At 39.1% G+C, this 72,089-nt stretch overlaps 5 protein-coding genes across 5 annotated transcripts; 2 read left to right on the top strand and 3 right to left on the bottom strand.

The window, feature by feature from the left end:
* Positions 1-22,883: 22,883 nt before the first annotated feature.
* K441DRAFT_633484 (Actin/actin-like protein) lies at positions 22,884-24,620 on the top strand (the record flags this gene model as incomplete). The annotated part of the gene is made up of 4 exons (XM_067646374.1): positions 22,884-23,204; positions 23,265-23,388; positions 23,456-24,143; positions 24,213-24,620. 4 exons carry the CDS (start codon positions 22,884-22,886, stop codon positions 24,421-24,423), a joined length of 1,344 nt encoding a protein of 447 aa, XP_067505772.1. The 3' UTR covers positions 24,424-24,620.
* Positions 24,532-26,599, bottom strand: K441DRAFT_633481 (uncharacterized protein). Its single transcript, XM_067646373.1, has 3 exons — positions 26,389-26,599; positions 25,298-26,316; positions 24,532-25,180 (listed from the first exon to the last, which is right to left on the bottom strand). The coding sequence occupies exons 1-3, from the start codon at positions 26,486-26,488 to the stop codon at positions 24,869-24,871; spliced, it is 1,431 nt and encodes a 476-aa protein (XP_067505771.1). The 5' UTR covers positions 26,489-26,599; the 3' UTR covers positions 24,532-24,868.
* Positions 26,600-26,719: 120 nt separating this feature from the next.
* On the bottom strand, positions 26,720-33,660 carry K441DRAFT_633478 (beta subunit of fatty acid synthase). The gene is made up of 3 exons (XM_067646372.1): positions 33,457-33,660; positions 28,108-33,337; positions 26,720-28,057 (listed from the first exon to the last, which is right to left on the bottom strand). The coding sequence occupies exons 2-3, from the start codon at positions 33,281-33,283 to the stop codon at positions 26,976-26,978; spliced, it is 6,258 nt and encodes a 2,085-aa protein (XP_067505770.1). The 5' UTR covers positions 33,284-33,337; positions 33,457-33,660; the 3' UTR covers positions 26,720-26,975.
* A 762-nt stretch (positions 33,661-34,422) lies between these two features.
* K441DRAFT_552641 (uncharacterized protein) lies at positions 34,423-40,158 on the top strand (the record flags this gene model as incomplete). Its single annotated transcript, XM_067643158.1, has 3 exons — positions 34,423-34,954; positions 35,015-39,978; positions 40,048-40,158. 3 exons carry the CDS (start codon positions 34,423-34,425, stop codon positions 40,156-40,158), a joined length of 5,607 nt encoding a protein of 1,868 aa, XP_067505769.1.
* Positions 40,159-40,677: 519 nt separating this feature from the next.
* Positions 40,678-41,866, bottom strand: K441DRAFT_695239 (uncharacterized protein; the record flags this gene model as incomplete). The annotated part of the gene is made up of 2 exons (XM_067652796.1): positions 41,647-41,866; positions 40,678-41,469 (listed from the first exon to the last, which is right to left on the bottom strand). The coding sequence occupies exons 1-2, from the start codon at positions 41,707-41,709 to the stop codon at positions 40,678-40,680; spliced, it is 855 nt and encodes a 284-aa protein (XP_067505768.1). The 5' UTR covers positions 41,710-41,866.
* Between the last annotated feature and the right edge of the window lie 30,223 nt (positions 41,867-72,089).

Genomic DNA, 72,089 nt, shown 5'->3' with positions numbered 1-72,089 from the left:
TTAATTAGTACGGAGTTATTCCAGCCTATTTCCTTTACGTAACGATTAAATTCGGAGAAGTATACTGGGAAACTTTTCTTTTCTTAAGTTATATGGTTTATCTTCCTTTAAGTAGTAGTTTGGCGGTTTGGGTTACTATATATAGCTTTAAGAAGTACAACTAGGCTTTATACTGAGTTCGGCTAGAGAGGTTTAATAAGGTTAGCTGCGTCTCCTCCTAGTCGACTTAGGGCGTAGTAGAGTCGGTTAGCTTTAGTTAGGTAACGGTTAGCATTACTAATTAGCTTATTCTTAAGTCGGCTTAAGAATAACCGAAGCTCTTATTGTTTGCTAGTAAATACTAAAGGGTCTAGTAGTTTTTTAGATTGCTATAACACAGTAGTTGGTTCTATTGGTGGGATGACTATTGCTAGTTTAGGGCTTGTATTCCGCGTATTGGCTTCTAGTAATAGCGATTAGTCTTAAGGGCTTAACGTGGGCGTCTTAAGGGTGCGGATTTCTTCTTAAAGGGCCTTAATTGTTTTCTAGTGTCGTGCTTCTTGTTTAGCTTACTATTAAGCTATAGCAGCTTGGTTTTGTGCAAGGGCGTCTATAAAGGACTTTTATATATCTACCAATTGTTCCCAGAGTGTGGATATAATGTTAGCGGCTATTATAGGGGCTTCGAGATCGTTCTGCATTTTAAACGGGGTAGGGCGGAGTATAGGTTTTGATGTAATGTAGTGTCACGGAGTAAGTACGAGTGGTAATAATATATAACGAAGTAGATATTATTAAGCTATATATATAAACTATATAATGAAGTTAAGACGTTATATAAGGAAAGAAGGTAGGAAAACGGGAAGAAAGGGTATATATTGTTAACTTAGTTGCTTAGTTAATACGTATATAGGGTAGAATAGGGTTTAGGTTATAGTCCTAGCAGAACTTAGTAGAATTTGGTGGAACTTGGCAGAATATGGCAGAATGCCGTAGATTGCCGTTAGATTGCTATTAGATTGCCGTTAGATTGCCATTTCGCGGTTGGTCTCTAATTGCTGAGTTGGTGGAAACAGGTGGACGTGTGCAAGGTGTTATGAGGGTGTCCCGTGACAACTACTCGTTTTCTTTGCTTATTATAGTAATAATGATATCCTTAGCTTATATCTATAATTCGCCTTAAATAGTAATATACCTATTCCTTCTTAAGGTGTTATATTATATNNAAACTATATAANTAGTAATAGCNATACCTAATTATTCTGTNCGTNATTAATATAGTNNCTTANATANTNCTCTAGTNTCTAATTTAATCTTTCCGTTTAACCGTCTGTCTATAGATAATATGCGGTAGAAGTTACTACTTAAACTCCTTATTCCGCTAAGAATACTTCCTAAAATGCTGCTACGAATCTTAGATCTCTATCTAATATAATCTTACTTAGTACTCTATATCTTATAAACACTTCTTTAACATAGATTCTAGCGATATCTTTTACTAAGATTTCTTCTATATATGCTATAAAGTATCCCCACTTTATAAGCTTATCTACTATTACTAAGATCGCGTCGTGATCTTATCCGGTAATAGAATCTCTTAACTTTAGTAACTTAATAATAAAGTCCTATAATATGACCTCCTATAGTCTTTCTAGTATTTTAATAGGTTGTAGCCCTCCATATAGCTTATGCCTTATTAGTTTATTTCTTTAGCAATTTGGATATTTCTTTATAACTTTTTACGCTAGTTCCTAAATTCTATTAATAATATACTCCTTTTAAAGCCTTAACACTAAGCCCGTGGCTCTATTATATCCTTAAGTTATTCCCTTATAAAATTCTCTTATAAAATGCTCCGTTATGCTTCTTAGGATATACTTTACTTCTTGATTTTTATATATCCATTTATAGATCTTCTAGCTATATTTCTAAAATTCTTTATACCTAAAAGCTTTCTAGTGACTTATAAACTCTATCTAGTTTCTCTTAAGTTACTATAATTTTTGGATAGTTATATCTAATTAATCCGTCTGTGTCTTTTCGCAGTAAAGCCCCTAATAGCTTTTCATTATTTTGTAGTTTAGCCTTATAACTTAGAGTATCTACTTGCGTGTTATCTGTACCTTTAGTATACTAAATCTTAAAATAGTATTCTATAAGCATCTCCGCCTATCTAACCTGTCTTTAGTTAAGTTCCTTTATTATTAGGAATCCTATTAAGTTTTTATAATCCGTCTTAACTATAAATAGTTTTTTCGTACCTTATAAGAATGCTCTCTATTTCTTTAGTGCTGTAATTATACCTAATAACTCCTTATTATAAATATCATAGTTTAACTCTAGTAGTATTATCTTCTAACTATAGTATACCACTAGATACCATCCGTCTTAATATTTTTATATAAAGTATGCTCCTAGTATATAGTCTAATACGTCTGTTTCTATAACTATCTCTAATCCTAGTTAATAGATCTTAAGAACTGGCTCCTAGGTAAATAACTCTTTAACTTTCCTAAAGAGTTCTTACTGTTTCTCTCCCCATACCTATAGTTCTTCCTTCTTCGTTAATTATATAAATGGCTTAATATTCTTTAACTATTGCGCTATAAACCTCCTATAGTAATTACAAAACCCTAGGAATAATCTTAATTGCATAACGTTCTCCGGTTCTTGCCAATTTACTATAGCCTTAATTTTCTTTAGATCTATATTAAGTTGGCCTAGTTTAATAATAAATTTAACGAAATTAGTCTTTTTGGTAAAGAACTCGCATTTCTTAATTGCTACTAGCATCTATTCTTCTTATAGTCTCTTTAAGACCTATTTAATGTATTCTCCGTGTTCTTCCTTAGTTATTAAGTAGATAATAATATCGTTAAGGTATACTATAATAAATTTATCTAAGTGTTTTCCTAACACGTTGTTAATACGCTTCTAGAATATCGCTAGTACGTTTATAAGCCCAAATTATATAACTAATAGTTTATATAGTCCTTCCTTTAACCTAAAGGCTGCTTTCCATTTATCGCCTTCCTTAATCCTAATCTAATGGTACGCCCATCTTAAATCTATCTTTATAAAGATTTATACATTGCCTATCCTGTCTTAGATCTCGCTAATTAAGGGTAAAGGATACCTATCCTTCCTAGTGATACTGTTTAACTATCTATAGTTAATACACAGTCTTAGTTTGCCATTTTTTTTTAGTATAAATAGTACTGGATATCCTACCGATAACTGTAATGGTCTAATATATCCCTTTCGTAGATTTTCTTAAACAAACTCCTTTAATACTCTACCCTCTTCTTCGGTAAGCTTATAGATTAGAAAGAACCTTAGACTTATTCCTAGTTCTAATTCTATTTTATAGTCCTATACTATATATTCTAATAGCTTCTTACTTTCTAGTGACTATAGTTTCCTGCCATACTTATAGTATCTCTTTGGTACGTAACTTAATCCTTTCTCTATTTCTTCGTAGATTGCCCCTACTTAGTACTATACCAACTTGGCTTATTATTGCATCTTACGGCGTTAAGTATCCCTAATATCGACTTAACCTATAATCTAATTGATTTTTAGGTTATATTTTTATAACTAAGGCATTCCTAATACTGCCTTATTATTTCCTAATAGTAATATATCGAAAGACATCTTAATCTATCTCCCTTTAATGGTTAACTAAATAGGTCCTGTTTTAAGGTTAATAATCCCTCCCCTATAGGTTATTAGATCTCCTAAAATTGTAACTAATAGGTAAGGCTCCTCCTTCTATCTATAAGGTAATCCCATTCTTTTAACTGCTGCTAGTAAGATGTGGTTCCTTATTGCTCCACTATCCACTAATACTTTAAACTGTTAATCTTACTATTTAATTCGTAAATTTAGGTATTGACCTTAAATTCCTTTAAGGGTCTAAGGCTCTACTACTGGCTCCCTCTGGTCCCGTAGGCCTCTACTTTTCCTAACTATTAGCTGCTTAATCCTGTTTATACTTAGTCCACCTTTAGCCAATACTTAGTTCGCTTCTTATCTTCGATATACTATAGACATGTATTTTCTAGGCATTCCCACTACTATTATCTATCTAGGCATTTTTCTATAAGGAATTTTCCTAGCTAAAGTATTAAGTCTCCTAATTCTTAGACTTCTACTGGATGCCAGCTATGCATATACTTAGCATTCCTGTACTTTTACTTATCTATTATCTAATACATTCTTATTAGATACTTATAATGCTTATTCTTTAGTGCTTTATATATGTTATATATATTATCCACACATACGATTTATAATAGCGTGTAATATGCTTAGTGCTTTAGGTTAACTCTTGGCTCGTCTTTATCCTTAAGTTCGAACCTCTATTATATTAATCTAAACGTTGCGGCTTTATTTATAGGTACTAAGATATATCTCTCGCTTCTCTAGTCCTCTGAGCGTTCCTCTAGATCTTTTAATGTTATAATTAAGGCTCCTTTAATGTGATTTATAGCCTTCTCTATAATTAGGTGGTTTTAGATAACCTTTTTATCCAACCACATATAGAAATCTTCCCACTTATTATTATATCTTTGCCTATACCACTTTTAGTACAGCTACTGGAGTGTATACGGCTCGTCTATAAGGAAGTATCTTCTTATTACTACGTCGTAATAGCCCTTTATATGTCGTTCTTCGAACCTAGTTAGAATCCCTAAATCCTCCTCATTTTCCAGTTTAATAAGCCACTTAGCTCTTAGTGTGCCTACCCTAGGCCTATTAGTAATCCTTTATACCAGCGCTCTATCCCTTATACGTCCTAACGTGCTAGATCTCTTATCTAGTTTCTATTCTTGCCATACAATAATTCTTTATCTAAACTCCTCTATGGTTTCCTTTGGTTTATATCTTGTAGATAAATCCTTAAAGTCTTCTTACTTCTTAATCTTAGTATTGATTTTCTAATCTTTAGGCTAAATACTATATTCCCCTAGTAAATCCTCTAGGTCTATATATTTGTCTCCTAGTCTAGTTGCTATCTATATTACAGATTCTCTAATTCCTTTAATAGTCCTCATTCGTGTATTGAAATCTTAGTTCTATAGGATTCTTAATCCTAAGCTGGCTTCTAACTTAAGCTTTACTCCTACCTTAGTCCAACTAGGCTTGCTTAGTGTTCTTATCTTATCTTAAGAATCTTGTTCCTATAGGAAACTCTATCCCAAGCTTATTTGTATATCTTTAAACTAAGCTACTACTCTACTCCATTAGTTATTGTCCGTTATAGGTCCTTAAGCTTACCTTATCTTGTCTTAAGAATCTTAGTCTTCTCTTATCTCTTCTTAAAATTCTTAAGCCTTTGGCTTCTTACCTTTATTAAGTGCCGAAGTGGTTCACTATCCTACTTCTCTTGCGTCTCGCGAAGCGATAGATATTGTGTCTAGTGGGGTCTTAATCCCTACTAATATTCCCTATTCTGTAGTGGAATTATCCTCTACTTCTTATATAATATCTTGAAGGTCCATACGCTCCTAGTAAGCTACTCTCGTTACCTCGTTGTTATAAAATATTTCGCCTACATTAAACTTATTATCCTTAATATCCGATCTGCGAACTAGTTTATTAGTTCCTTTACATTCCGCTAAATATAGCTCTTATAGCTAGTAGCTTGCGCCGTACTTAGCGTCTTTATAAATTTAGTATGCGTTATTATAACAGAACGTAAAACTTTTAATTAAACACTCCTTTATTCTATATAGCACATTGTCGTCCCTTTATACGTGTATATTGTCTACTAGTCTTATTCCTTTTACTGCATAGTAGTTCTAACCGCTCTTATAGTCTCTAATATAATAACCCTATTTCCCGCAATTTATATAAGCTCCTTCTTTAAACCATTTTTCTTGCTATAAAGTCCGCCTAAACGTCTTCTACTGTTAAGATCCCTAGTTCAGCCTCTGCTCCTTAAACCTTTAATTACTTAATCCTTATCCTCTGGGTTTCCACAGTTTTTTACTCCATTCTTTATAGGCTTCTTTAGTACTACTTAGGTCTATTAGCTCTGCGCCATACTATAGTTTCTAACTTAGCTTTAATCGTTACGTGCTTTGCGCCTTATACGACTATAGGACTCTATCCTAACCCTTCTTAGTCTGTTCCCTCTGGTAGATTTAATTATTAATCTTAATTACTTAATCTATTAGTTCCCTTAGGGTGTCCGCGTCTTTTATTAGGATAATTACGTCCTAGACTTTAGCCTTAAGTCCTTATTTATACTATACCATAAGCGCCTTATTATTCTACTCTACTTATATTACTAATGTCTAGAACTATATTATATATTTAATTGCTAAGGTTTGTTATATAAGGTTCTAGAGTTTTCTTTCCGCTATAGTTGTTAATTCCAGATCTCTAAATATTTGTATAAGTCGCTCTGCAAATCCTTCCTAGCTTAAGAATATAAACCGCACTTCTTAATTAGTGGTTGTTATTCCGTTTATCTATATTTCCGTAAAGTAAAGTTTAAACCACTTTAGTGCTCTTCCTAATAGGAATAATCCTACATACGCTATTCAATCTATAGGTGTTAGTAGCTTTGCCCCTTCCTATATAACCTTAAAGTATATTTACGTAAGAAATTCTTTAAGCTTCGTCCTCTCTCCTAAGAATCTCTTAATAGATAGTAACTTAACCTTTACCGCTTTAATCCCATTAACCCTTTCTTCTAACGCTGCATTATTAGCTATTAACTAGTTAATTACCTCTTATAGTTGTCCGACCGTTACAGGTTGCTATAAGTTAGTATTTGCTATACTAGTGTCGTTACCTGACCTTAAAGTAGTTGCCGCCATTAATGGCGTTGTAGTGGCGGTTTTTGGTAGCATGTTGTTTGACTTCCTATATTTAATACCGTAACTAGGTAGTAATTGTATAACGGAACCTAGTAGTAGGAACTACGGTGGGCTTGTTATTAGGCTAGGTATATAGGTAATATAAGTATAGAAGTCAATAAGTAATAATAACTAGTAGAGTGGTTACTCAATAAATTAACTTTAATTGTATTCTGAGAATTACTATAAGGAAGGAACTATCTAGGTAGGGATTAAGGGTCCTTAAATATACGACTGTACTCCTATAAAATCCTTCTTATACGTAATATACATATGCTCTGCCTACTCTATTACGGATTACACAGATCCTACAGATTATACAGATCACGTCACGTGACCTTGGTTACCATTCCTCGTCATATAGCTCTATTGGCTCCATTCTAGACCATGCCTAAATTAACTAACTAGCTTCTTTTAACTCCTCTCCTAGTAGTTATAACATCGTACTTAAAGCGTCCGTAATATCTAGCGTTAGTCTAACCAGTATTATATTACAGTAGATAGTTTCCTAGCATTCTTTTATGCTCTGCTTTAGCTCCTTTCTCTTTCTTACTGTTGTCTTTACTAGCCTCTTACACGTTTTCTTTCCTCCTCTATATAGGCCTAGGCCCTAAAGTAGTACTATTCTTCTTCTACTTTCTTTACTTGTTTCTCTAATATATCTTCCCTACTTTAGGTTTATTGGTTTATTCTCCTATAGGGCGCCCTAAAGTCCCTCCATAGTTTATTTAGGCGTGTCTTAATATACTTTATAACATTAGAGTTACGTTTATTTTACGCCCTTTATATTATAGCGGCTTTAATATACAGTTATAGGGGGGGAATATTAGCTTCCTTCTTAAGTAGTGCTGTGGCCGTTTGCTTATATACGCCTATTATACTTTAGAGGTAGGCTATTTAGACCTTTTAAAGTAGTTTAAGGAGCGACTTAGGGGGGCCTTTCTTAGATTCTCTAATGGCCTAAATACTGAACCTATATGTTATAGTTAGCCGGACAACTACTATATATAGTAGGCGTAACCTTTAAAAGCATGGACCCTATATAGAGTTAACGATCCTAAATAATGCGATATATTATGCTTAGCCCTTATAGGCCGCTTATGCCGTATATACGCTTTACTAGAGCTTACTATCTACCTATACTTTTAATACCCTTAGGCCCTAAACTGGTTAACCCCTAAAGCCTTAAATGCGAATTATATACTAAAGATCTATAGATTGGTTGCATTTTCTTATAAAATGAATTAGCTGGTATTTCTTTAGTAAGAATTGGACTCTATATCATCTTACCTATTCTATATAGGTGTTATAAGCTTTCTCTAGTATTCTGTAATTCTTTATAGCTATTAGCCCGTATATAATTAGGTTTGTATTATTAATAAAGCCTATCCCCTAGGTCGCCCCTTTCTTAAAGGAGTTAAGTAGGTTACTTATAAAGAAAAGGAAGAGTATAGGTNAGAGGGGTAATCCTTATNGTATTNNTNTTNTAACTNNNATAGGGGGGCTCTGGTATCCGCTAAAGACTAGTAATATTTCTTTCTAACCTATAAACCCTTAAATAAATTATATAATCTATTCTAGGAAGCCTTTTACCCTAAGGATGTATAGGAGACGCTTATAGGGTACATTATTATAGGCGCCACTAATATTTAGGCTAAGCATTAATACTATAAAGTCCCTTTATATCGCCTATGCGGATTTAATGGTAGCAGTAAGTAATATAAATGCTAATAGTGTTAAGCGGTTCTTTCTTGCCCCTATTTAGCTCTATAGTAGTAGGGCGTATTCCTTAGCCATATCTACTATATAGTCCGCTATTACCTTTTCTAAGATCTTACTAAGGGTGTTTTTTAAGGCAATAGGGCGGTAGCTTCCTAGGATTAAGTAATCTGCTTTACCTTCTTTTTATAGAATAACCGTCGTTATAGATCTTCTAAGTTGCGGGTAGTAGCCTATATCAAAGTATGCTCTAGCTATATCTGTAAGCTAGGGTGCTATAAGTAGTCCATAGGTCTTTAGGGCCTTATTTAGAATCCCATCTGGTCCTAGTGCTATATTATTTAAAAGGCGGCTAATAGTTCTGGCCATTTCCTCTATTATTATATCGCTGTTAACCCGCAGGCGAGTTATTAGTATTTTACCTGTAATATTACTAAGGTCTACTAAAGCCGGTTAGGGGAAGAACCTTTTTATAAGAATCTTTACCTTCTTATTATTATTATTAGTAGCCTATAATTCCCCTGCTCTTTATAGGGGTGGTAAGTATAGGTCTTCTACTAGTCGCCCTACCTTTTTCTTTACCTATTTCGCTATAGCCTATAGGCCCTTATTATAGGGGAGGCTTAGGTTAAAAGTGTGCTTATTTATAAATCGTCTCCAGTTATTCCTTACTTCTTTTTTTAGGGTATTCTTTAACTAGTTTCTTATGTCTTTATATTATCTCTTATTTTTAGGGTTATAGCTACTTAAGTATTTCCTTCTTGCTTATTATTAGCTAGCTATAAGAACCGTGTATTATATGGACCATATATATTATATATAGGGGCCCGGTTTTAAGACTAGGCAGTACTCTTCTAACCTATTTTTAATTACTGCCTAGATCCTTTCTAGTCTTTGGTTAATCTCCTTAGGGGTGGCTAATAAGCCTTACTTATTTAGTATTAGGTGGATTTCTTCTAGGTCTTAGAGTTATTATTTAACTATATTAAGGAAGCTGTCTGCCTTAAGTATCCTTATTATATATCTTTTGCTATTTAGTTACGCCTTAATGTCTAAATCTAGCTATATCTAGATGGGGATATGGTCTAAAGTAAGTGCCTATTTTTCTTTAGGGTTATACCTTTTAAGTCTCTAGTATAGGCCTTCGTCTATAAATATAAGGTTAATTATACTTCTAGCGGATCCTTATTGCTATATAATTACTTTAGGGAGGGTAGCTAGCTTAAGGCCCCAGGTATTTATAGCTTTTAGTAGGCACTCTACCTATTATTTAGCAGCGACGTAGATACCCCCCTACTGCGGGTAGTGGAGGTTTATGTCTCCTAATAGGATAGACTCTATGCCTTTAGTTTTAAGTAAGCTTATTACTAATATAATATTCTCTATTTATGGGACCCCTTTAACCCTAGGGTTATATATATTAATAATTTATACCGGTCCTCTATATATCTGGATTATTATAACTATAATATCTAGATTAATTACCTACTATAACTATAAGGATAGGCTAATAGTTTTGCTGATTATAAAGTACACGTATATAGCTGCTTTTGGTTCATATAGAAGTTGGAATCCTTAGGGGCAGTATATTAATTGTATGTAGGTATTATAGTACGGCTCTTATATAGCAAGGATATAGTATTTCTTTAGGTCTAGACTGTCTAGTAAGGGCCTTATAAGACGGTGGTTTGTGTTACTATAGTTATACTATATAATAGATAGGTGGCGGACCCTTGGCGGGGGTCCTTCGCCTCTTTATTATTCCTCACTTCTTCTGTTTCCACTTTCTCTAGGATATTTAGAACTTCTATCTCTTATATCTATACCCTAGTTACTACTTATTTTATATAGAGCTTTTTATTCCTATATCTTATGTTCCTACTAGCGCTTTTATATCTAAATCTGTTATTATCTCCGGTTCTTCCCCTATTCTTACTAGTTAGCTATATACCCTTTAAGAGTTAGCTATAAATGTTATATTTGCCGCGTTAAGTCTAATTCTTAATTATCCTAGTCTTAAGCTTACTATAGCTGTCTATAAGGGTCTTCCTATAGGGCGTCCTCTCCCTTATATCCCCTATAACCCTTATATCCCTATACAGTCTAATAATATTACGCGGCGTTGCTTTTGGCCCGTTAAGGCTTAGGATAGCTGGCCTAGCCCCCTAGTGTTAAAGGTAGGAAACGCTAGAAAGGCACCTGCGCCCCCCTAGCTTGTCGCTTATTGTTTCCATTTATATAACCTTACGTATAGTTATTCCTATAGCTGTTAAGCCCTTACCTTTTATCGCCTGTATTTAATATAGTCTTCTCTCTCCTACGCCTTATGTATGCTTTAGTGGCAGTTTACGCATTTTGTTTAGTCTTAATTTAAGCAGTGTCTTATATTGTAGGGGCCTATATAGTGGCCGCAGCACACTTATATTGCGTATATGGATTAAGTGTGTCCCTATTATACGCAGCAATAGTATTATTTTAGGCGTAGTCTGTAGTTATAGAGCCTTGTGTTATATATAAGGCTATTTATAATTATTCCTTTTTAGATAAGGAGTTTTTATATTCCTAGTATATATATGCTGATAATAAAGGAGCTATGCGTTTATCTGGCGTCTCCCTGGCGAGTCTCTAGCGACCCTTATATCCTCTTATTGTTCTTATTATTTATTTAGTTTATATTTTCCTATTAAAGCCATTAGATTTGGGTGATCTTAAGTCCTAGTATAAGGCGTTTTATTTGTCTTATTATCTTTTATATAATTACTGTATTATCCGCCTAGTATCCCTTTTTTACCCTAAGGCTTATAGGGACCGCTAAGACTTCGACTGGGTAGTCCTTACGGAGTACTTTTATGCTAATACGTTCTCCTAGCCTATCTCCTACTCTTATGGCTTGTTCCTTTACCTATTAGTTCTTTAGGGTAACTCTAATATCTCCGCTCCTAAGGTATTAGACTGTAATAGCGTTATAGACCTCTTTGCGGATTTCTATAAGGACTTCTATTTCTAATTATTCCCTAAGCCCCTCTACTTTTTCTATATTTAGTTATATTATAATTATATACCCAGTTATTGTCTTAAGGGGGGTAAGTTCCCTATACTGTGGAAGCGCAGCTACGGCGGCCTAGGTGCGGTTTGCTAGTAAAGGGGGGTTTTATTTGTTTTTAATTTTGCTTAGCTATTAGAGGATTTAATTAAGGGTTTGCTAGAGGGGCGCCTAAGGTTCGCTGGGCTAGCGGAGCTATTCTACTAGCTATATTAGATTGTTATAGCTAACGGTTACTCCCCCGTAATTCTAGGTACTAAACGTGTCTAGTAGGCTTTATATTTTGTTAGATACCTTCTTAATAAAGGTATTTCCGCTTTATAGTGTGGCATTCGCCCGTCTTTATTGTGGAGGGCTATTGCTAGGCGTAGTTTTGGCGGTCGCGTATAAGTGCAAACCACCGTCGTTTAATGTGTGCCTCCCCTGTAATGCATATATCTTAGGGGGATTCTCTAGGTGTTTTGCAGGGTTCTTTTAGTTGGTTTTAGTCTTTTTAGGCCGGGTGCAGCAAGAGCTCCTTCCTATTATCTTATTAAGATATTAAGGTTCAAATTTTCTATATATTTATAATATATCCTATATATACTTAGCGTTAATACTTTATAGCTATCTACTAGCTTAAAATTATATTCCTTTATTAACGATATATAAAAGGGGTGCGCTATTAACATATATAATATTAACCACGATTAAATAATTATTATTATTATTATGTAAGGTAAATCTAAATCTGCTAGGCAACTTTCTATATTTTTAATAATGGTGGTAGTAGTATGTAAGGTAATCTAGGGTTTTACTATTAGTATTATATCCTAAGCGTTTAAGTATTTATATAAGACGTTTAAGTATTTATATAAGACGTTTAACTAAGGGGTGGCTAAAGCGACGATATAATTGACTTAATTTAATATTGGTTAAGTAGCAAGGGTTTTAATTAAATAACTTAGTTAAGTAATTATATAGAGATGTTTTCTAAAGTAGGAAAGGGTGGCTAAAGCGATATATAACAGGTACTTCGCTCTAAGGGGTAATTAATATATTTTTTAGGTTGTTAAAGTATACTTATAGGTAGTCTATATCTGCTAAGTAAAGCAAAAATAGGGTGTTAACCTTAATAATATAAAACTCGATTATACTAATTAGGGTAGTTACTTTAGCTAATCTAATTAATAAGGTTAATCTAATGCTAGGCTATACGCTAACTATGCCTTATATAGTAGTATTAAGTTATACACCAGTATTAAGTCTCTAGAATGCCAAGAATTAGCTATATTCTACTATAGATCGTTTAGATGCTCCTATATTAATTATTATGCCTATAAAATTGTTTATAGTATAACGGGACATAGATATAGTTGTATTGAAGGTAAAGGGGTCCTAGTTAGTTATAGGAGGTACTATATTATCTATAGTTGTAACTAAATAGCTAAAGGATTTATTAGCTAGGATAGCAGCTATTAAAATTGCTTTATACTGTTCTACTTGGCTAAAAGAGGTATAGATATAATTAATGTCCAATTATAAGTTCTTATTAGTTGCCTTATAACTTATATTAGTGGTTAGTGCTTAGAAAGCTTCCTTAAGCTCTTTTTTTAAGGTAATATTATTATCCTTATAGTCTATAATATATTAGTTAAGTTATTTATTAAATTGGTTATTAAATTTACTAAACTTGTCTCTATTGGTAGTTTTAAACTTAGCTTTAGATTCTTCTTATTCTTCTTAGGTATAGTTTTATAATTAGTAGCCTTCTGTTACGGCTCCGTAACGGATCTAGTCAGGGGGCTCGCTTAAGCCTTAGCATATGTATATAGACATGTCCTTTTCCACCTTCTGCTCCTCATCTTAATATCCGGGTCTATAGACTACCAATTATACAGGCTTGCATACGTTCTACGGCGCTCGTGCCTTGATTGACTGAGTCGCTATAACACCTTCCTTATTATATATAAAGCAACGTAGTTTATAATATAGAGAGAAATAAGTACGGGTATAGTGCGGTTGTGGTTCTGGTCGTAAGTTTGGTTTTAATATTAGTTACAGTTTTAGTATTAATTATAGTTATTCTCCCTTCTAAGATACTAACGATCTGTATAGTAAGCCTGAGTTTAAGCTTACTCTAAGTTCTGTTTTTTATAAGCCGTAATTAAAGACTATAGTTTATTAATAAGGGGGCCTAGTTCTTAAGATGGGTCTAATATAGCGAATTGGTATATATAAATTCCCTAGTAAGATATAATAAGTTTATTTATTAGAAAAGATATTATTTATAGCTCTGGGGTAAGGCCATACTATAGTTAGGAGAGTGTATTAATTAATATTTAAAGGCGATCACTAGTTAATTTGTTTGTGTTTTTGTCTATAATTATCTTTAATAAGATTGCATTCTATTTACTAAGGTTCTTACGTTCTAAGCTAGGGCCTTTAAAGAAGCTATAAAGGTGCCTATAAGTGTCTTTAAATAAGAGATTACCAAGTCCGCTATTAAAGTACTAGTTTAAGGCTAGACCTATTAATATAATTGGTAAAGCTTTATTATAAGCCCCTTATAGAATATTGGATTAGTTATATATGCTATAGAAGATAGTTAGTTTATAATTAAAGCTGCTATTTATACTATTATATTTAAGCTCCTCTATATACATCTTTGCTATATTAGAAATCTCTTTATCTTATCCTAGTATAGTTAGTATCCATAGGGGGGGAACGGTTTAGGGATATAGAGTTACGTATAATAAAGGTCCTACTAATATTCCTTTAAATAGTGGTAAACTTGCGGTCTAAACGCTTAATAGTTGTTATGGTTAAAATAGCATTATATAAACTGCTAGATCTTATAATAACTTATAATTAAGACCGCGCTTAAGTATATTATTTATTTTATTTAACTAAAACCCGTTTTTATCTAACTTATTATATACTTCTTCTAGGCTTCCTAAGTCTATAGATATTAACATTCTTCTTAGGTTATTTTAAATAAGAGTTACGCATACATTATACGTTTCTCCTTTATACGTATATATACTCCTCCTTATTATAGGAAGGTATATATACTTTAAAGGTGTTATATAAGTACTTTTAAAAACGTATTAATACTAAACGCTTTAAAATCGTCTTAGAAAAAGAACTAAAGCCTATTATCTATTAGCTTGTACTTATTATATTCCTATAGCTTAAATAGTATAAAATCTATAAAATCTTTATCAGTTGCCGTTTATATATTAATCCCGTTTCTTTATTGTTTTATTTCTACCCTCTAGTCTATAGGTATAGCTATCCTAAAGGGAATAAGGAAGATGCGTAGAATGGCGGTTTAGGGGTAGTTTAAGTAGTAGTTAGGGTAGTTATATTCTTAGCGTGGTTGCGTTCTTAATAAAGACTACTAGTATAGTGGTCTATAGTATCTCTAATTAAGGTAGAGCGTTAGACGTCTTTTAAATCTAAAGTAGATTTAGGGTATTTCTAAGTAAGGTAGAGTATTAAACGTCTTCCAAATCTAGAGTACCTTAATTCTCTTTAACTAAAATAGGGCCTTTGTAAGGTGGAGCGTTAGATATCTTTTAGGTAAGTGCGTATTTCCTAATCTATGCGCACTTAATAATTAGTATTAGTATACTTTAACAACGTATAGAATATATATATTACAATAATATATACTATACGGTGTTGTTAGTAGATAATTAATTCTCTAAGATTTACGCGTTATAAAGGATAAAGTCTATTACGTATTCTCCTGTAACTTCTACTAGCTAATTAGGATTTTCTATCCCCGGGATAGAAAATTACTATTAACTCGCTTACCACTAGCGCCTTAGCCGCCCTTATAATATATCTAATACTTCTAGCTACAGTTTATTTCTTTAGTAATTTAGATACTCTTTTATAACTTTTCTTGCTATTTTTTAGATTCTAGTCTCTATATATAGTATCTACTTAGTAAATAGTATTAATCTAGGGCTGTATAAGGTTTTTTATTATAATGCTAATTTCTTTTATAAAAGAAGGGGTTAGGGGTAAGGTTTTAGGCTAGATAAGCCGCCTACTCCGTATATTAAGCTATAAGCCTAAATAGGCTAGCCATTTTCTTTTTAAGATTATATTATAGCTTCCTAGGTCCGTAATAAGAAAAGGGATATTATACTGCCTTTATCCATTAACACGAAGGTAAATCCGCAAGATAGTTATAATAGGTAGCCTTATCTGCCCGTTATACCCATAAATAGGAATTAGTTTAGGTAGTTCTTTAATAGGTATATTTAAAAAGTTAGCTAGCTTTACGGTATACTAGGTGTCTATTAAGGCAAAGGCATTTACTCTAAAGTTAGCTAAAGTAGAGGTTAAAACTTAATATTTATTGCGGAATAAAGTATAAGGAATAGTGTAGCTTTTTCTACTAGCTAGCTAACCTAGATTAATATATAACATATTAATCCCTTTTAACCCTAGAGAGGAGTCTTCCTCTAGGGTTCCTCTTTTTCTAACTCTATACTATCCTCCTAGATTAATAGGACCTCGTCTACTTTTACGTTTATTAGGTAATCCTTTATATAGTAACCTTTCTAACTATAAGAGAAGCAAGCTCCTTAATTACTAAGGGCCTATATATAGGGGTTGCTATATATAGGCCGAGTATTCGCTAGACCTATAGTAGAACTAGCCGTATAACTAGTTGCTAAATTAGCGGCGGGCTATATAGGTAGTACTATAGGGGTTACTAATTATGCTAGGACATTGCGGGCTATTCTTATATTACTTATAGTCTAATTTTAAAGGGTTTCTAGCCTTATACCATTTGGCGCGTGCCTTAATTTAATAAAGGCCTTAGTTAATAGCTAAGCACTAGTCTGTAAGTTCCTTTAGCGTCTATATAGTAGTAAAAACTAGCAGTATAGCTTGCTGTAGGTTTAGGGTAAGCTTGTTAAATAGGTCTAGCATTAAATCTTCTTAGGGAATTTAAGCCTAGCTAGCTAGGTGCAGAAAGCGGGTCTAAAAAGCTAAAAAGGTCTCTGTTGTTTTTATATTTAGGCTTTTATAATTAAGTTAGGCGTTTTATACTTTAAAGGGGTCCTTATAGATAGAAGATAGGTAAATAATTATCTCTTCTCTAGAGAGGAAGGGATCTATTAAGTCCTATACGTATTGCGGACGTAGGTGCGTTTATGTATCCCTACTAGTACGGCCGAAAACATAGGCCATTTTAGCCTAAGTAGTAGGGAAGTGGTCCGCATTAACTTTAAGCTTATTCTATAATTAAAGCTTCTAATTATTAAATATAGAATTAGTTCCATCTATAAGTAATAGGGGGTTTATAACTTTTACAGACCGTAATAATACTAATGCTATATATTAGGCTAGGGTCTTAAGGACTATAGTAAGTCTTTAGGTGTCTAATAACTCCTTACTAGGTATAGGGGGTTCTCTAGCTTTAAGCAGTTCTTAAAGTTATTTAATTTCGGCATTAGCTACTGCAAGCTCCTCTTAGGAGTTTAAGTCAGTTGCTATTTTACTATTAAAGGTATTTAAGGGTCCTGTGGCTGCTTTAATAGCTACTATATTTCTTAATATAGTGGTATAGTTATTAGGGTAACTTTTAATAGGATTCTGTAAGGGTTCTAGTCTATACTTATTCTATAGGTCTTATTATTCTTTTCTATTCTTTAAGTTCTAGTAATAGTCTTTAGGTCTACTTCTATGTTCTATTCTTATTTATAGTCCTATAGATATATTTAAGTTCCTTCTTAGAAAGAAAGGGTGTTTAAGCTTTAGATAATATTAGCGACTTAGTTAATTAAGGCATAAGTACGGTAAGAGGGACACGCAAGCCTATATAATTAATAGTCTATAAACAAGGATCTAAAGCTAGAGAAAGGAAAGGAGATAAAGGGCGGCGCCGCTTAACGTTATATACAATCCTCTGGTTACGTAATAGCAATTATCTAAAACTATATAAAACTGTCTGCGACTATCCGCTATAATCTACTAATATCTATTAGCCACAATCTACTAGTTTCTACCAGCGCCGTAATATAGAGAGAGCTACCCTAGCTTATAAGTAGCTTTTATAAGCTTTAAATAAGTAAGCTAGATAAAGCTATTATAGAGATATATCTGTACTATGGTCGTATAGAGCAGCTTAAGGCCCTAAGGGTGCTAATATTTAAGTAGTAAGATCTTATACTTATAGCAAAGACATCTTTTAGTAAGAGTATAATAATATAGGTACTACTATATCTTGTACCTAATGCGGTTATTATTATTATTATTTTACTTAACGCAATTAGGTTAGAGTAAGTAAAAAAGATTATAAAGCTACCTTATGTTCGACCTATTTATATATAGGGGAAGACAATATCTACTAAGCTAATTAAGGATATCCGTACGGGCAGCTATATATATATCCTTATCTTCCTAAAGCTTTTAGTTAGTAATAGGCTATATAAGGTTTCTGTAGACCTAATATTTCGTTCTTATATTGCCCTTATAGTAGTTAATAAAGTATACCTACTTACTAATTAGAGAGAGACCTTCTGTATAGCGTACACATAACTCTTTAAAGTATATTCAGTCTTAGTTAATAAACCTTAGTTTATATATACTATAACGCTAGACCTGTCTATATTTTAGACTGTATATAAGCTAGCTAGGTTTAAACCTAATATATAAGTTATTAAACCCCTAACTAATCGGCTAGAGCTAAAGATTATATAGAGGGTTATAACTACGCCAGAAAAAAAGGACTTTTAAGCTCTTTACTTTACTATTACTACTACTCCAGTATATTTATATACTGCTAATAATAGTAACTAAAAAAAGGGCGAGTAATTAAAAAGCTACTTAATATCCGCACAGCAGATATACCGCTAATAGTTTAATTAACTTTAGCTAATTCTAAAGATAATTATCTTCTTTAATTTTAAGGAGTAGATAGCTACCTATTGTAATACTGTTCGCAGCTGGTTAATCTATCGCGGCTATAATGCTATTATTGCTAGAGAAGCAGTATAAAGCTACTACGTAAGCAACTTATACGCAGGTTAAAGCTAGGTTTAAGTAAAGTTAGTAGGTAGTATAAAGCTATCTAACTTATTATTATTATTATGGAGATTAAGCTTATTAAATATGGTGGAAGAATTACCGCCTAGCCATAAATTAAACTTATTAAGGGTAGATTAATTAAGTTATTTAATACCTAGTTATAATAGAGGCGGCGCTTCTATTTTTACTTACCGTGCTTAATAGCGGATAATAGAGCCTACGTTAATTGTATTAGTAAGCAATTAAATATCCGCTATAGTAGATTTAACAGTATATTAAGTAAACATCCGTTCGCTAAATATAATCTTAAACTTTATACGTAGTGGCCCTATATAATTAGTTATATAGATACTCTAGCGGAAAAGTAAGTTTAGGTTAAATATTAAATTACCACAAGTATATATAAGCTGCTTTAGCTCCCTATTAAGTAACTCATTATTAAGATCTATTAGGTAATAACTATTCTATTTGCCGCGGTTATTTACTAGACTATTTGCTAGGATAGCTTACTAAAGCTTAGGAAAATAAGCATCTATTAAAGTTAGCTAGAAGAAACGTAATATCTCTAGTAGATAGTTTTTATTCTAACTATTTATAAAATATATATAAATACGGGGGAGTATATAGCTAAGTAGGCCGATATCTATAAGCTTAATAGCGTACTTAAGGACTTTATATGTCTCTACTAGTTATAAAAAGCGGATATACGTTAGAAACTCTACATTAGTAGGCTTAGGAAGTATTTATAAGAATATAGTACTACTAGCCTACTTAGGGTGACCCTTTTGCCGCGGTTCTATAGGTTATCTAGTATAGTTAGCCGCCTAAGAGACTTCTTAACCAAAAATAGCCATGAGGATATTATTAACTACTACTAATAGACGTTATAGAGATAGACTCTTAAGATACCACTTAATATTTATAGGCGACTTAGTATTGTAAGAGTCCTTAATCTAAATATAGAGTAACGCTATAATATAAACGTCAAAGCTATAGAGAATTAGCTCCTCTATATAATAAAATAGCGCACGCTTAGCTAGGATATTCCTTTAACCTAGGTGGTTTATATAGGTATACAGCGTAAAGTACTATAATAATACCGTATAACTATATATAGGTGGTTTAGCTTTAGGTACTAAAGAGCTAAAATAGGCAGAGCCTAACATAGGCTATTATAGGCGTATATAACTTAATACGTTCTCCCCAATACAACCGAATAAGCTTTATAGTCTTTTAATCACTATAGATTAAAAATAGTCGCTCCTTAAATACTTTATTAGTGCGTTATAGATTTATTTAATAAAGAAAGATATTATTTAGTACTTTATAGGTTTTAGATATAGAAGCCTTTTTAGTTATAATAGGCCCTAGGTTAAGCCTGGACGTCCGCGTAGCGGGTATTATATTAATAGTAGGTATATATAGACGTTTAAACTGTGGGTTTTTGCCAAGTAATATATTAAGGCCTAAATACACTTCTATAATAGCTTTATAAATTAAAGCTGTTAAAATCTACTTCTATATCTCGTCTTATAGATTACTTAGAGCCTTTATACTATCTAAGAACTTAATTAAGATATCCGCATAAAGTATACTTTATTAAAGCCTATTATTAGGTATATATACGCTAAAAATAAGCTTACCAGTTATACGTAAATAGAACGTCCTAGTATCCCTAACTATTTAATACTAAACTTATTAGAGGTAGTTAAAGTTATTATAAATAATAATCAAATTAGAAGCGGCACCTATTAAACGGATTTTTACCTATATATAGGTTAGTGTACGCCTATACCGCAGAGATTATAGGCTAAACCTTAACTCCTAGGTTACTCGCTCCTTCTACTAATTTAAAGTAGTATAACTATTAATTAATCTAAGCCTATGGAGCACAGAAAGCACGCAGCGCTTAACGCTATTAGCTTAGAGATATATCCCTAATAGCTATAGGATATAATTTATCAATTTTCGTAAAAGGCCAAATATAAGAATAGAAGCTATTAGAACCGCACGGCCTTTATATAAAGAATGTTTATATTAACCCTTTTAATATACTGTAATTATATGCTCTAGTATAGGTGCGTAAGTCTTTACGGCTTAATAGCACTGCCTAAGGTTAAGCTGCTTAATATTCGCATATTAGTTAAAGCCGCTAAATAGTAACTCTTTCTCCCTTAGCTCTTTAAGCTCTCCCTAGATAGTAAAAGTAATACTAGCACCCGCTATACCGCGTTTCTCTATCTCTTTAGTATAGATATCTAGGATATTAGCATCCTTTAGGAGTTTACTAAAAAGCTCCCTTACTCTTTTCTTCTTTAGTGCCTTATATAAACCTTTAGCTATTATAATCCATTTAAATGTTAGGTCTCCTATAGTTATCCACTATAGCCTAAGGCGGTTAATAATTACCCAGACCTTCTCTATAGCGGATATTGCAGATATTGCGGATATTATAGGTATTTTATTAACCCCTACTTCTTTATCCTCTTAGGGATCTATATAGTTTAGTAGTGGTAAGCAGGCTATTAAGGACCATATTTAAGCTAAGGATAGTAATAGGGGAGATAATAGGGGTGGGACGAGACCGCTAATGTCCTTAGGTACTATATCTACTGTATCTCTTAATTCTCTAGCGGTATTAGTTAATAAAGAGGGTAGTTTATTATTAAAAGCTTAAGAAGACTAGCTCCTACTAGACGAAGTAGAGGGGTTTCTTTAACACCTTTTGGATGCACCTATGGCTAGTAGTTGGTTCTAGAAAATCCTTTAATTAGGGAGCTGATTAAGGCGATTCTAACAGAGGTACTTATAGGATAATAGACGTGGCGGTTGCTTATATTAATTTCGTTAAAGTTAATGGTTTGCCTTATATAAATAGAGCGGCTTAGGGGTCGTTCGGTTGCAAGTTCAGATCAGAATGAGGGCTTTAGAATGGAGTTGATCTGGAGCTCCAATCTGATTCTGAGGCGACCGTTCGGTTGAATTCCAGTTCAACTTGACTTCAGCCACAAATTTTTGATGTTCCTCTGACCGCCCAAAAAACACGCTAAAAGTCACTAAAAATTTGGCAACTTTACCGTATATACAAGGGGGCTACCTGAGCGGGTTGCTTGCGCTCCCTGCAAGCGCCTCCGTTAGTGCTTATAATTGCCACTTCGCCACATTAAAACAGATGCTTATTCAGTATAATTAATATTTCGTTGGGCCGCCATCTGCAGCAATTCCCGTTGTTTTATATTATCTAGCTATTCTGGTGGCTTCTGTGGATTTATAACGCCATATATGGCTAAAGCAACGCCAGCGCTAGCAAGGAGCGCAAGCAACCCGCTCAGGTAGCCCCATTTGAATCTGAAGGCTTCAGATTGCACACGTCCGTGCAACCCGTAGAGCCACAGACGCGTGTCAAATCGGGAAGGAACGCGTTCGTTCTGCCAGACTTTCAGTTCAGATTCAATCTGACGCTTTTGCAACCGAACGACCCCTTAGCTTTTAAAAGCTTGCTAAAGTGGCGCAGACTAAGGAACAGATGGATCGATCGAATAGGTTAGCTTGCGGATATTCGATAATCCGCGCAGCGGATATTCATCGGTTTCTTGGTCTGAGCATGCTGAGACAACCCATGGCTCGATCGGTTCCAGCGCCTCCCGTGTCTCAACCAACCCGTTCATGTCTCTTCTCAGTAGTGCTACTACTACCGATATAAGGCCCGTAACACCAGGAGCCTCCACAAGCCCAGATCCAGTCCAGTCCGCCAATAAAATCAAGCGATCCAGCTCCAGAAGTTTAGGTGATCCATATGGCGCTCCAAGATAGCTCCAGTCCAAGCAGATCACTGCTGAGAGGCCAAAACCGCTCTAGATGGTCGTCTATTGAATTCCAAGACGCTACTCAATCAGTAACTGACGGCCAGAGGTTTGAACGAATAGCGTCAATTAAATTAAAATTAAAATAGAAAGTATCATTTATAGCTCTTCAACCATTAAGAGCTGTAGGCAGACCGAAAAAGCTATTCATACCTGCACTAAATGACCATAGATGCTCAGATACCTGAGGAACCTTTAAAGATCTCCTTGTGGCGCGACGTTTCATTAAAAAATTAATTTGTTGAGAAAAGGAGCAATATAAATTTAGAACCGTACCACCTTGTAAGTGTTGTGGCGTAGTGTGGCTGACCAACGCCATTTAAATTCCAGGGCGTCAACACAATTTTTCCTCCGTCACAACCCCATCTCAACACTATGCCTCCCAAGGGATGGAGGAAGCATGTCCCCGACCCTGTCGCAGCGAAAACCCTGGTCCTTGACAACGGTGGCTACACCATTAAAGCCGGACTTTCTCTCCCGAATACAAAACCTCAATACGACGATTGCAAAGTAATTCCAAATTGCATAGCTCGAAGTCGCGACAAGCGCATCTATATCGCTTCACAAATCGAAAAATGTACAGATTTTGGGGAGATGGGTTTTCGGCGGCCGGTAGAAAGAGGATTTATTGTAAACTGGGAGGCTGAGAAAGCGATCTGGGAGCATGAGCTCTTTGATACTGGAGCACAATTACGGGTGCGAGGATGACATAGGAGTCTGATGTGGAAGAGCTATGCTGATGATTGAGGGGCATAGTGTGATCCAAAAGAGACGAACTTGATCCTTACGGAAGCTCCGAATTGTCCCACAATGCTACAAAGGAATTGTGATGAGATGGTTTTTGAGGAGTTTGAGTTTGCATCGTATTATAGGTGTATAGGTGCGCGGACAACATCTAGTCGTGCCCTCACTACTCTGAAAGCTTTCCTAACTTAACCAAACTTCAGGTCCTGTCCTAAACGCCTACAATGACATTCCCGCCCTTTTTAATGACCCCGCTCCCCCCACCAACCTCTCGCACCTACCCCCGGAGTGCCTTCTCATAATCGATTCTTCCTACTCTCATACAACTATAACGCCTCTCTATAATGGGCAGCCGCTTCATCCCTGCATGCGCCGACTCTCTATCGGTGGTAAAGTTCTCACAAATTACCTAAAAGAAATTTCTTCAATAAGGCACTACAACATGCTTGACGAGACATACCTCCTCAACGAGATCAAAGAAACCGTATCTTTCGTGTCACCCTCTTTCTCTACCGACCTCTCCCGCGCCTGGAAAGGTGGTCTTCGAGACCGGAAGCCGGTCGACCTGGACATCACCATCGACTACGTTCTCCCCGACTATGAGACGCGCACGCATGGATTCATGAGACCGCACGATCCCGTAAAAGCAAAGGCGAAGAGGTTGCAGCCGCTGCAGGGGCCAAGGGAGGACATTCTGCCCCTGGGGAATGAACGGTTTGCCGTGCCCGAATTGCTGTTCAATCCGACGGATATCGGGATGCAAGAAGCGGGGTTGCCTGAGTGCGTTATGCAAAGCTTGTCGGCCCTGCCGCCGGCTTTGCAGGCCTGCATGTTGGCAAACGTTGTAGCGGTCGGCGGAAATGCGTTGATCCCAGGATTTATGGAGAGGCTGTAAGTTTTAGCTCCTTTCTCCCCTCGCGCCCTCATCACTGTAGCTGTTCGCTGACGTGCGTTTTACAGGACTTCTGAACTCCGCAAACTCGCGCCATCCTCCTTCCCAGTGCGCATCGCTTGTGCAACGGATCCGATCAAACATACTTGGCTTGGCGGTGCCCGCTTAGCCAGTAACCGCGATCTTTTGAAATCAGTCGTAGTCACGAAGGCGGAGTATAATGAGCACGGATCGACCTGGTTAGGACGGCGGTTTTCAAGCGGCGCTGGTGTTAAGTGACGAGCTTTGGAGTGAAAGATGAGCAAAGTTTGAGCTTTCCGGGATTTTAACAACCAGCCCGTGGAGGAGTGAAATTAGCAAAGATACCCAGACCGCGTTCATGAAAGTGACTCGGTTACAAGTTGATTAGATTTTTATATACCAGAACGGTAATTGAAAAGCTATATATGCTACAAGAATCCGCTCATCAATGGCTTTGTGAGAAGCATTCAACGGATTTTTCTAGACAATCCCGTCTTTTTGCCTGTGCATTTCCTTCGCTTTAGAAAATGCAAAATAGTGAAGCTTAATAATGACCAATCGATCAAGCCCACTGACCAAGCCTTTCAGTCATGTCCACCTGAATTCACAAACCCAACCAGACACAAGAACCACTGCCATGCAAAACGCCGACTGTGCACTTTCCCAATGAATGCCAAACCATGCATGCTGTGCCGACCCTTTATCAAAACATCAGCTTCTTAATAGCGCTAGTCGCACCTTCTCCCTTAGTGAGTCCCGCTCCACTCGGCGCCGGTTCCAGGCCTAATTGGCTTTGGCTAGGGTGCTGATTCATAGTAGCATAGGGCGTATAATACCCCTGCTGATCTAGGTATTTGCCACTGGGGTATCGCTGTGGGGTAGCGGGCGGATGCATAAAGTTGTCATGAGAGAAGGAAGGGTGTTGGTGAGCTATCGACGTGGCTTTATTGCGAAAAAGACCAAATGCGAAGTTTGAGAGGGTGAAGGAGCCGAAGATGAGGATAGCTGTGAAAAGCTGCATGATGGATTAGCCAATTGTTTGTATGCTAGTTTAAGATGGTTGAGAAGATAATAGTGGTTTAGGCACTGATAGATAATTCCTGATAGAAAAAGGGGAGAGACAAATACTTACCATAGTTTTGTAACTGATTGGCTCGACAAAGCTATTGAAAATCATTGCGAAAGTCTTCGCGCTGACACTTGCTCGCGCCACTTTCTTTGGATCTCGCTGCATACAGGATTCCCAGTTTGAGCATACCGTTCCCATGGCCGGCACTCTCGTCGCTTTCTCGCAGCGATTCTCGCGGTAATTCTGCGCGCACACCGCGATTTCGGCCATGGTTTCTGCTGCAGCCTTTTTGGCTTCAATATCCACATCCGTGATGATGGCGCACCAGATGGAGTAAAGGATATAAATAGCGGAAAATACAAGGAAGAAGTTAAGTAGGAGCTGCGCATAATAGGAAAGTATGTGCGGGAGGGCAGGATGCCTTTCGATGAAGGAGAAAATGGACGCCACAGTGTTAGATTGCGCCGCTTTATGTTCATCTTTTGAGTCACCATTCTCTTTGCTTGTGTTCTTACTGTTCTTGGAGCCCTTCTTGCGGCCGCGTTTAGACTTGCCCGCGCCATCATCCTCGGATTCTGATACCTCATCGACGGCTTGCTGCAATGCTTGCTTGTTCACTCCCTTCTGCCGTCTCCTTTTGATAATCTTCTCGCCTTTGGCCGAATAGTGATCTCTCTTCACAACCTCGCCTCGCCCAGGACCCCCAGCTAAAAAGCCGCTCAACAAGCTCTCTCTCCTCCCCTTTCCGCTCATTGCACTCTTTGCTCCATTACCCCCGCTGCTGAACATTCTGCTTATCTTACTCCGCATACCCATGCCCGTATCGGGAGTAGCTTCACTATCTCCGTTCTGGTCAGGTGTGTTTGGCGTCTCACCGCCAGAAGAGAAATCAATAATCTGCTTCGGTGTGCGCGGGGTATTCCAGAGCGTTCGATCGGAGACGTGCGCGGGGATAGACGGGAGCGGTTTAGCTGGACTGGGCTGGTTGAAGTAGAAATTCTGAGAGGCTGGTTCTCGGAGACGAGGGAGGTTGGGAGTTTGCGTTCCAGATTTCGACGGGGAGTCAAAGATACTGTGAGTGCCTGTAGAAACTTTGGTCAGATTATCCTTGTTGGAAGAAATTCGACAGGTTGGAGACTGGGTATTGCGCTCACGTTTCTTCGTAGCGGTGACGAACGGCGAGGTTAGGTCGACGTGGCCAATGCCGTTATCCCATTCAAAGTCCATTGGGCCTGCTTGAGTACGTCGTTCCATGCTGTGGATGTAAAGGAGAGTAGCGGGGTGCAACAGTCTGGAGTAGTAAGGTTGGGATGCCGTTGCTAGGAGAGCAGAACCAAGGTAAACAAAAATGTTGCGGAGTTGATGAATTTCGCGACCGTACCACGACGCCACAGTCGCTTACCCGCCGTGTTTGCTGTTTCGCCAATGGAAAGGGCAGACTTCACGCTTCTCCCTATTATGTTTACGTCGTCTCGGAGAATCTACCCCATAATTTCACCCGCAGAGTTTACTTAAGCTGAAATAACATTTTGGGGAGATAATGCCGGAGAGTCTCCAAGTGAATATAATAAACAAAATGAATTCATAGAGCTATTTTAACCATAATTTTACAATGCGTCTAACACGCTATGCTTTGGCCATTCAAGCCTTAACGCAGGATATCACTAATTTAAAAATCATAAAACCAGGTTTCCAAGACGCCGCTCCTAAAACATTACATTCGAAGCTATCGTGCACTCGTTTACGCTGGCTGCGCAACTTTTGCGTCCTCGGGATTGTTCTCATACTTGTCCCAGTTCGCCAAAATATTGCCAATCTTTGGCGAATTAGTCAGTCTGTACACATCCTCGAAGTACTCCTTGGTAATCTCGAACGGCTTGGCTGTGACATTGGGTATGTATTTTCCAATGAGCTTGGATGGGTCGATTGAGGTTTTGTAAATCTTCTTCAGCAAAAAGCTTCGGAATGGTTTGACACCAGATCGCAAAAAAGTGCTGTGGAAGGGCACATCGATGCCTTTGAGTGGGATGGTTGCGAAACCACGTTGAAGTTCTAGTGGCTTCGGTTTGGCTTCGGTCTGCTTCGCGCACTCAAGAATGATCTCGACTAAATGCGCTTTGACATCTTCGAGAGACATACTCTGCATCAATGCCTGAATATCGATCTTCTGTGCCTTGAGATAGTTTGTCACGTTGGTGAGGCAGTCCAACGCACGAAGATCACCAGCGCAAACATATTGCATGTTTGCGATGTTGTAGTTGACGATTTCCAGAAGCCATCCAGTCTCTTCTGAGATATTCTCAACCACATACTGGAGAGCTTGCTCATTGAAAGTCTTGGAGATCCTGCTTGGGTTGACGGCGCACATGGAGTAGTTGGACCGACCGGTTTCATCGCGTTCAACAGCGACTTGCATCGTCAAGCCGCGGTAGAACACAACAGACACCAAACTTTCGATGGGCATGACCTCAGCAAGTGCAGCCAGCGCAGAGTACTCGCCAAGAGAGTGACCGGCAAAGCTGCTATCCCTTTGTACCAGACCCTTAGAGCGCATGTCCTCGAAGGACGCCTTCTCCATCAAAGTCAAGGCAGGCTGTGTGAATTGCGTAGCCGATAGAAGGCCCGTAGGAGATCGGTAGGTGTAGGAAGTGGTGTTTTCGTTGATCTCCTTAAATATTTTCTCAGACCTGACCGTTCCATCCGAGCTGACAGTTTCGAAAGTCATGGACATGTAATTTTCGCGGATAGCCTTGCCACGAGGACCACCAAAATGAATGGTGAGCTCCTTGGGATTGTTCTTGACAATGTTTGTGATAGCAAAGCCTGGACGTGTATTAGTTTGGGTAATTTAGGAGCTCAGTGATGAAACTTACCATAATTGTCCATGAAATGCTTATCAGCCCGATCCCAGACTTCTTTGGCTACTTCGCTGCTTGCATAAAGACCCATACCCATACCTTGTTCTTGAGAACCTTGGCCAGTAAAGACATAGGCAGACGTGGGCTGCTCGACTTCAGCCTCACCCAGTAGAACTTTATCCTCAGTCTCCTTGTTGCTGGCTTCGACTTTGATGATTTTGCGACCAGAAACCATGCCAACATGCTGGAGTTTGACATCAATGATGTCGTCTGGAAGGACCATACCAACCAGAGAGGCATGGAAGCTTCGCACGCGGCCAATATGATTCTCTGCCGCCCAGGTCTCGACCAAGCTCCTCACCGCAGCACTAGAATACATCCCATGAGTTATAGTGCCCGGGAGGTTAGCGTAGCTGGAGAAGACACGAGAGACGTGAATGGGATTGTAATCGCCAGACACGCGAGCATACGTTTCGTTGGACGCAGGGGCCTTCAATGTCAAAGGAGTCTTCCCGTTTAATGGGATAGGGTTTTCAAAGTTGACAGGTTGATCAATGGCCGATCCGTTGCGTTGAAGGTAATCAATAACGGGGTTGCCATAAGACATACCAGACTCGTATTCAACCGAAGCAATCTGGATGATTTCTTTTGTGGGAAGTTCAAGCAGGACCTCACCCATTGTTTGGACAGAGCTAAACGCAGTTTTGTTTTTATACCGAATCAGACTTTCCAGCTTGAAGGTCAAGGTCTTGTCCAGAAGCTCCGAATCCGGCTCTTCGAGATTGAACCATTCCTTAGATCGGAGGATTGCAACATCCTTTGAAGTAGCTAGGTGAAGCTGCATCGGGGTCTCAGTCTTCCTTTGGAAGGTATTCTCAAAGTCGGTGTATGTTCCGCGATACAAGAACTGGCTCGTTACTTCCATGACTGGCGCACCATTTCGTGTAATTGTACCACAAATCTCGACCATCTTGCCAGAGTCTTGGTTGATGACTGCATTGATCTGAGCAGTCGTGTCAAGGACATCGCCTTTCTTCAATGGTTCTGCACCGGGAATCATACGGAAGCCGTTGGAAAGATGGACAAGCTTGAGAAGATCGCCATCAATTGCCCGGGGAAAGATGGGTTTTGTGATGGCCTTCCAGCCAACAACGATGGCAAAGTCCATGGGAGCCCAGACCTCCTTACCTGGACGATCCACAAAAGCTTCTCCAGTATTGCTAACAGCATGGACAAAGTCGTTAATTGCCTCGCTAGTGACGGTTGCACGCCCACCCTCGAACTTGGACGCAACAGGAGCATCGAAGGGCACTTCCTCATCTCCAAACCAAATCCTATAGTAGAACTCTTTGATCCTATCATTGCGTGCATCCATGACCTCACGAATGGGTGCATATCCGGTTTCCGGGTGGTAAGTGAATTTTAGAGGCAGAGCCACGGGCTTTCGCGTTACGGTCCGCTCTTCAATCATATTGACCGAGATTTCACGGCCTTGATGCATGCTGACCTCGACTGTTTTGACATGTTTGCCACCGTGGTAAGGCTCCTTGATCGTAATGACAGTCTTGGCTGGCTGATCGGGATGCGCAATCTCAACCATCATACCCAAAGTTGGAGCAAAGATCCGCTGCATAGGGTTGGTTTGGAATCTTTGTCCTTGAACAAAGACATCGGCAGTAAAGAATGCGTGTCTCCAGGAATAATATTTGCCAGCCAAGAGTTGCATCCACGAGTTTATGTCTGGTAAAGTGGCATTCGGCGTAGAAGAAAGACGATAAACAACTTTGTTTTCAATTTCAGAGACAGTGAGGCCTTCGATATCGAGCTCTTCACTGACCCCGAGCAGCTTGCTGCCAAAGTATTCAATGACTGGAACTTTGGATTCATCACCACCGTAGACATCCTGGATCAAGCTTTTGATGTGACTATTGTGAACACCGTCTAGCATATCCTTGACTGGCTCATCCACAATCTTAGAATACTTCACAGCCATAGGACCTTGCAAGATACAGGTCCGACCAACATCCTGGTCCACTACAGCTTCCAAATCTTCTGATTGCCATAGAGAATCCTTCTTAAAGAAGAATTCGAAGCTGTCATCTAGAACTGGAACGAAGGGAACTGGCTTCTGACCGCGACGTTGGCAAAGCATAAGGAAATGCTGAACGTCCTGAGCGTTGATGAGCTGCTTGACAGCCTCGGGGTATTCTTGTAGCACTTTTTCGACGAATGGGAACGGGGCGTCAAGTTCGTCGGCGTTTTGGATGATTGACTCTTTGTCGGTCTTGCTGAAGCGCTCCTCCACCCGGCGTATAAAGTCGCATGTAAGACGCTTCAAGCTCTGGTCGATCCACCGAGACTCGTGCTTGACATACATCAAGTCGACCATGCGACGGATGACTTCGCCATAAGTCATGTCTTCAAGATCGACAGACTCTCCGGCCGAGTTCCTGCCAAACCAAACCTTCTGGAAGTCATCATTAAGCTTCTTGATGATGTAGTTGCGCATCTTCTTTAACTCGGGAACGCGTTTGGCCTTGTCCAGGCTAAAGATTTTCTGGTCCATTTCGGCCCAAAATATCACACCGCGAGTTGCGAGCTTGTGGATCGGCTCGCCCATCTCGGAGCGGACTGTAATCACACCTCCGGCTGGGCCTTTGTAAGTCTCCTCCCACTCGCTGTCATCCAAACCCTCGGCTTCAGTAATAGCCTTCTTAGCATTCTTGGATGTATGGGCCTCCTTGGCAGTCATCATGCGGCTACCAAACAAGCACCCATCGAAGGGCATCGGCGGATAGCCAAATCGGCCAGACCATGTTCCAGTAAGATATGGATAAGTATCTTCCGCTCCACCAAATCCGCTACCAGCGATAAGGACAAGATTGTTGCACTTGCGAATTCTGCTGTACATTTGCAAAATGGGTTGGTGGAAGTCTTCAAAAGAGTGATGGCCACCACCACGTCCGCCAGTCCATTGAAGCATGACTGGGAAAGTGGGGTTTGCTTTGGCAATGTTGATGACTTGCTGAATAGCCTCCATTGAACCAGGCTTAAAAGCAATGTGCTTGATACCAAGAGTCTCGATATACTCGTTGGCAACCTCAATAGATGGCACACCAGCACCAATAGTGAGGCCCTCAATGGGAACACCATCAGCCCTCAATTTGCCAATCAAGGGGATCTGCCAGGCCATCGCTCGAGGGTTGACATAAATCAAGTTGACAGTAATACCGCGGCCCGCTGGAATAGCTTTCTCAATCTTGGTGATTGCTTCGGTCATGGTTTTTTCGTTATAGTACCCGCCACCAGCAAGCTCGACTTCGTAGCCAGCGTTCATTGTTGCGGCTACAAAGTCCCAAGGTACGGTACAAGGAGTCATGCCGGCAACCATGACTGGAGGCAAGCCAAGAAGCCTGCTCATTTTAGTGTCGACGAACGTTTGGCCTACCGATGTCTTGACGAGCTTAGGGCCATGTTCTTTTACCCAGTCAACAGCATACTTGACAGCATGATCCGCATCTCTGTCAAATATTTCCGGTTTGTAGCCAACCTCGGCATTTGTGCCATCCATAGCGCCTGCTAAAATCACACGGACACCGGTTCCATCCTTATTGCGGTTGGTCAATACTCCCAGGCCTGAGATGCCGCCAGGACCGAAGTCGAGGATGTGAGTAGCCTTGGGAAAGATCGTGGCCCTTTCCCAGTTCACTGGATCATGAGTGATCATCCGTACGAGGCTTGGCACAATGTTTTCGAGATTCTCTTCTCGAATATCTTTTCCTGTGTTGGTGTCATACATGGGAACCCCAAGGCTGCCACCACTGATGTGAACATCTTTAAGGTCCTCCTCTAGCTGCTTGGTCGCTTCGGTAAGATAAGGACTGTGGAAGGGCGCCGTAATTGGAAGGAACCGGTGGACGAATCGAATTTTACGGTCTGTGAAAGGAATGCGAGTTTGATCGAGACCAGTTGGAGCCTTAACCTTTCGCAGCCTCAAATTGAGACCATACAGGGAAATCGGAGGACCAGTCACAACGAAGTTGCGAGCGCTGTTAACCAGAGAAATACCAATCTGTCTATCTGCTGGCAAATGCTGATTGGTAGCGTCAATATGGTCCTGAACTGCCTTCCTCGAAAGATCTCGAATGGACAGCATAGGAGTTGGTGTCCCTTCGCCATGGTCCAGTGAATCTTGCAGAATTGAAGGTGCGAGAGAAGTTCTTGGGTACGCTTGTTGACTTCGAGAGCCAATCCAGAAGAGGATTGTGAGCGCATTCTTGGCGGCCTTCTCGAATGTTTCCCAGTTCTTGGCTTCTGCAATTGCTGCCGCAGTCACGACTCCCTGAGAATGACCAGTTATGCCGCTGAGTCGCTCGCGAATATGCCCTGGATGACTACCAAGAACACGGCAGGTAACGACGTAGTGTGCTAATTGGGTCAATCCAATCAAAGGAAGACTGACGGGTGCGGAAACAAGGTAATCGGTATCAGGCTGTGAGTCCTTGTTGTTGAGCCATCGCATTACATCCAATCCCTTGGAATATAGCTTCTCTGCTCGTGGGTCGCGAGAGAGGGCTTGTAGGTGCTGTGCCGCTGCAGCAACGAAATCCTCAATAAAGGAGGGGTATGTGGTATAAATTTCGCGCAGCTCTTCAAAATACTCCTCAATATTCCCTTGACCACCAAGGACAGCGTAAATATATGCGTTCTCGTCAGCGGCTTCGCGGAAAAGAGCGGATTCATGGAATTTGATCGGCCTCTCAACCGCAGCACGAGCTGCATAGTATGACCGGATTGTTATCAGCTTCTTCTGCTGAATGCCAGGCAGAGTAGCTGCCAATGCATGAACCTCATTTCCGCGGAGGAAAGCGCGCTCAAATTCGTTGACTACGAGCTTGAGGACCTCCTCGAATGACCCAGGATCGTCTCCCTCTTCCACCTCTTGCGCAATAAAGCCAAGATATCGAGCTACCAGCTCTGGCACTGACGAGGGCTCATCGTCTTGCGCTAATTCGTCTGTAGGTTCTGGAAGGGTTGCAGTGAAGGTATCTTTCAGCTGTCGGGCGTTGAAGTGAAGAGCGGTCGGGATGAGGAGGGCGTGCTCGAGAGAGCCGTGAGAGAGGACGAGAGGGCGGAGGGAAGCTTGAGAGCGCGGCGTCGAAATGCCGGTTTGGGGGCCTGAGCCATACATGATGGGAGGAGGTCAGGAGGTAGGAAATTATGTTGAGGGAGAAGGAAAGTAAATCTACAAACTAGTTAGTCGGCGGTGCTTGACAGCTGCCCAGAAAAGTGTCCCAAATCTAGGGAGGGGGGAGAAAAAAAAATATTCAAAGCTTGGGAATCAGTCGCAAGGCATGAACATACCTCTATGTTGTGTGGTAGGAGCTATTCCACCTAGTATTACGAGGGGATTTGTCGTTACTGCGACTTGCAGCTCCCTTGAGTGCTTTGCTGCTCGCTTGCGTGGAGAGAAGCAGACTGACACAGTGAATAGTAGAGAGTAGGTGAGGGGTGGAGAGAGAGTAGCGGGCGGGTGAGGCGGAGGAGGGAATATGCGGTGTAATGGGAGATATGGTGAGGGCGGTGGATAATTAATTGTTCGACTCGGCAGAGCACTTTCTCGAAAGCCTCGTCAGGGTTGAGAAAAGCGACCAGGGCTGATTCGGTTGGGAAATTCGTTCCTGCGTTCTTGGGCACGCCTCGACGAAAGGCTTCAACCTCGGCAGCTGGCGTGCCACAGCTGGTCTTCTAGGCATCAATAGTGAATAGTGATACGAATACCCGCTGGAGTCAACGGTGTCACTAATCACTAATCTATAGCCGCTCTTTCAGGCTTCTTCTCCGCATGCTGGCTGTTCGATTGCGGCTCTGGCGTAATTAATTCGCAAGGTCAACCCAATTTGGTGCATGACGAGATTGGTTCCTGGTGACCCCCAACAAACATCATCTCGCTAGAACTTTTTTTGGGAGTTTACCTGCAGCCAACCCCAGAGAGGGCTTGCTCAACGTCTGCACCGTTTTTTTGCTCACCCGCCCATATTGGGGACATAGGTGTCAACAGCTTCGATCCCATCCCTGACTTTCCCCCCATCCTCATATTGGAGCCCCGTGCCTTGGTGTTGAGCTCCATCCTCAACCTCCAACTCTTCCGCCCTCCTTGCACCACTCGTAATAATATACCCACGTCTTCTTTCCTCTAGCCAACTTCCTGCACTCCCTCGATCACAGGTGGCTGTACTTCCTCAAGCTGTCTGTCTACCATTCTTCTGCATCAACTTAAAACCACCTCCCGCTTAATTTCCTCCCTCCTCACACATCGCATCCGCCACCATGCGTCCTGAGGTTGAGCAGGAGCTTTCTCACACGCTCCTTGTGGAGCTCCTAGCATACCAGTTTGCATCACCAGTGAGGTGGATTGAGACGCAGGATGTCATTCTCGGCGAGAAGACGACGGAGCGAATCGTGGAAGTTGGTCCTGCAGACACACTCGGCGTCATGGCCAAGCGAACACTCGCCTCCAAGTATGAAGCACACGACGCAGCTCTGTCGGTTCAGCGGCAGATTCTGTGCTACAATAAGGACGCCAAAGACATCTATTATGATGTAGATCCAGTGGAAGATGAGCCTGAACCGGCTTCCAGCGATGCAGCTGCGGCGCCAGCTTCTTCATCATCATCAGCAGCACCAACAGCAGCACCCGTTTCAGCAGCACCTCCACCACCACCCAGCGCGGGGCCTGCAGCGCAAGTTCCAGATGCACTGGTGTCTGCAACTGACATTCTACGAACCCTTGTCGCGCAGAAGCTGAAGAAACCTCTCGTGGACATTCCATTGAGCAAAGCGATTAAAGATTTGGTTGGAGGTAAGAAATTTTTACTATAACTCAATTTATCGATGCATGGCTAATTTTGATTTCTCACAGGTAAATCCACCCTACAAAACGAAATCCTTGGAGATCTGGGCAAAGAATTCGGCTCGACCCCTGAAAAACCAGAAGATACCCCATTAGATGAGTTAGGTGCCTCCATGCAGGCCACCTTCAACGGCCAGCTTGGAAAACAATCATCGTCCCTTGTCGCTAGGATGGTTTCCTCGAAGATGCCTGGTGGTTTCAATATCACAGCTGTTCGGAAACATTTGGAGACAAGGTGGGGTCTTGGCCCTGGACGACAGGACGGCGTTCTGCTCCTGGCTCTCACATCCGAACCTGCAGCCCGTTTAGGGTCCGAGAACGACGCCAAAGCTTGGCTAGACGACATGTCGAATAAGTATGCGGCCCAGGCTGGAATAAGTTTGTCCGCACCTGCCGCAGGCGGCGATGCTGGCGGTGCGGCTGGAGGCATGATGATGGATCCGGCGGCGATAGACGCCTTGACCAAAGACCAAAGAGCGCTTTTCAAGCAGCAGCTGGAGCTTTTCGCAAGATATCTCAAGATAGATCTTCGTGCTGGTGATAAAGCATTTGTTGGGTCGCAGAAGGCCGCTAGTGCTCTTCAAGCCCAAATGGATCTTTGGAATGCGGAGCATGGGGATTTCTATGCTGCCGGTATCGAGCCTTCCTTTACCCCTCTCAAAGCAAGAGTGTATGACTCTTCGTGGAACTGGGCGCGACAGGACGCTCTCAGCATGTATTACGACATTATTTTTGGTCGTTTAAAGGCTGTTGACCGCGAGATTGTCAGCCGATGTATCAACATTATGAACCGCTCAAACCCCTTGCTTCTCGATTTTATGCAATATCATATCGACCACTGCCCGACCGAGCGTGGAGAAACTTATGCGTTAGCAAAGGAGCTCGGCCAACAGCTCATTGAGAATTGCAAGGATGTCATTTCTGAAGCCCCAGTGTACAAGGATGTTGCAGTCCCAACTGCTCCTCACCTTGAAATCAGCGCCCGCGGCAATATGAACTACGCCGAAGTCCCTCGCCCTAGTGTCAGAAAGCTTGAGCACTATGTTCGGGAAATGGCCGAAGGAGGCAAGCTTTCAGAATATGGCAACCGGACGAAGGTCCAGAACGATCTTCAACGCATTTATAAACTCATCCGACAACAACACAAGCTGCCTAAATCATCCCAACTTCAAATCAAGACCCTCTACAGCAATGTTATCCGCTCTCTGTCTATGAACGAAGGACAAATTATGCCATCTGAGAATGGAAACGGAGTCAATGGTTACAGCAAGAGAGGAAAGAATGGACGCATCAACGGCCCTATGAAACAAGGCAAGGTCGAAACTATCCCCTTCCTCCACTTGAAGAGGAAAGACGAGCACGGCTGGGAGTACAGCAAGAAGCTAACCGGCGTCTACCTTGAGGGTCTGGAACAAGCTGCCAAGTCTGGTCTCAGCTTCCAGGGCAAGAATGCACTCATGACTGGTGCAGGCGCTGGTTCTATCGGTGCTGAAGTCCTCCAAGGCCTGATCAGTGGTGGCGCAAAGGTGGTTGTCACCACATCACGGTTCTCACGGGAAGTCAATGAGTACTACCAGGCAATGTATTCTCGCTATGGTGCTCGCGGCTCTCAGCTCATTGTGGTCCCATTCAACCAAGGTAGCAAGCAAGATGTGGAGGCCCTAGTTGAGTACATCTATGACACAAAGAAAGGCCTCGGTTGGGACTTGGACTACGTTGTTCCATTCGCTGCCATTTCCGAGAATGGCCGTGAGATCGATGGGCTCGACTCAAAGTCCGAGCTTGCTCATCGCATCATGTTGACGAACCTACTCAGACTGCTTGGTTGCGTTAAGACCCATAAGCAAGCTAACGGCTACGAGACACGGCCAGCTCAGGTCATCCTCCCTCTATCGCCCAACCATGGAACATTCGGCAACGACGGCATGTATGCTGAATCGAAGATTGCTCTGGAAACCTTGTTTACCAGGTGGCACTCTGAAAGCTGGGGCAGTTTCCTTACCATCTGTGGTGCAGTCATCGGATGGACTCGTGGCACTGGCCTCATGGCCGGCAACAATATTGTTGCAGAGGGTATTGAGAAGTACGGGGTGCGCACATTCTCGCAACAGGAGATGGCCTTCAACCTGCTTGGTCTCATGGCCCCGCCGATCGTCAACCTTTGCCAGGTAGAACCTGTTTGGGCTGATCTGAACGGTGGCTTCCAATATATCCCTAACCTGAAGGATCTTATGATGGATCTTCGGAAGGAATATACCGAGACAAGTGAGATCCGCAAGGCCGTCATCAAGGAGAACGCTATTGAACATAAGATTATCAACGGCGAAGACAGCGAGGCTTTGTACAAGAAGGTAACCGTCCAACCGAGATCTAACCTCAAATTCGACTTCCCCAAGTTACCTGACTGGGAGACGGAAGTCAAGCCTCTCAACTCTGACTTGAAGGGTATGGTCGACCTTGAGAAAGTTGTCGTTGTCACGGGCTTCGCCGAAGTTGGCCCCTGGGGTAACTCGAGGACTCGTTGGGAAATGGAAGCCTATGGTCAGTTCTCCCTCGAGGGTTGTGTCGAAATGGCTTGGATTATGGGACTCATCAAGAATCACAATGGTCCTCTCAAGGGTAAGAGCTATTCTGGATGGGTTGATGCCAAGACTGGCGAGCCTGTTGACGACAAGGATGTCAAATCAAAATATGAGAAACACATCCTAGACCACTCGGGTATCCGCTTGATTGAACCGGAGCTCTTCAACGGCTACGATCCGAAGAAGAAACAGCTTCTCCAGGAAATTCAGATCGAGGAGGACCTTGATCCATTCGAGGCTTCTAAGGAGACCGCAGAGGAATTCAAGCGTGAGCACGGTGACAAGGTTGAGATTTTCAAGATCGCCGACTCTGGCGAGTATACTGTTCGCTTAAGGAAGGGCGCTACCCTTCTCATCCCCAAGGCTCTGCGATTTGACCGCCTTGTCGCTGGGCAAATCCCCACTGGATGGGACGCCCGCAAGTACGGTGTTCCAGAGGACATCATTTCTCAAGTTGATCCTGTTACACTTTTCGTTCTAGTTTCGACCGCAGAGGCCTTACTCTCATCTGGTATCACCGATCCTTACGAGTTCTACAAGTATGTGCACATCTCCCAAGTTGGAAACTGCATTGGCTCTGGTATCGGTGGTACAACTGCTCTTCGAGGCATGTACAAGGATCGATTCTTAGACAAGCCTCTGCAGAAGGATATCCTCCAGGAGTCATTTATTAATACCATGAGTGCTTGGGTCAACATGTTGCTTCTCTCATCCACTGGCCCTATCAAGACACCCGTAGGAGCTTGCGCGACTGCTGTCGAGTCCATTGACATTGGTTATGACACCATTGTTGAAGGCAAAGCTAGGGTTTGCTTTGTGGGTGGATTCGACGATTTCCAAGAGGAAGGCTCGTATGAATTTGCAAACATGAAGGCCACCAGCAATGCCGAGGACGAATTTGCTCACGGACGCACACCAAAGGAAATGTCACGACCAACCACGACCACCAGGAACGGGTTCATGGAATCGCAGGGTTGTGGTATGCAAGTCATCATGGATGCCAAGTTGGCCCTGGATATGGGTGTCCCAATTTACGGTATTCTTGGTTTCACTGCTACTGCTACGGACAAGATTGGTAGATCAGTGCCTGCTCCAGGCAAAGGCGTTCTCATCACCGCTCGGGAGATGTCGTCTAAATTCCCCTCCCCTCTCCTGGATATCAAGTATAGGAAGCGTCAAATGGATATCCGCCGCCGCCAGATCAAGCAATGGCAGGAGGCTGAGCTAATGTACCTGCAAGAGGAAATTGCCGCAATGAAGACTTCCGACGAATCTTTTGGCGAATCAGAATACATGCAAGACCGCGCGGCACACATTGAACGAGAGGCTTTGCGACAAGAGAAGGACGCCCTGAACAGCCTTGGCAACAATTTCTGGAAACAAGACCCTCGCATTGCTCCCCTCCGCGGTGCTCTCGCCACCTGGGGCCTCACAATCGATGACCTTGGCGTCGCCTCTTTCCACGGAACCTCGACCGTCGCCAACGACAAGAATGAATCCGATGTCATCTGCCAGCAGATGCGTCACCTAGGAAGGGCAAAGGGCAATGCTCTCCTTGGCATATTCCAGAAATACCTGACTGGTCACCCCAAGGGTGCCGCTGGTGCCTGGATGTTTAACGGCTGTCTCCAAGTCCTGAACACAGGTCTTGTGCCCGGCAATCGTAACGCCGATAACATCGACAAGGTCATGGAGCAATTCGACTACATCGTCTACCCATCCCGCACCATCCAAACCGACGGTGTGAAAGCTTTCTCTGTAACATCCTTCGGTTTCGGCCAAAAGGGCGCACAAGCTATCGGTATTCATCCCAAGTACCTTTTCGCTACGCTTGATCGCGCTCAGTATGCTACATATAAGCAAAAGGCCGAAGCACGGCAGAAGAAGGCTTATAGATATTTCCACGATGGTCTCATCAATAACACGATGTTCCGCGCCAAGGACAAATCACCATATGAGGACGGCCAGATGAATGATGTCTTCTTAGACCCGCAAGCCCGTGTGTCCGTGGATAAAACAAGCAACTACACTTATCCCGCTACCCTGGTCTCAAAGCAGCTGAAGAATCCTAAGGACCCTAAGACAGAGAAGACGGAGATAATGGTTGAAAGTCTTGCCAAAGCCACTGCGATCGAGAATTCCAAGGTTGGTGTGGACGTTGAGAGCGTGGCTGCAATCAACATCGAGAATGAGACATTCATTGAGCGTAATTTCACTGCCGAGGAGCAGAAGTACTGCCGCAGCGCTGCGTCACCACAGGCTAGTTTTGCAGGAAGATGGAGCGCGAAGGAAGCCGTATTCAAGTCGTTGGGTGTGAAAGGACGGGGTGCTGGTGCGCCGCTAAAGGAGATCGAGGTGGGCACAGACGAGACTGGGGCACCAATTGTAAAGGTACGTTTCACCAAAATCTCCATTTTCTCGAGAACACAGCATAAGAAAAATGACTAACGCGTGATATAGTTATATGGCGCAGCCGAGCAAGCTGCCAAGCAAGCGGGTGTGAAGAAAGTCAGCGTTAGCATAAGCCATAGTGATGAGCAGGCTATTGCTATTGCCGTGGCTTCATTTTAGATATAAGACATAGTAGCCTGTATTCAACTGAAACGTTGGGAATGAATAGAAGAACAGAAAGTAAACCTCTTGCGGACAGTGGTAATACCTCATGCTACTGCTATTACTGTTAGCGCAGTGGCTTTTAATGAGACTAATGTTTTCCTTTAGTCGTTTAGATCTTCGACGGCCTGTATACCTAGTTTAGACCTATATGCCGCGGGGGTTTCATTGTAAAATTCCAGTTTTTATTCGATGTTCGCACAATCCCTTGCCAGACAAGTGATAGAGCTGTGCCGAACTTGGTCTTCACATCCTTCGACGGAGGATGCTAACTCGTGCCTCGGGACTATCCGCCCTATCTCTTCCCACTTTTCGCCCATTTCCTCTTATTCTCAATACCCTATATAATGTGAAGTACCCACATTGTCTTCAGAGTTAGATATTCATGTGTCTATCTCTCATCGAGCCAACATCGTCCAGAGAAATGAATAATAGGAGTGCAAAGCGTATCATAAGCTCAAACACATTACTCGAGTTTCAGAGCCATCTTTCTGGCGATATTCGAGGAGATACGTGCGGCGAAGCTAGGGCTTCAGGAGCCACCAAATCCAGCCTCTTGCCTCTCCTTTCCACACGCCGTATCTCATCACTAGCATACAAACGCTGCTCAGCCGATATACAGCGCGCAAGGGTCTTGCTTCGTCCCGCTATTGTGAGCAGAATATTGAAAACCGAGTCCGCCCTTTCCCGATGCCGCAGCAACACGTCGAAAACCTCAGCACAAGCCTCCGCACCAGCAGCCCAGTCCAGGTCGTTCAGTCCATAGATGACGCAGTACGGCAGAAGTGGCGTGCACTCAAGCAAACCCTCTAGTAGGTCTAGTGAAGTGTCCCAGCTCTCCATACTACCATCTAGTTTAGCGAGCCGCTCGGGACTCAGATCCAGATCCGTCTCTTCAATACTGAACTGCAGTAGCTGGGATATCAGGCTGTAAACACAGCCAATCAAGGTGCGGCTGTCTTCAGTCTCTGAGATCCAGGATTGAAGAGCGTGGAGGACCGCAGGCTCAACGAGAGCCAGATAGGATAGATTGCTAGGAAGCGAAGCGCCGGCGATATACGTTTGGAGGTGCGTGGCGAATTTCAAGGCGTCTGGACGCTTCATCGACTTTCGGGGAACTGGGGAAGGACTACGGTTCCTGGGCTCGTCGACCTCCAGCGGAATCGTGGAGGAAGAAGCTCTTTGATGGATAGATTTTCTTAGCACAATGGAGCCGTCGAGTTCGAGTTTTACTTCTTGGAAGTTTGCCAGTAGGAGATGAAGCAAAGACTGCGGATGGTGGAGAGCTGCAACACTCAGGGATCTCGGTTGAGCGTTCAGAATCAACTTCTAGTACAGTCGGAAATGATGCTGAAGAACGTACTGAAACTGAGAGCGCCGCGAGGAATGAAGATGATCAGGTGGATTCAAAGGCAGAGGAACCGGATCAAGCCACAGCCAGCCTACCGAAGAACAAGAAGATGGCACTTTCTCTAGTCGATCCAGATGACAACATTTATAACTTTCCATAGCTGCTCTGCAACACTTGGAAGGTATCTAGTTCTCTGCATAAACTGTGGAAGAGCTAATTAACCCCGTGTTGTCCGATCGTTCCGAGGAAGATGAGAGAAAATTGGAATCACACGACCTTAGAGATCCAGATGGGAATATAATCCTTCCGTTTCCGGAAATGTGGGAAGCTGTGGTGGACAGTGATCTTATCCCTTCGTGCGGCAGAAGTCACTTTTCGTATTGGGCGCTTTTGGCGCTTTTGGTTGGGTTAGCATGCTGTAGGCACCCTAGCTAGTGCGATTTTATTAGCAATGCCCACCAAAACACGTGATATTGCGATGCCGACAAAATGTTATAGAAGGCCACCACTAAAAACACCAATATATATTTGAGGAAGTTAAGCAATAAGTCGTGATATATGACGTTATATCTGTAGGTTTCTGCCCTTCTTCCGTTAACCAGCTGCTAATTATAGGAAAGTCCTCTATTAAAGTCCACTAAATTACTGCTAGGCGATATAAGGATAATATTTTACAGATAATCTAAGGATTAAATAGACGGCGATAATATAATAATAATATAATAATTCATTGCTTAACGTCCGATTCGGATCCCTATTGGGCCCACGCGGACTTATTTACATATGGGGAGAAAACTCTATTTAAGAAAATGAGAAAACCCCATAATCTATCTCCCCGCCTTTTGGGACTCGCCTACTTAGCGCCTACGAGTCGCCTATGGTGCTCTTCTACCTTACTGTTTGACCTCCTTAGGAACCACTACTGCCGTAACAAGCCTACGGACGCGCTAGTATCATAAACTATTACTCTACTACTGTAGAGTTACTAAGGGGCACCTACTACTTGCCCCCTTGCCTTTTATTACTATTTCCCTTATAACCCAGAACTAATTTAGCACATTTTAACTAATAAGCCACTAGGTGACCGCCTTAAGGCCTTTTTATGTTAAGAGTAGTATATTATAGTTCTCTATACTAGCTGCTAAGAGCATTATTTCTTAATTGGTGCGTAGGGGGCATAGCAGTATTACGTGTTTTGGTGTCTATCTTAGCTAGCCATATTCGTATCTTAGGCTACCTATTAGGACACCTACCCAGTAAAGCCAATCTTTTAGTCCTATTATCCCTATTCTTAAGAGTATTGCTATTATATTTTCTGCCTTTATTAGGCCTTCTCAGAGCCCTTAGGTATTTACCCCCTATAGCGTTAACTATGCTATAGCTTAGGTTTATCTTGCTTAAGTTAGCCTCTATACCTTTAACTCCTATTTACCTCTCCAGCATTAGTCCAACTAGTATTGTATTACGGTAGATAGTTTCCTAGCGTTCTTACGTGTTCTACTTTAGCTCCTTTCTCTATCTTGCTGTTATCTTTGCTAACCTCTTATACGTCTCCCTTCCTCCTCTATATAGGCCTAGGCCCTAAAGCGGCACCATTCTTCTTCTACTTTCTTTACCTGTTTTTTTAATATCTCTTCCCTACTTTAGGGTTATTGGTTTATTCTCCTATAGGGCACCCTAAAGTCCCTCTATAGTTTACTTAGGCGTGTCTTAATATACTTTATAATATTAGAGTTACGTTTATTTTACGTCCTTTATATTATAGTGGCTTTAATATATAATTATAGGGGGGGAATATTAGATTCCTTCTTAAGTAGTACTATGGCCATTTGCTTATACCCGCCTATAATACTCTAAAGGCAGGCTATTTAGACCTTTTAAAGTAGTTTAAGGAGTAATTTAGGGGAACCCTTTTTAGTTTCTCCAATGGCCCAAATATTAAATCTATATATTATAGTTGGCCGGACGACTACTATATATAATAGGCATAACCTCTAGAAGCATAGACCCCATATAGAATTAACAATCCTAGATAGAGCAATAAACTATACTTAACCTTTATAGGCCGCTTACGCCGTATATACGCTCCACTAGAGCTTACTATCTACCTATACTCCTAATACCCTTAAGCCCTAAACTGGTTAACCCCTAAAGCCTTAAATATAAATTGTATGCTAGAGATCTATAGATTAGTTACGTTTTCTTATAAAATGGATTAGCTGGTATTTCTCTAGTAAGAATTAAACTCTATAACGTTTTACCTATTCTATATAAGTATTATAGGCTTTCTTTAGTGTTCTGCAATTCTCTACGGCTATTAGCCCGTATATAATTAGGTTTATATCATTAACAAAGCCTATCCCCTAAGTCGCCCCTTCCTTAAAGGAGTTAAGTAGGTTGCTTATAAAGAAAAGGAAGAGTATAGGCAAGAGGGGTAATCTTTATAGTATTCCTGTTGTAACTACAATAGGGGGGCTTTAGTATCCGCTAAAGACTAGTAATATTTCTTTCTAGCCTATAAACCCTTAGATAAATTATATAATCCATTCTAGAAAGCCCTTTGCCCTAAGAATATATAGGAGACGCTTATAGGGTATATTATCGTAGGCACTACTAATATCTAGGCTAAGTATTAATACTATAAAGTCCTTTTACATCACCTATGTAGATTTAATAGTGGTAGCAAGTAGCATAAGTGCTAATAGTGTTAAGCGGTTCTTTCTTACCCCTATTTGGCTTTATAGTAATAGGGCGTGTTCCTTTACCGTGTCTACTATACGTTCCGCTATTACCCTTTCTAAGATCTTATTAAGGGTGTTTTCTAAGGCAATAGGGCGGTAGCTTCCTAGGATTAAGTAATCTACTTTACCTTCTTTTTATAGGATAACCGTTATTATAGATCTTCTAAGTTATAGGTAGTAGCCTATAGCAAAGCATACTCTAGCTATATCTACAAGCTAAGGTGCTATAAGTAGCCCATAGGTTTTTAGGGCCTTATTTAAAATCCTATCTAGTCCTAGTGCTATATTGTTTAAAAGGCGGCTAATAGTTCTAGCCATTTCCTTTATTATTATGTCGCTGTTAACCTATAGGCGAGTTACCGGTGTTTCGCCCGTAATATTACTAAGGTCTGCTAGAGCTAGTTAAGGGAAGAACCTTTCTATAAGGATCTTTGCCTTCTTATCGTTATCGTTTATAGCTTATAATTCTCCTACTCTTTATAGGGGTGGTAGGTGTGGGTCTTCTATTAGGCGCCCTACCTTTTTTTTTACCTATTTTGTTATAGCCTAAAGGCCCTTATTATAGGGGAGGCTTGGGTTAGAAGTATACTCGTTTATAAACCGTCTCTAGTTATTCCTTGCTTTTTTTTTTAGGGTATTCTTTAGCTAGTTTCTTATGTCTTTATATTGTCTCTTGTCTTTAGGGTTATAGCTACTTATATATTTCCTTCTTGCTCGTCATTAGCTGGTAACTAAAATTGCGCATTATATGGACTATACGTATCGCGTATAGGGGCCCGGTTTTAAAATCGGGCAGTACTCTTTTAGCCTATTTTTAATCGCTGCCTAGATCCTTTTTAGTCTTCGGTTAATTTCCTTAGGGGTAGCCAATAAGCCTCGCTTATTTAGTATTGGGTAGATTTCTTCTAAGTCTTAAAGTTATTATTTAACTATATTAAGGAAACTGTCTATCTTAAGCTTCCTTATTATATATCTTTTTCTATTTAGTTACACTTTAGTATCTAGGTCTAGCTATATCTAGATAGGGATATAGTCTAGGGTAAGTACCTATTCTTTTTTGGGGTTGCATCTTTTAAGTCTCTAGTATAGGCCTTTATCCATAAATATAAGGTTAATTATACTTCTAGCGGTGCCTCATTGCTATATAATTACTCTTAGGGGGGTAGCTAGCTTAAGGCCCTAGATATCTATAGCTCTTAGTAGGCACTCTAACTGTTAATCTGCAGTAATATAGATACCCCCCTACCACAGGTAGTAGAGGTTTATATCTCCTAGTAGGATAGACTCTATACCTTTAGTTTTTAGTAAGCTTATTGCTAATATAATATTCTCTATTTATAGGACCCCTTTAACCCTAGGGTTATATATATTAATAATTTATACCAGTCCCCTATATGTTTAGATTGTTATAACTATAATATTTAGGTTAACTGCCTGCTATAACTATAAGAACAGGCTAATAGCCTTGCTAATTATAAAGCATACGCGTGTAGCTGCTTTTGGTTCGTATAAAAGCTGGAATTCTTAGGGGCAATATGTCGATTATATAAAGGTGTTATAATATGGTTCTTATATAGTAAGGATATAGTGTTTCTCTAGGTCTAGACTGTCTAGTAGGGGCCTTATAAGGCGGTGGTTTGTGTTGCCGCAGTTATACTATATAATGGATAGGTGGTGGACCCCCAGCAAGGGTTTTTTAACTCTCCTTTGTTCCTCACTTCTTCTATTTCCACTTTCTTTAGAATATTTAGAGCTTCTGTTTCTTATATCTATACCCTAGTTACTACTTATTTTATATAGAGCTTTCCATTCCCATATCTTGTGTTCCTATTAGCGCTTCTATATCTAAATCTATTATTATTACCGGTTCTTCCCCTATTCTTACTAGTTGGCTATATACCCTTTATAGGTTAGCTATAAATATTATATTTGCCGCATTAAGTCTAATTCTTAATTGTCCTAGTCTTAAGCCTACTATTGCTGTCTATAGGGGTCTTCCTACGGGGCGTCCTCTCCCTTATATCCCCTGTGACCCTTATATCCCTAATTAGTTTAGTAATATCGCGCAGCGTCACTTCTGGCCCGTTAAGGCTTAGGATAGCTAGCCTAGCCCTCTAGTGTTAAAGGTAGGAAACGCTAAGAAGGCGCCTACGTCCCCCTAGCTTATCGCCTGTTGTTTCCATTCATATAACCTAGCGTATAGTTATTCCCACAGCTATTAAGCCCTTGCCTTCCGTCTCCTATATTTAATGCAGTCTTCTCTCTCCTATGCCTTATATATGCTTCGGTAGCAGTTCACATATTTTATTTAGTCCTAATTTAAGCAATATCTCGTATTATGGGGGCCTATATAGTGGCCGTAGCACACCTATACTGTGTATATAGATTAGGTGTATCCCTATTATATATAGCGATAGTATTATTCTAGGCGTAGTCTGTAGTTGTAGAGCCTTATGTTATATATAAGGCTATTTATAATTATTCCTTTTTAAATAAGGAGTTTTTGCATTCCTAGTGTATATGTGCTAATAATAAGGGAGCCATGCGTTCGTCCAGCGTCTCCCTAGCAAGTCTCCGGCAACCCTTATATCCTCTTATTATTCTTATTATATACTTAGTTTATATTTTCCTATTAAAGCCATTAGATTCGGGTAATTTCGAGTTCTAGTATAAGGCGTTCCATTTATCTTACTATCTCCTATATAATTGCTGTATTGTCCGCTTAGCGTCTCTTTTTTATCCTAAGGCTTATAGGAACCGCTAGGACTTTAACTAAGTAATCCTTACGGAGTACTTTTATGCTAATACGTTCTCCTAGCCTATCCCCTACCCTTACGGCTTATTCCTTTGCCTATTAGTCCTTTAGAATAACTCTAATATCTCCGCTCTTAAGGTGTTGGACTATAATAATATTATAAACCTCTTTACGTATCTCTATAAGGACTTCTATTTCTAATTATCCCCTAAGCCCCTTTACTTATTCTATATTTAGTCGTATTATAATTATATACCCAGTTATTAACTTAAGGGGGGTAGTTTCCCTATGCTATAAAAGCGCAGCTATAGCGGCCCAGGTACGGTTCGCCGGTAAGGGGGGGTTATACTTATTTTTAATTTTGCTTAGCTGTTGGAGGATTTAATTAAGGGTTTGCTAGAGGGGTACCTAAGGTTTACTAGACTAGCGGAGCCATTCTACTAGCTATATTAGTTTATTATGGCTAACAGTTACTCCCCTATAATTCTAGATACTAGACGCGTCTAATAGGCTTTATATTTTGTTAAATGCCTTCTTAATAGAGGTATTTCTGCTTTATGGTGTGGTATTCGCCCGTCTTTATTGTGGAGGGCCATTGCTAGGCGTAGTTCTAGCGGTCGCGCGCAAGTGCAAGCCACCGTCGTTTGACGTATGCCTCCCCTATAATGTATGCATCTCAGGGGGATTCTCTAGGTGTTTTTCAGGGTTCTTTTGGTTGGTTTTGGTCTTTTTAAGCCAGGTGCAGCAAGAGCTCCTTTTAAGATAAAATATTAGTAAATAAAGTAATAGGCTATATATTAAATAATTCTTTCCAGTAAGAAAGGAAGCCTAGGATGTTAGAAAATGTAATAATTAAGTAATTAATAGGGTAGAAAACTGAGAAACAAATTTCCTAAAAAGTTTTAAAAATTAGAAACGTTAATTTAAAGCTAATATATCAAAATAACTAAGAAATTGGTAAGCGGTATAATATAAAACCGAGAAATAAATTTCCCAAAAAATTTTAAAAATTTAAATCGTTAATTTAAAGCTAATATATTAAAATACCTAAAAAACTGGTAAGCGGTATAATATAAAACCAAGAAAAGAAAAAATAGATCTCTATTAATTTAAAAATATAATTCTAGAGGCCTTTTTTTCTAAAAATATATGAAAATTATATAACTTAAAAATTACTTACTTAGGAGGCATGTTGGATACTCTATAAAAGCTATTAAATTGAAAATCTAGTATATAAGTTAGTTTATAACGTATATAGCTAATATAAAGCTCTAGCTTACTAGATATTCGCTTATTGATTAAGCAATAGGGTATTAAAGGTCGACGGGTCAATTGAGAGTGAAGATATCTTGGGCGCCAAGACCTTGCGTATACTAAGCCATTTTGGGATTAGCGCCCCGACCGTCCGCGCCTGGACGGTTACTATCCGAGAAGAAGGACTGCTCTTATACCAAAAATAGCTTATAGTTCCGGATATTAAAAACCTACAGATAAAGCTAATCCGTAAGGCCCACTATTAAGTCTTAACAGCGCACCCTAGTTAGGATAAGACCTACTAATTACTAGCGCCCTATTACTATTAGTAAGGACTCCTATCCAATATAAAACAATTTATTAGAAACTACCACGCCTATAAACGCGCGGATGCCCCTAGGGATTAAACTCCTAGGTGGTTACGTCTATTGCTAGTTCTAAAACGCCCTTAGTAACATATTATAATAGACTTTAAGTCGTTTCTAAAGAACGCCTACGGCTATAATAACGTAGCCTTTATAGTAATTAACCGACTATATAAGTAATCCGTCTCCCTCCCTTACTTTAAGACCATAACTACAAAGGATATAGCTCGCCTTTACGTCGACAATATTTATCGATTCTACGGCGCTCCTAAATTAATTATCTCTATCCATGGTCCCTAGTTTATATTAAACTTCTAAAATAAATTCTGCCGTATTCTTAGGATTAAGATTAAGCTCTTTACCGCATTTTACCCTTAAACTAACGGCCAAACTAAGATTATAAACTAGTACCTTAACTAGTAACTACGTCCCTTTATAAACTACTATTAGGATAACTAGTTGGAATTACTACCTATAATGGACTACGCGCAGCTTATGCTCCCCTATAATAGCATAGGGATATCGCCATTTAAACTGCTTAATGGGTACACACCACGAACGTCCTTTAATTAGAATAGGCCTACTAAACCAGCTATGGCTTGCGAACGCCTTAGCTATAAAGAGGCCTAGGCATTTGCTGAGAGAATGCACAGGGCCTAGAAGACTGCTTAAATAATTATAAAAAAGGCGCAAGAGAAGAAAGAGGCCGATGTAAATTAGTATTGTTGCGAAGTAGACTTCTAAGTAGGAGATAAGGTATAGGTATTAATAAAGAACTAGAAAACCTAGAGGCTAAGCCGTAAGTTAGACCACTAAATAGCTAGTCTATATAAGATTTTGGAGAAGGTAAGACACTCCTTTAGGGTTAAACTACTAGATTTAATAAAGATCCACCCTATTTTCTCCCTAGACCAATTATAAAAGGCTGCAAACGACCTACTACCTAGACAGTATAACGACCCTCCACCGCTAATTTAGATTATAAAGGATAAAAAATAGGAAGTTAAAGAGATCCTAGTAGTTAAGAAGGTCTATAGTGTTTTAAAATACCATATAAGCTAGGTTAGCCACGATAAGGACTTAAAATAGTATCCTATATCTAATTTTAAATACTCCCCCTATAAACTACAAGACTTCTACCTAGCCTACCTAGACCTCCCTAGTGTAATGGAACCTTATAGCAAGAACTACAATAGGCTTATTATTAGGCTAAGTGTGTAGGAAATGCAAGTACAAAAGTCAACAATGTAATAATAACTAGTAGAGTAGTTGCCTAACAGATTAACTCTAATTATATTCTAAGAATTACTATAAGGAAGAAACTATCTAGGTAGGGACTAAGGGTCCTTAAATATATAACTATACTTCTATAAAATCCTTCTTATATATAATATACGTATGCTTTATCTACTCTATTACAGATCCTATAGATCGTATAGATTATATAGATTACCCTACATAACCTTGGTTACCATTCCTCGTCATATAGCTCTATTGGCTCTATCCTAGACTGTGCCTAAATTAACTAACTAGCTTCTTCTAACTCTTCCCTAAGTAGTTATAACATTGTACTTAAAGCGTCCGTAATACCATCTCCCTCCTCTTTATCTTCGTCCTTAAAGATTCCTAATATCTCCAAGTTATTTACTAGAGGTGTAATATCCGTCTAATTAATTTAGTTAATATTATTACTTATTATACCTAAAGTAATTTCTTCTTCTTTAACCGCTCGTCGTATTCGCACTATTACTGCGATATTATCTCTTAGTGAGATTATACTATCTCCGTATTCTCGCTGTTTAAAAAAAGGGTTAGTTTATATTATGTTAGCGAACCTATCTTCGCGGCAACCGTTTTTTTGCTTAGAGTGTACTAAAGCGAATATTTATTCGTCCTATAACGTTCGCTTTACCTCTAATACTAAATATACGCGACCTATTACTCTTAATAGTCGTCTAGTTCCCTAATTAATTTATCTTAAGGTCTTATATTTAATCTACTGCTATACAGCTAGATAATAAACTGTCTATTACTTTTACTAAATTACGCTATTCTTAGGATGCTAAACGGGAGGCTGCCAATACTTAGTAATGGGCCCTTAAGTCTTATCTAGTGGCGTTCACTCAACTAATCCGTCTTAAAAAGGTGCGTAAGAAGGTTCGTTTTAAGGAGTGGAAACTTATAAAATAAGGTTTATAGGAACTTAGCAATAAAAGAACGGATTCTCCTCTAATAGAGAAGGAAATAAATCCAAGTAGCTCGGCAACTGCTCTTCTTAGGTCCCCCTTAGGTGACTTATTTTTTTAGTAATCCTTTTTTATTAATACTGCCTAACCTAATCTCTTCTAATACTCCTATACCTTTTCTATAGCATTTTTTAAATTTTCTAGTGGTTCCTAAGTAGTCTTAATATAGCCTATCTACTTTACCTTATACCATATTTTATTATCAATGTCCTTATAACTAACGATCTTTAAAACTTACTATTTATCTTCTTCTTATCCTCTATATATGTCTGCTTTATAAACTAGTAGCTTAACATTCCTATATACTGGCTCTAGCATTACAATATACTATATAGGGTAGATCTTTATTTTGGCTAGTAGGTTTAACTGTCGGAACGTTAGTTATGTAATGTGGTTATGAGACTACGAAGCGAGGCTAGCTAACCTGACCTTGGAGCAACCCCTTACTTCTAGACAACAATAACTACCAACTTCAACACCGCATACGTATCGCAACACAGTGATATTCGTGTACGTTGATAATATAAGTATACCGACACTGATTAGTAGACGTACAGATTAGGAAATACGTAATAGCTAGCGCTTAAGAAGTAGTACTGGAAACAGTTTATAATCGCCTAGTTCTTATCTGTTTTATTAAAGGAGAAGACTACGACTTCTACTTACGCTTAAGAGAATTTGTACTGGCTTTACAGCTAATATAATAGATCGCTAAGAGAATAGCAGCCTTACTAAGAACCATTCTATAGGCCCTACGGCTGTAGAAACGTATACAAACCTTAACCTTAACTCCGACCTTAACCTTGACCTTAACCTTAAACCTATAGACCTCCCTTCTAAAAATGGATTCTAAATGGGCCGAGAAGATCTTAAGGCACGGGGACGGGATCGACATAGTAAATGCTATAAAAGATGAATTAGGAGAATACGTAGAAATGAAGGTCTATATATATATATAGGAGAACTTTATAGACTACACATTATGGACAGTATTTAAGGAGGAATTTAAAGGCTTTACTATTGAGGATTTTAGANGCATGCAAATCGATATAAGAGCAAAATTACGCATTTATCTACTTAAGAGGGGAGTGTATGTGGGAAGGTATAATAATAGATATTTAATCTCAGAAGCACTATTCAACCTCCTCTAAGAGGAAGAACCTTATAAATGGATAGATAAGGAAATCACAGGAGCTCTTAAAGAAATCAGCCCTATAATTATAGTAGCATTATAAAAACAACTTAACTCTATATAAACAGCTCTAACATCAAATTAAGCTATACCCCCGTTAGTTATAGCCTCTTTAGTTCCTACAACCCCCTCTTATAGCCTACTACCTTCCTATACGGTACCGACGCCTATAAACCATTAACTACCCCCACTACCTCCGACGCCTGTGATTCAGCCTATAGCTACGGCTATAACACCTAGAACGCAAATACCTACCCCTATAACACCCTAACTAGCTATTATATCTATACCCTAGCAAACTGCACCAACTGCTACCTAATAGCAAGCTGCACCTACCTCTACCTAAGATTAACTACTTACCCTCCTTACTTAACTCCTACAGACGTAGAATTAGTAATTATTGCCTACGGCAACTGCCTCTACCCTCCCTTTAGTAACTGCTCCTACCTTACCTAGTGCTCCTCTCGCCTAGTATCTTTACCCTAGTACTGCTAATACCGATCCTACTATGCACTTGCCTATATATAGTAAAGAGGTAGCTACTATTGCTAAGATCTATACGGACGGCTAGAAGTACGATGGAGTAAGTAATAGCTTTAACTTTAAGTTAACTATCTTCTATAATATTTATAAGAGAGCTAGTCTACCTTCTAAAGGCTATATAACTGCATTCCTAACTATACTAAAGGGACTTGCTTAGGATTACTACTATAATAGCAGCCTTCTAACTAGATTATTTACTAAGGTATGCAACTATATACGTTACTTCTTTAAAGGACCAGAGTACTATTGGAGAAACCTTACTAAATAGAACGCTATTAACTTCCAAGAAATTATTAACGAAAACCCTAATAAGTAAATCTATTAGAGTTTCTAACTACTTATTAATAAGCTCTTAAAATATCGCTATGGGTTACACCTAGAGTTCCGTATAGACCTCTTCCTTACAAATAAGCTAGTTACCGCTTACTAAGGAGTACCAGTATGCCGTATCGCCATTTCCAACCCTTTTAAAGATCTCTCCTAGTTAATTAGTAAGTTATAATCTTCTATAGTTATATAGGAGAAGGAACACCCTTCCTAGGCCTTAATAAGACCGTCTTAAGGAGCCTACTTTATGGATTGCATATACCGCCGTGACACCCATAATAGCTGTGACCGAACCCGCTCCTATAGACAAAATACTGTTAGATCCCTAAAGGCCAAGTACTACGTTTGCTAAAAGGAGAGCTGCCGCTTATAGAAATATATAGAGGAGGAGCGGAACCGTTCTAGAGATAAGTATAAAAGACGTTTCAATAATAATAAGGGCCGCAACGGTAACTTTAAAGAACGCTTTAGATAATACACTGTCTACTATAAAGGAGACGATAATAATAAGTGTAATAAGACTTTTAAAGCTCTCGTGCTAGATACAGACGCTAATAAAAACCCTAATAATAATAATAGCAAGGAAGAATTAGAAGACCCTAACGGCTACTACTTTATATTATTTAGGACTCTTACTATAGACGAAGCAACCTCTATAAGCGTAGAACTAGCCAATAAGGCTTACGCTTACTTACTTACTATAACCTCTACGGAACCTACTATAGAAACTGACCCGTTTAACTATAACACAACAACCGCCGCTTTACGCTATACTTCTACGGTATTTATAGGAATTATAATTAATACTAATATGTTAAAGAAGTCTACGGCCGGTTATAGACAATTCTAGGCACTATAGAACGCGGACTAATTTATAAGACTTAATACCTTAACCAAAGGATAAGTTAACGTGCAGTTTAGTATTAGAATTACTACCTCTATTAGAACTACGGACGTTGCCACCCCTATAGGCAAGATATAGTTTTATATTATCCATGCGGATACCCCCTTCTTGCTCTGTTTAGCGGATATAGATAGACTCTAAATCTACTACAACAACCTTAGAAACGTTGTCATCACTTATACTAAAAAAGTGCTAGTAGTATAACGGTTTGGCTACCCATTTCTCTTATAAAACTTATTACTATAGTTATATTTATCTAAATCCTTTAACGCGAACCCCTACTACTTAACAGATATAGAGCTACGGCGCCTACATCGCCGATTTAGATATCCCTTAGTTGAGAAATTGCAAAAGCTACTCTATTATGCTGGCCATGAAACTAATAGAATGGCCATTAAGCAACTAACTAAGTTCTGCTACTACTATTAGAAGTTTAGTAAATTACTAGGTAGATTCCGCTTTACCCTATAAGACAATATTAATTTTAACTATAATATTATCGTTGACATTATGTATATTAGCGGATCACCCCTTCTATACATTATTAATAAAGGAATATAATTTTAAGCCGGTAGATGGCTATAAGACATTAGCGCTAAACATATATAGGACGTTCTACGGATATGCTAGATTAATATCTACTTAGGGCTACTAGACCTAATTACCCACGACGCTAGAAAGAACTTTATTAGTAAGGAATTTAAGTAATACGCTACTATTATAGGAATTAGTATAAAGGGAGTACCGGTTAAAGTATATAACTCCATTAGAATAGTAGAGCGCTACTATAGTCTACTACGGCGAGCCTACCAGATTATTATAACTAAAATCCCTAAAATTAATAAGGAGATGGGACTCCAAATGGCGTTTAAAGCAATTAACGATTTAGCTAGCCCTAAAGGACTAGTTCCTATACTTCTAGTCTTTAGAGCCTACCCCTAAATAGTTAAATCTAATATACCATCCCCTATAGTTATATAACGCGCTGCCGCAATTAAAAAGGCTATAGTAGAGATATAGAAGCTATAAACTAAACGATAGATTACTAATGCGCTAAATATGCGAAACGGACCTAATGCTAATGCGATTTATAATCTCCCACTAAATTCGCCCGTTTTAGTCTAGAGAGAAGGAAACACTAGCTAAAGCGGCTATTAGGACGGGCCATTTACCTTACTTACCGTTAAAGGTAAAATATATACTATTAAGCTGTCTAGTAGACCTATAGTCTTTTAATCTATGGTTATAAAACCCTACCTTTAAGCAACTAAACCGCAGGAGCAAATTATCGGACTGGAATCGCCACCTAAACCTCTATTTAGGTTAGTCCTTCCTAAGACTATCCCAGAGAGACCTACTAAAGTTTAGCAACAACCCCCAAAATAAGGCAGAGGACGCCCTCGTAAATACCCTCTACTTATGGCCATAACTAACATTACCATCTACCTACAGGATAACAGTTAATTTAGTACTTAATTTAGCGCCTCCTAATAGAGGGAGCTTACTAGTCTACTTAGGAAAGGAGTTTTTAAGATCGTAAGACTTACGGATATACCACAAGGCGTATAACTCTTTAATTCGCGATTTATTAACGAGATTAAAAATAAAGGAACTAATAAGGCCTTTAAGAAATCCTAACTAGTCGTGTAAGCTTATAACGACTTAGAAAAGGAACTGGTTCTTACCTAATTACTAACCATTTAACGAGTTAGCCAACGACTAATTCTTTATATCGCCGCCATAAAGCTTCTACAGACACAACTTTACCTCTAAGACATTTTATAGGCCTACGTACAATCAACCACTACACTAAATTAAGAGTTTTACGTACGACCTCCGCACGAGCTAATTAAGCAACTTAGGATTAACGAGGCCTCCGTTTTAAAGGTTATAAAACCACTTTATAGAGTACCAGAAGCCAGTAACTACTAGTTTAAGATATATTACTTGCATTATATCTAACAGTTGTAAATAGACCAGTCTATATACGACCCCTATTTCCTACAGAGCAACAAACCCTTTAGCATTGTAGGCCTATAAACTAACAATACTCTATTTCTAGTAAATAAGACCTTTATAAACGCAGAGTAAAACGAGCTATATAAGGCTAAGTTTACGGCTAAGGAACAGGAATAACTTACTGTTAATACGCCCATTAAGTTTAACGGTAGAGTTATTTAGCTACTAACTAACGGGAGTATTACGCTTACTTAAGAACGACAATGTATAAACCTTAGTACGATTAGCACCAAACTTGCCATAAGTATGGGATTAAGAGAAGCTATAAGAACCTTAACCCTAAAGGACCAGTATATCGCTTAACGTGCTAGAGGTGTATATATCGCTTTAGTTTACTAGCCAGAAGCCTTATTTAATTTATCCTTTACCGCCTAGGTAATTAACCCTAATAAGGAAGACGCAAAATGGTTAAATAAGCGTCTAAACTGGCAAATCGAGAACGCTAATAGAGGCCTTAAGTTTATCAAGTTAGATATTAAAACCCTATAGCTACTAGTATTTACGGACGAGTTATTTGCCAATAATAAGGACCTTTCTTCGCAGATCGGCTACGTTATCGTACTAGCTGATGCTATAAAGAAGGCCAATATTGTTTATTGGAGCTTAGTTAAATACAAAAGAGTTACTTAGAGCGTACTAGCTTCTAAACTCTACGGTACGGCCTATAGCTTTAACATTAGCGTTGCGATTAAGTCTATAGTAGACAAGATCTTATAAATTAACCTCCCACTTATACTTTGTACTAACTTTAAGTCCTTATATAACTGTCTAGTACGACTTAGAACTACCTAAGAAAAACGCCTAATAATTAATGTAATGTGCCTCCGGTAAGCCTATAAATGGAGATAGATTATAGAGGTAAAATAGATTAACGGAGAGGCCAACCCTGCTAACGCCATGATAAAGGGAAAACCCTGCGCGGCTCTTTAATAACTTATTAATATAAACCGAATCGACCTATAAGTTATAGGATGGGTTGAACGAACGAACTTAGATTTAGCTTAGCGTTATATAATACAGTATTCTATAAGCTTTGGTTTAGAGGCATTTATATAAGCTATAACACGGGTTATATAATTACGGACCTATAAAAGGAGCGTAGAAGCTACTGTGTATTAATTGGATCTCCAGCTATTATATATACGCTACAAATAGTCTAGAAGTAAGCTTAACTTTAGAGTAGATTAGCCTTCTTTTTAGAGTTACTCTAGTGTTGGAACGTTAGTTATATAATATAGTTACGAAACCACGAAGCAAGGCTAGCTAACCTGACCTTAGAGCAACCCCTTACTTTTAGACAACAATAACTACCAACTTCAACACCGCATACGTATCGCAACACAGTGATATTCGCGCACGTTAATAATACGAGTATACCGACATTAACTTAAATATAACTAGTTGTCTGAATAAGGTTCTGTAATATAGTAGACACGGTTGCTTGTAACCAATTGGGTTTACTACGTGAGCTAAGCGAGCTTAGGAGATCCATTAAATTCCACCTGTAGAAGTAGAAGGAAGATAAACAGAAGAAATCGATTAAAACCAAAAACCCCCCCCACCGTGATCCGAACACTGATCAGTGCCGCACAGATCAGCAAGGTATAACGAAGAGAGGCACTACCTAATTCTCTAGACCTCTCGTCGAAGGCTAAGAATTAAAGTACTGCTTGCTAAGCCCAAAGGCCAGTTTGTGAGGCTACTCGCGCTTCTAACCTGCGTCCATCACGCCTTCAGAACAATTAGTTTGTGGTCGTTTCCACGCTTCTAGTCTGACTGTCGAATCAACTGCGGAACCAAAATGGCTACCCCCACGATGGCTACCTCCGCGACGGATACCGAAAAATGGGAGACTGGAATCAATGCAACCGTAACCGACATTAAGGAAGTCAAAGCATTCGTTAATTGGCGTTTATCGATATACAAGGAGAATGGATGGAAGGGATTCGACTTATGGGAGAGCTTTATTGACGACTTTGAGTCGTTTACAAGGGAAATACTTAACGACCTTGGCAAGGATCGATTGAAGAAGATCAGGGATTACCTCCGTAATAACGGAGTATACGTACGGAAGGAGGCAAGGAAGTCAATTGCAGACGGCCTTTTAGTAACTATTCACGAACCAACTCCTTCAAAATGGCCTGCCGACGACTCTGTTGACGACCCTACCGACGACGACCCTACCGACGACGACCCTACCGACGACGACCCTACCGACGGCCACACCGACGACCCTACCGACGGCCCTACCGACAACCCTACCGACGGCTCTACCGACGGCCCTACCGACGGCCCTACCGACGGCCCTACAAACGGCCCTACTGACGGCCCTACCAACGACCCTACCCTAGCTCTACCATCACTACCGACTGCCCCCGTTCAAGCTTTTCAACCATCAAATACCCTATCAACCTCAGCAACTCCAACCCCGACTGCGACCCAAGCCACAGACCAGCTCGCCCTACAAGGAAGCTTTGGAAGAGAGATTACTAACTTAGCTAAGCTCTATACGGACGAAGTTAAGTACTCTGGTGAACAAGACAACTTTGATTTTAAGTTTAAAATCTTCGAAAACTACTGCCTCCGAGCCGGCGTCCCTAAGTACCCCCAGTACTCTGCATATCCAAGACCTCCCGAACAGCCACAACAACCGCAGTAGATTTAGCAATTTCAGCAGTTAAAGTCCCCAGAAACGACACGAATACGATTAAGCTATAGGCCACCGAATGGGTAGAGAGAACAGGAGATAAGGAGGGTAGTATAAGCGACTTAGTCAATCGGGGCACGGTACTTTTTATTCTTTCTCTTATTTCCTAGTTGTTGCCAGTGTCTGAATAAGGTTCTGTAATATAGTAGACACGGTTGCTTGTAACCAATTGGGTTTACTACGTGAGCTAAGCGAGCTCAGGAGATCCATCAAATTCCACCTGTAGAAGTAGAAGGAAGATAAATAGAAGAAATCGATTAAAACCAAAAACCCCCCCCACCGTGATCTGAACACTAGTGAAATTCTTTATATAATTTTAAAAGGTCCTAGTCTAACATAGTTTAACTTTTTACTTAGTTATTAACTTTTGAAATTTTTATGTAGTAGCTATACTTTATCTCCCTCCTTAAGATCTAGTCCCTTAGATCTCTTAGTATTATAGTACTTTTTTATTCTTTCCTATACTTTCTTTACTAATTCTATAAGGTCTATATAAAGATTTATTAACGTCTTTATCCTTTCTTTAGCTGTGCTACTTATTTTCTTCACTTATTATAGTAACAACGATGTTCTTAGCTTATACCCGTAATTCGCCTTAAATAGTAATATACCTATGCCCTCTTATGGCGTTGCGTTATATACAAACTATATAACTAGTAATAGCGATACCTAATTATTCTATATATAATTAATATAGTGCCTTAGATACTGCTCTAGTGTCTAATTTAATCTTTCCGTTTAACCGTCTGTCTGCGGATAATATATAGTAGAAGTTACTGCTTAAACTCCTTGCTCCGCTAAGAATACCTTCTAGAATACTGCTATAAATCTTAGATCTCTATCCGATATAATCTTACTTAGTGCTCTATATCTTATAAACACTTCTTTAATATAAATTCTAGCGATATTTTCCGCTAAGATTTCTTCTATATATACTATAAAGTATCCCCACTTTATAAGCTTNTNTACTATTACTAANATNNNATTATAATCTTATCCGGTAATAAAATCTCTTAACTTTAGTAACTTAATAATAAAGTCCTATAATATAACCTCCTATAGTCTCTCTAGTATTTTAATAGGTTATAGCCCTCTATATAGCTTATACCTTATTAATTTATTTCTCTAGCAATCTAAATACTCCTTTATAATTTTTCTTATAATATTCTAGATTCCGTTAATAATATACTCCTCCTAAAGTCTTAATACTAAGCCCATAGCTCCATTATGTCCTTAAGTTAATCCCTTATAGAATTCTTCTATAAATTACTCTGCTATACTTCTTAGGATATACTTTACTTCTCGATTTTTATATATATCTATTTACGGATCTTCTAGCTATGCTTCTAGAATTCTTTATACTTAAAAGCTTTCTGGTATCTTATAAACCTTATTTAGTTCCTTTTAAGTTACTATAATTTTCAGATAATTATATCTAATTAATCCGTCTATATTCTTTCGCAGTAAAGCCCCTAATAGCTTCTTATTATTCTATAGTTTAGCCTTACAACTTAGAGCATCTACTCTTATATTATCTGTACCCTTAGTATACTAAATCTTAAAATAGTATTNTATAAGCATCTCTNCCNATCTAACCTANCTTTANTTAAGTTCCTTTATTATTANGAATCCTATTANGTTCTTATAATNNGTCTTAACTATAAATAGTTTCTCTATACCTTATAAGAATGCTCTCTATTCCTTTAATACTATAACTATACCTAACAACTCCTTGTTATAAATGTTATAGTTTAACTCTAGTAGTATTATCTTCCGACTATAGTATGCTACTAGGTACTATCTATCTTAATATTTCTGCATAAAATATACCCCTAGTATATAGTTTAATATATCTATCTCTATAACCGTCTCTAGTCCTAGTTAATAGATCTTAAGAACTAGCTCCTAGGTAAATAACTCTTTAACTTTCTTAAAGAGTTCTCTCTATTCCTCTCCCTATACCTATAGTTCTTCTTTCTTTATTAATTATGTAAATAGCTTAATATTCTTTAACTATTGCGCTATAAACCTTCTGTAGTAATTATAAAACCCTAAAAACAATTTTAACTACGTAACGTTCTCTAGTTCTTACTAATTTACTATAGCCTTAATCTTCTTTAGATCTATACTAAGTTAGCCTAGTTTAATAATAAATTTAATAAAATCGGTCTTCCTTATAAAGAACTCGCATTTCTTAATTNNTANTAGNATCTATTCNTNTTATAGTCTCTTTAAGACCNATTTAANGTATTCCCNNTATTCTTCCTTAGTTATTAAGTAGATAATAATATCGTTAAGGTATACTATAATAAATTCATCTAAGTATTCTCCTAATATATTATTAATACGCTTCTAAAACGTTGCTAGTACGTTTATAAGCCCGAATTATATAACTAATAGTTTATATAGTCCTTCCTTTAACCTAAAGGCTGCCTTCTATTTATCGCCTTCCTTAATCTTAATCTAATAGTACGCCCATCTTAGATCTATCTTCGTAAAGATTTACGCGTTGCCTATTCTATCTTAGATTTCACTAATTAAGAGTAAAGGATACCTATCTTTTCTAGTAATGCTGTTTAACTATTTATAGTCGATATATAGCCTTAGTTTACCATTTTTCTTTAGTACGAATAGTACTGGATATCCCGCTAATAACTGCAATAGTCTAATATATCCCTTTTATAGATTTTCCTAAATAAACTCCTTTAACGCTCTACCTTCCTCTTTAGTAAGCTTATAGATTGGAAAGAACCTTAGACTTATTCCTAGTTCTAATTCTATCTTATAGTCCTATACTACATACTCTAATAGCTTTTTACTTTTTAGCGACTATAGTTTCTTACCGTACTTATAGTATCTCTTTAGTATATAACTTAGTCCTTTTTCTATTTCTTTATAGGTCACTTTTACTTAGTACTATACTAACTTAGCTTATTATCGCATTTTACGGCGTTAAGTATCTCTAATATTAACCTAACCTATAACCCAATTAATCCTTAGATTGTATTCCTATAACTAAGGCATTCCTAATACTGCCTTATCCCTTCCTAATAGTAGGATATTAAAAGACATTTTAATTTGCCTTCCTTTAATAGTTAACTAAATAGGTCCTATTTTAAGATTAATAATCCCTCCTCTATAGGCTATTAGATCTCCTAAAATCGTAACTAATAGATAAGGTTACTTCTTCTATCTATAAGGTAGCCCTATTCTCTTAACTACTACTAGCAAGATATAGTTCCTTATTACTCCACTATCTATTAATACCTTAAACTGCTAATCTTACCACTTAACTTATAAATTTAGGTATTGTCCTTAAATTCCTTTAAGGGTCTAAGGCTCTACCACTAGCTCCCTCTAGTCCCATAGGCCTCTACTTTTCTTAACTATTAGCTATTTAATCCTATCGCACTTAGCTTACTCTTTAGCCAATACCTAGTTTGCTTTTTATCTTTAATATACTATAGACACATATTCTCTAGGCATTCCCACTACTATTATCCGTCTAAGTATTCTTCCGTAAGGAATCTTCCTGGCTAAATTATTAAATCTCCTTCCTCTTAGACTTCTGCTGGATGCCATCTGTGTATATATTTAGCATTCCTATACTATTGCTTATCCGTTATCCAGTATATCCTTATAAGATATTTCCAATTCTTTTCCTTCGGATTCTTATATATCTCGTATATATTATCTATATATATAATCTATAATAGCGTATAGTATACTAGGTGCTTTAGGTTAACTCTTAGCTCGTCTTTATCCTTAAGTTTAAACCTCTGTTATGTTAATCTAAACGTTATAACTTTATTTGCAGGTACTAAGATACGCTTTTCGCTTCTCTAGTCCTCTAATCATTTCTCTAGATCCTTTAACATTATAATTAAGGCTCCTTTAATATAATTTATAGCCTTTTCTGTAATTAGGTGGTCTTAGATAACTTTCTTATCTAACTATATATAGAAATCTTCCCACTTATTGTTATGCCTTTGCCTATACCACTTTTAGTATAGCTGCTAAAGTATATACGGCTTGTCCGTAAGGAAGTATCTTCTTATTACTATATTATAATAGCTTTTTATATATCGTTCTTCGAACCTAGTTAGAATCCCTAGATCCTCTTCTTATTTTAGTTTAGTAAGCCACTTAGCTCTTAGTATACCTGCTCTTAGCCTATTAGTAATTCTTTATACTAGTACTCTATCCCTTATACGTCCTAATATACTAGATCTCTTATCTAGTTTCTGTTCTTACTATACGATAATTCTTACTCTAAATTCTTCTATAGTTTCTTTTGGTTTACGTCTCGCGCTTAAATTCTTAAAGTCGTCTTACTTCTTAATCTTAGTATTAACTTTTTAATCTTTAGGCCAAACACTATATTCTCCTAGTAAGTCCTTTAGGTCTATATATCTGTCTCAAAAACCTTTACCACACATGCAACCTTACTAAAAGGTAGCGCCACACTCCAAAACTTACGCATACCCATCTTACCATTAAAAACAATCGATTTTCTAACTTTCAAGACCTAATTCCTACTGCCTAGCGAGCTAGAGGTGGATTTATTTGTCGTTTTACCCCCTTTCCCCCAACAGAAAAATTTCTCTAAGGGTGGCCCTAGCTTATAAGCGAGGCACGGACAGGAACACCAAAACTACTACTACTACTACCAATACCACCAATACCAAAACTACAAAATAGGGGCTAGTTTCCCTACTACCTCTTAGCCTAATCTCCCCAGAAATCTTCTAGTAGGATTAGTAAGGAGAAAGGGTATAAGGATAGTAAAAACTAGGAAAACCCCCCTATAAGAGACACAATGTAACGGCGCTATCGCACGTTACCTGCCAAATTCTGCCATATTCTACCGACCTGCGATTGGCCCGCCTAAAGCTAGCGCCTTGGCGGCTTACCCTACATATTTGTTTATATCGGTCCTAGCGACCCCTTTTCCTTCTCTTTAGCTTAGTATCTTGGTAATATAGTATTCGTTCAAGCTTCGGTTCAGAGGCATTTGTTTAAGCCGTAACATTATACTAAGCTCTTCCTATCTTGCCTAGGAAGGCCTTAATAATATCCCACCCCAAAGAAACTTCGTCTGCAACGACGTATTGACGCGCTATACTCAGACACCAAAACAACTCTACATTGCCTGGGAAGGCCTGGATAATATCCCACCTTATGAGCCAGAAAGGACTGGACCTGTACCCCCGGAATTAAAACTAAAGCGTATAATACCGACGAACCTTGGGAAGCTAATGATGGCACCTAAAGCAAGCTTATTTAAGAGAGCTGCCTCTACCCGAGAGGAACCTAAGATCCAATTGGGATCAGAAATTAAAGACAATGATGATGTCGTAGACATACGCGAGCAGATTTGCGCCCTTGCAGCCAGCTAGGAAGCTAATTGTCTTGAAGCGAGAAATATATAAGAGACCCTACAAGAGATCCTAGAAAGCCTTACGGCCCTATAAAATAGCCCAGCTTCCCCTTCTTAAAGCCCTAGTTAACCTATTCACTCTACTAAATGCGATATACTAGGGAGTATGGATATAATGACAAAGTAATTAAAGTCCGTTAAGCTCCCTAACCCCCTACTACTGTCTAACGGGATAGACCCTACCTTTGAGAATTGGAGGATTTAAGTACGAGGAAAGCTCCGCGTTAACTATGACTATTTCCTTTCTAAAGAAGCTAAAATGCTTTACCTCTTTAGTCGAACCACTGGGGACGCCCAACGGTACCTTTAAGCCAAGTTTAAGGACGACTCCCCTGTCCGATTTATATCTGTTAACGAGATAATATAGTACTTAGCGGCTATCTATGTTAACCTAAACAAAGTACAGGATGCCCATTATAACTATAATTACCTAATAATAAAACCGAACTAACCCTTTGCTAAATTCTAGACTTAATTCCTATACCTTATAGGAGAAGGCTAGGTTCCCCTTAAGAACTACCAATTAGACCTATATAATAAGCTAACAATCCGGCTATAAAAAAAGATTACTGTAACCTTAGATAACCTGCTAACCTACAAAAGACTCGTAGCTCATTACCTATTATTAGACTTAAAACTAAAGCGGATTAACGCTTACCCTAATTAGTAGAAGCGACTCTATAACAATCAGAACTCGCCAGCTATACCTACAGGAGCTAGAGTAGAAAGATAAGTTACAACTACTCTTATACTAAAGGCGGTTACAGCTACGCACTAGCAAGCCTCGCCTAACTAGCCACGTACCACGCCATTAACTAGTATTCGCCGTAATACTCCAATTAACCCTGCCTCGGCTATATGCTTTAACTATAATAAGTAAGGTCATTTTGCCTTATTCTGCCCGGAGCTAAAGAATATAGGCGATATTAAGGAGATAGAGGAAGAAGAAACGTCTAATAAGTCGGGAAAAGAAGAACCCTAGGGAAAAACTCCCCCCTAGGGTACCCTATTAATCTCAAAGAGATTAATCTTAGTTAGTTAATAGGTGGAAAGCATTTTATAGTTTTATATATAGTATCTTGAAATGGATATAGAGTTAATACAACCGCCCTTATTAACACTGGAGTAAATGGCTTTGCCTTTATAAATACTGCCTATACGAATGATATTGCCAAGTTTCTAAATGCAGAAGCTATCTAACTAGAGAAGCCTATTTAGGTAAAGGGCTACAACAGCTAAGCTGGTTGGCCCGTTACCTACGTCTTAAAGTTATATATCGCTCTTGACGGATAACGCTAATATGGTATCCCCTTTTGTATCCTAGACCTAGGGTCCCATAATATAATCCTTAGACGAAAATAGATGTCCTATTTTAATATTTGGTTAAACGTGTAAAAAAGACGGTTTGTCTAGCCGGAGGATAGACCGAGGTTGCCCTCCTTTATTAGGGAGATCCGAACCGACCGTAAGACACTAGCCGTAAGGGCTAACCCTACCTACTAGTAGGATGTCCGGGCCCGTAACCTAGCCTTTGCCTAAAAGGACGCCCGCCGCGAAGCTGGAAAGAACTCCGTATTAATAAAGATACTCTCCTAAAGCGCTATGTTTAAAGAGGACTCTATATACGGAAGCAGGACAGATAATAACGTAGATAATGTCTAAATCGCATAGATCTAACCGTTATAGAAAAGAACGTATTAATAGGATATAAGGGATAACCTTTAAAAGATATAATAGGAGCTAAAAGGAGTAATAATGACGCTAGTACCCTGGAAGTCCCTAAAGTCACATACGCCCCTATTATTAGTTAACCCCCCTACCGTAGACATCGCCGCAATTAGTGCTGTAGCGTTTCACTTTAATATGTACTAAAAGGACAATAAGGTCTTTATAACGAGCCTATATAAGATTAACCAAATTATTAATAATAGAGAGGAAAGGCTAGATAAGGAAACTAACAAGAAACTAGTTAAACGCCTCCTTTCTACCATTTATACAGGCTATAAGGATGCATTCTTAAAGGCGGCCTTAAATAAGTTACCCCCCTACCGGACATATAATTACAAGATTTAATTAAAGGCCTATAACTCGCTAGGCTATAGCCCCCTTTACTATTAATTAACGGATAAGCTAAAAGCAATAAAGTAGTACTTAATTAACAACCTGGATAAAGGGTTTATCGAGCTAAGTTAAGCCCCTTTTACTTCCCCTATCCTGTTTATAAAAAAGCCTAATAAAGGCCTTTGTTTTTATATCGACTATTAGAAGCTAAACGTTATTACTTAAAAGGACTAGTATCCTATTCCTTTAATTAATAAGACCCTTACATGTCTAAGCTAGGTAAAGATCTTTACTAAACTTAATATCCGCCAAGCTTTCCACCAAATTAGGATAGACCCTGCATTTAAAGATTTAACAACATTCCGTACCCGCTATAGTTCCTATAAATACAAAGTTCTTCCTTTTAGACTAATAAATAGACCGGCTACGTACCAAAGGTATATAAATAACGTTCTTTTTAATTACCTTAACGAATTCTGCACGGTATACCTAGACGACATTCTTATATACTCGGACGACGAACTTAAGCATTAAGTTTATGTTAAGAAGGTCCTAGAAAGACTACGGAACGCGGGCTTATAAGTTAATATTAAGAAATGCGAGTTTAGGGTAAAACGTATAAAATACCTCGGGTTTATCGTAACTATAGAAGGAATTAAGGTCAACCCTAAAAAGGTAGAGGCAATCCATAACTGGAAGCCCCCTCGCATAGTAAAAGGAATCCAGTCCTTTCTTAGTTTTTGTAATTTCTACTACCAGTTTATCTATAACTACGGAATTGTGGCAAAACCTCTTGTATAACTAACTAAGAAGGACACGCCTTTTGTTTTTAATGATAGCTATATAAAGGCCTTTAAAGAGGTAAAGGATCGGCTCATCTCTTCCCTAATTCTTCGTCACTATAACCTAAACCTTGAATTAATGCTAGAAACAGACGCCTCTAATAGGGTTATAGTGGGAATCCTATTATAGTTATATCCAGACGGTAAATAGTACCCTATGGCTTTCTTCTTAAAGACAATGGACCTAGCTAAGTGTAACTACGAAGTACACGATAAAGAAATGCTAGCTATTATTCGATTACTCTCTTAATAGCGTGTAGAGCTTAAAGGTATAAACTTCCGGATTAAGATATATATAGATTATAAAGCCCTAGAGTACTTTATGACTATAAAGCAGCTTACAGGGTAATAAGCCCAGTAGGCTGAAATACTCTCCTAATTCTTTTTTATGATTATGTATTATTCTAGCAAGTAAAACTCTAAGGCTAATGCCCTAACCTAAAGAGAATAAGACGTAGGACCCTAGGATGAGCTAAAGACCCAATATCGGACGTACGCCCTCCTCTATCTAGAATAGCTTAACCCGCGGATCCTTAAGGAGCTAGACTCCTAGTAAAACAAGCTAGCACTAATAAAGGAGTCCTTAGATAAGCTAATAGGGCTAATTAACCGCCTCCTAACTGTAAACCGCATGGCTGACGCCCTAAGGGCCCTCCGCAAATAAGCCGTAAAAGAAAACCCTAATTTTAAAATAGAGGAAGGATTGCTCCTATACTAGGAGCGGCTTATAGTCCCTAATGTTAACAATCTACGGACTAAACTAATCCGCGAAGCTTATTGCTAAGTCTCTACGGCATACCCTAGTAAGAACAAGACCCGTAAAATTATTAACTGCCGCTACTACTAGCTGAGAATAGTTGCGGATATTAATCAATATATATGGAACTGCGAAAACTACTAGAGAGCTATAATCCCACGGGATAAGACCCTAGGACTACTTAAGCCACTCCCAATACTAGAGCGCCCTTAGTAGTATATCTTTATAGACTTCTATAAACTACCTAGGGACCGTAACGGATATAATATAGTTATAGTTATAGTTAACCGCTTTAGTAAACGCCCATTCTTAATTCTATATTATAAGAACATTAATACTAAAGAGGCAGCCTAGCTATATGTCTATTACATCTACTAAATCTATAGACTACCAGATACTATTATATCTAATTATGGGCCGCAGTTTATATCGGCCTTCTAGAATAAGTTTACCCAAATCCTAAGCATTAAGCTAAAGCTTTCTATAGCTTATTACCCCTAGATAGACGGTTAGACAAAGATTGTAAATTAGTACCTAGACCAGAGGCTTAGGCCTTTTATTAACTATTTTTAGGACAACTGGTCTGAACTACTACCCTTAATAGACTACGCGCAAGCAACCCTACCCCATAACTCTACAGAGTTTGCCCCGATTTAGCTAGAAATGGGATACTTACCCTGTATAAGCTTTAACTGGAAAAGGCCAGAAGAACCCCAGACTGTATAAGAGAAGCTATCCTATGCTAAGGCCTAATAGTACGCTAAATGATTGGAGGAGGCCTAGACGGTAGCCCACGAGAACCTGGAAAAAGCTTAGAGGTTAATGGAACAGCAGGCAAACAAACACCGTTAAGAGCCCGATTTTGCCCCTAGTGATATAGTCTAGGTTATAATAAGGAATTAGAGGACCGAACGACCTAGCCGTAAGCTGGACTACCAAATGGCAGGACCGTATGAGGTTCTTAAGAAGATAGGCAACTCGTATAAGATAAAGCTCCTAGACTTAATTAGGGTTCACCCTATCTTCTCGCCAAATAAGTTACGGAAAGCTGTAAACGACCTATTGCCTAGACAAAAGAATGAGCCTCCCCTACTAGTTTAAGTAAACGGTAATAATGAATAGGAGGTTAATGAAATACTAGCCTATAAGATAGTACGGGGAGCGCTAAAATACCATATCTAATAGAAGGGCTACAATCCTGACCTAACCTAGTACCCTACGTAGAACTTTATAGGCTGCCCCCAGAAGCTTAAAGAATTCCATAATTAATACCCTAATGCGCCTAGACCCCTAAAGTATCTAGACGAATAGATGGAATACTAGTATAATAAAGACGATAAGTTACTAGAAGAACATAGGGACAAAAACGCCCTAAAGCCCTAATACAGCTGTCTGCCAAATTCTGCTATATTCTGCCAAATTCTGCCAGTACTATAAAATTTCAGATATCCAGGAACTTTAACCGCCGGTTAAAGTTGTTTAATTAGTCAGATCTGTGCCAAGACTTTTAGCGGCTACTCTTTTTAGCCTAGTGCTTCTACTTAGCCCACAATCGCCCTTTATACTTAGTCAGGACGGACTTATATTCCCTTTTATCTCCTTATCTTATATTTTTATAATTCTACGTTTATAAGCCTAGTGCTACCCTATTTTTTCTAACTAAGCCTAAGGGCAGGCTTTCTTTTAAAGAGGGGGGTGATGTAACGGTGCTATTGTACGTTACCTGCCAAATTCTGCCATATTCTGCCGACCTGCAATTGGCCCGCCTAAAGCTAGCGCCTTGGCGGCTCACCCTATATATTTGTTTACATCGGTCCTAGCGACCCCTTTTCCTTCTCTTTAGCTTAGTATCTTGGTAATACAGCATTCGTTTAAGCTTCGGTTTAGAGGCATTTATTTAAGCCGTGACACACAATGCCAAGGCCCGGTAGGCCTAAAAAGAAACCTATAGAAATAAGTGATAATGAGTCTATATCTACATTCACCTTTTCTAGCCCTTCTCCTTCTCCTGGCCTATTTGGGACAGGAGAAAAAAGAGGACATCCTTAGTCTTCTACTGAAAAAGAAAACCAAAAACCTGCAAAAAAGACAACCAAACTGATGACTTTCACGGCTGGTATACCTAGTATATCTTTCTCTCCCCTTTCTCCAGAACAACACCTATAAAAGGCTCTAGATAGCCTAATCCAGGCCTATAAAGGGCTAGAAGAAGAAGAAGAAGAAGAAGATAAAAAGNAATAAGTTAAACAGCTAGAGGACTATACACGTAGTATCTTAGTAGGAGAAAATCCCTTTATAAAAGGAAAAGAAAAGATAAAAGATGTCCTAAAAGGACTAGTTGAAGAAGTAAGAGCTCTCCATAAGGAGGTAGCCCCTACTAAAGAAACCTACGCAGAGAGGCTAAAAAAGGACCTTCCTACTTCGTCCTCTCTACCCTCCTCGCCACTACTATTTCCTACTCCTTCTACTTCTACTAGAAGTAAGAAAAAGTAGCTATAAGAAAGAAAGCTAGTCCTAATTACAGACTAAAAGGACCAACCTTTAGATACCTTCTCTATACGAAACAAAGTCAATTAACTATTTGCATTAAAACTGCAAGTAGAAAAACCGGTTTTAGCGTCTATAGCTAGAACTAAAGGAAAACAAAATATTCTCCTTATAACTACGGAAGAGTATAATACAGATTTCCTAGTCAAATATAAGGAAATCTGGCATAACTACTTTACCTTTTAAAGAGAATAAAAACTAGAACTATGGGTTCAAATTATAGCCCATGGGGTTCCTACCCTACCTTTCTTAGGAGAAGGAGGCTCTAAGCTTCTAAAAGAAGAAATAGAGACTTTTAATCCTATAAGGATACAAGGACTACCTAGATGGATCTTATTTAGTGTAAAAAGACACGATCTATAGACCAGATTTGGCTCTATAGTTTTTACTATAGAGAACGAAGAAAAAAGACAAGAAATCCTCAAGCAAAAAGAGATATCAATTGCAGGTACAGCTACTAAGGTAGTAAAATACCTCAAAGTCTCTCCTACTACGCAGTATAATAGCTGCCAAAAATTTGGCCATATAGGAGACAGGTGCTCTACTAGGGCCTGTAGATATTGTGCGGCTGCACATCTATCTAAAGACCACTGCTGTCCTACCTGCTTAATAAGCGGCAGGCCTTACAAGCATACCACCCCTCTTTGCATTAATTGTAAAGAAAAACACTTTGCTAATAGCAGAGACTGCGAGAATCTTAGAGCAGCTAAACTAGTATATAGTACTAGTGTAGAAGATTCTATAGAAGAATAAAATTAATAGAAGTCTAGAAGGAGGTAACTCCTACTAGGCTTTTAGGTTAAAAGATAGTAGAGAGCAAAAGGACGGAAATAAATTGCAAAAGGACAGGGACAGGGGTTAGGATTTCTTACAGTTTTTCTTACCATTTTCTCATTCCCTAGTAGTTGTAATATCTTAGTATTTTTACTAGGAAACTATAAACTCCTAATTTAGGGGTTTATAAACTACTAGGACATAGCTACTAGTACATATTAAGCTGCCTAGAAAGGATTTATGTATATAGAACTATAGCGCTATAGCCCAGAGGCTGCATGCGCAGTATTGTACGTAGTATAATACAACGGATATAAAAAAAAAAAATTAAAAAATATATATATCTGTCTCCTAGTCTAGTTACTATTTATACTGCAGATTCTCTAATCTATAAAGAAGCCTCTTGCCTCTTACTTATAGGTGCCCTAATTTATACTCTAAATTCTTAGTCCCTTAAATTCTTTAATCCTAAGCTTGCTTCTAACTTAAGCCTTACTCTAGCCTTAGTCTAACTAGGCTTATTAGGTGTTCTTATATTATCTTAAGAGTCTTAAATCTTACTTATCTCGTCTTAAGAGTCTTATACCTATAGGAAACTTCGTCCCGAGCTTATTCGTATATCTTTAAACTAAGCTACTACTCTACTCCATTAGTTATCGTCCGTTATAGGTCCTTAAGCTTACCTCATCTCGTCTTAAGAATCTTAGTTATCTCTTATCTCGTCTTAAGAATCTTAAGCCTTTAGCCTTTTGCCTTTATTAAGTGCCGAAGTAGTTTACTGTCCTACTTCTCTTGCGTCTTATAAAGCGATAGACATTATATCTAATAGGGTCTTAATCCCTACTAATATTCCCTATTCTATAGTAGAATTATCCTCTACTTCTAGTGTAATATCTCTAATGGCTACGTATTCCCAGTAAACCGCTTATATTGCCTTATCATCACGGAATGTTTTGCCTATGTTAAATTTATTATCCTTAATATCCGATCTACAAACTGGTTCATTAGTTCCTCTATATCCTATAGGTGCTAGCTCCTATAGCCAATAGCTTACGCTATACTTA

This window comes from Cenococcum geophilum (genome assembly GCF_001692895.1).
Source record: "Cenococcum geophilum 1.58 unplaced genomic scaffold K441scaffold_14, whole genome shotgun sequence".
In the NCBI taxonomy this organism is placed as follows: domain Eukaryota; kingdom Fungi; phylum Ascomycota; class Dothideomycetes; order Gloniales; family Gloniaceae; genus Cenococcum; species Cenococcum geophilum.
This window is presented reverse-complemented; position numbering and strand designations above follow the sequence as displayed.

Coding starts and splice junctions, on each gene's coding strand:
- K441DRAFT_633481 (XM_067646373.1), bottom strand. CDS start 26,488: ATGGAACGACGTACTCAAGCAGGCCCAATGGACTTTGAATGGGATAAC. Junction 26,317..26,388: donor CGTCACCGCTACGAAGAAAC/GTGAGCGCAATA, acceptor AAGTTTCTACAG/GCACTCACAGTATCTTTGAC. Junction 25,181..25,297: donor CAATCAGTTACAAAACTATG/GTAAGTATTTGT, acceptor TCCATCATGCAG/CTTTTCACAGCTATCCTCAT.
- K441DRAFT_633478 (XM_067646372.1), bottom strand. CDS start 33,283: ATGTATGGCTCAGGCCCCCAAACCGGCATTTCGACGCCGCGCTCTCAA. Junction 28,058..28,107: donor GCATTTCATGGACAATTATG/GTAAGTTTCATC, acceptor ATACACGTCCAG/GCTTTGCTATCACAAACATT.